General features: G+C 50.7%; 1 protein-coding gene across 1 annotated transcript; it reads right to left on the reverse strand.

The window, feature by feature from the left end:
- Positions 1-29,198: 29,198 nt before the first annotated feature.
- On the reverse strand, positions 29,199-48,014 carry IGF2 (insulin like growth factor 2). Its single transcript, XM_049820826.1, has 4 exons — positions 47,471-48,014; positions 39,450-39,612; positions 32,154-32,320; positions 29,199-31,693 (listed from the first exon to the last, which is right to left on the reverse strand). Exons 1-4 carry the CDS (start codon positions 47,582-47,584, stop codon positions 31,451-31,453), a joined length of 687 nt encoding a protein of 228 aa, XP_049676783.1. The 5' UTR covers positions 47,585-48,014; the 3' UTR covers positions 29,199-31,450.
- Positions 48,015-68,991: the final 20,977 nt, after the last annotated feature.

A 68,991-nucleotide genomic window follows, 5' to 3' on the forward strand; every position in this document is an offset into this window, starting at 1 on the left:
GTGCATGCCTGCCCCAAAGCAAGTGAGAAGGAAAATTAGCAGCTGGATTTCCTGTTATTCTTGGGAATTTCGGATGGATTCATGCAGCTAGATATTCGCCACACTCAGCCGCGGTGGTTCCAGCACTGTGTGCCTGCTCTCTTTCTTCCTACCTGCTCCTTGGACATGAGCCCACAAGTGAGATGAGTTGGGCGTTCTCAGCCCGCTGCCCCACCACCGGGGCTGTGCAGGGCAATGCTCTGCTGCTTTCTCCTGACTTGCTCGCTAACAAGCTCACGTCTCACAAGAACGTCCCAAGATTTTCTAACAACAGGAAGCAGTGTGCTGCCTGCCCCGGGGTCCAGCCGCATGCGGGAAGAGGTGTGGCTGCCTCCAATTTCGAGGAACACCAGTGTCACAAGCATCCCCGGTCTCAGCATGCTTTCTCCTCGGTGTCCTCCTTGCTGCCTCCGGCACTATTGCCCTTTTTTTCACTTCCTACCTGAATAACCCAAGCGATTGCAACCAGGATTGGCCCCTACAGGGACAGATGTCTTGAGAGAGAGGGCTGCAGCTCCTGAAAGGTGGCAGGTAGGGGTAGGGATGCTGAGCCCAGGGAAATGTGTGCCTCTGCTGTGGCTGCCCTGTTTCGTGTTGCCAGAGGTCCCGAACCTGGTGCGGCAGTGAAGAGACGCCAAAGAGTTTGAGCACAGACCACCAGAGGATTTCCCAAATGTCTTTCCCTTTCTTAATGCAGAACGTCTGGCAGTGAAGGGTCTCGCCCTTTAACAAAGCGATGGACGGGATCTGCCCAGCTAGACAAGTTCTTCAGCTGCTCCTCCTGCCTCTCTTCACGCCTGGAGAGCCAGGCAGCGCAGACCCCTAGGGACATCTCCTGACGGCCCTGGTTTAGCTTATTCTAGGCCATGCTGAGAATTATTAGCTGCAGAAGTCTGCCTCTCTCCCCATCTCGTTGAGACTAGTTTTCTTATTTTAGCTTGGTGCTTCACTTTCCCCCCACCCAGGCTATTTATTCTATAGCTTTTATGATATAACTAGGATAAATAAATAGCAGCTGAGAGGGGGCTGCGGCTATCAGGGAGGGCAGGGATATGTGCACGGGGCTGGGAGAGGGTGGCGAGAGCCTTGCCCAGCACTGGGCACCTTCATACTGCAACCTCCTGGAGTACAATCCCTGGAGCCAGGGTCCGGGGAAGCCGTGCAGCATCCACCCAGCTTTATTCCCGCGGCTGTCGTGGCTGAGCGTGGCTGTCAGGTTGAAGCGCAAGACACTGCTGGGTGGTGCAACCTTTCTGCAAACCTGCACGATAGCAAAGCAAACTGGAGCAGCTGTGTGGAGCCAGCAGGCTCATTGCTTAACCCATGGAAAGACTTCACATGATTTTTCTGTGACTGGTCACTTCAAATCTTCCAGAAAATGCCCTCTGGCTATTAATGTTATGCAAATATTCCTGCGTACTCATTTATTAATGAGAGGCCCATGGAAATGACAAACCTTAAACAAATGCAGGAGACTGTTCATAGAACAATTAAATTTGCTTTGCACCAGCTTGTGGCCTGGAAAAAACATCCCTGAATTGGGATCATGTCAATCTAGTCATGAGACAAATATGTTGTGTGACTTGGCTTAAATGACGGGGCTCTCCGCTGGCTTTCCAAGTGGTGGTGAGCACTTCTGGTTAGGGACCAGGACTCAGCAAGTTTCAATTCAGTTGACACTTCATTCAAGTTGCGTTATTTTTCTGTGCACCATCTGTAATCTTGAAAGGCTTCCTGCCTCATGGGTCTTGTGCTGAATTTGTGGTGGAAAATATCAGAGATACCTGCACAGGCCTCTTAGGAGCTTATTTCCAGAAATGAAGAGCAAATAATCTGCAGACCAAGAGCCAGGATGAGAAGGGCATGAACACAGCTGTGCTGGAGCAAGCTTGTCTCCAGGCTTCATAAGACACGCTGTCCAAGGCATTAGCAGGACCTAACTGTCTACTTACCCTGCCACTCAAGGAGGAAACCTTTTAAATTTCTATGATGTTCTTTATATATTAAAAATATGAGACACATGCACTGTCACTAATTTATTGCCTGAGCAAATTTGATTAGGAGAGAGGCCAAGTCTTGAGTGCAGAGACAAACTGTCCTCCAGCAATAGAAATGATCACTGAATATTTAATATGATGTCGAGCATCATAGCAGACCTCAAATGGGAAGATTTGGGGTCCTCTCTCAGCCCTCTCTCTGGTGACTTTCTCTGGACCACTGAGGTCTCTTGTTGCCATCCTATGTTGTGAACATCCTTTGTGATGCCTATGTTCCTGCAGGCTACCCAGTGAGGATGACTTTCATTTTTCTGTGGGTAAAGACTGGCAGTAATTACAGGTGTTTGGGGGCTGCTCTGGGAAGAGCAGGAGACAAGTCACATAGCTTCTCGACCAAGAAAGGCCATCCATAAAAGATAATAATTTAGTCTTCTGCAGGTGCTTTTGCTGGGAGGCATTGCCTGTCTCCTGCAACCTCTCATGCTTTAAAGTCAATGCAGTTGAAGCTAAAAGCATTTTTAGTGGGGAACCTGGCACTGGATGGGGTAGTAGGAATTTGTGTACTACAGGGCAGGAGAGGGCTGCAGGGCTTGGGGTAAGTAGATAAACCATTTGTTATTGAGCATTAAAGAAAACAATAATTGCCACAAAGCTTTTTTTGCAGGAAAACGTCGTTGGCTCGTGATGGACGGCCAGGTTTAAGGTGGAGGGGAAACGAAATGGATCATAAATATATTCTACCTTAGACTCTAACAAAAAACCTCCAGAAACAGTTTTTGGTTGGTCGGTGCTTAGGGAGTTTAAAAGACTAAATGATCATCTCCCCTACAGAAGGCATGCAAATGGATCACAGTATAATACAGTAATGTTTAAAGACATTCATATAGACTACAGAATATGGGGTAGTGTCTGGTATTCACACATATTCACACATAAATATATCCATTCAACTGTATAAATCTATAATTGAAGGGTTAGTAAAAAGGGCTTATCTTCTTTTTTCTTTTTTTTTTTTTTTTTTCTTTTTTGATGCTTCAATGGAAATATCCCCGTGTTTCTAGCTTGTTAGGACACAGTTAAGAAGGGAATAATCCATTACATACTTCATTATTTTCCAGATAGCAGAGGAAATCTCCTAGGAATATTTGAAATGTAAAGGGTATTATAATATCTAAAATCAAATGACATGAATTTTGATCATGTGTCAGCATTTGCAACTGGTAATGCTAACGCTGATTTTTGGGGAGTCATTACTCAATCTGCATCTCAATAGCAAATGAGATGAGGATTGCCTTACAAGCAGTTGCTCTGATCATTTTCTAAATAATACCACAAAATAAGGCATAGGTAGACTCCTCTTTTTTATCTTTCCTTATTTGCAAACCAAAGCTTCAGAATTACCCCTGATATTTTGTAACATCAGCCTCTGAGACACAGAATGTTGAAGCAAATCCCTACATGTTCAGAGCTGCAAGCAGTATTCAATGAGCTAAAATACTCTTTATGATAGTCTTAAAATCAGAATTGCCCAGTCTAGCACATGCTGAAATTTACAGTGGTGCATTAAAGCTACGACAAACAACCTCTGACAAATAAGTTGGTCGGAACTCTTATTTCAGCACACATCATGATGAAGCAGTGCAAGTGGAAAGGGATGCTGTTGGGCAGCAATGGACGCTAGTTTTCCATGCCAGACTCCAGATTTTGATTTCAACAAGCAAAATTATCTTAACCTACTTTATCCATTTTTCTCTGGAAAAAAAAAGCCATTGTTTTTTCCAGAAACTCTCTTGATTTTGTAAAACGTGTGAAACTTGAGAAGAGACTGGATGTGCTTTGTCTCCATGAGAACTACTTCATCCTGATAGATTTAGTGGAGAATGTGTCTGTGCTCCATGAATCTTCCCCTAAGAAATAGCTGAATGTATTGTCTCCAAATACTAATTCTCTCAACTTCTTAAAATCCCTTGGCACTTATTATATTCATTCCTCGCAAGCAGTAGTGAAAACAAATGTTCTTTGTGTAAACAGACTTTGACAGAATGTGGGAACTTAAATAAATATGGTTATACTATGGTATAAAAATCAACTTCAAATTTGAGGCAAACTGAAGGTGCATGGGTAAAGAGTCTTGTCATTCAACTTCAAAAATAACCCCCAAATATATACTGAGATGTATTAAAACAGGTAAATATCAGCTCTGAAGCTCCTAACTGCGTCATATGTTTGAAGATACTGGAACTGTGTAAATATACAATGTTAAGTAAAACAGTTGCTCCAAAACGTCCTTTCACATAAAATATGCTCTCATATCAGTTATTCCCCTCCAAGAAAAATGAGCATCCTACCGGCGCTGATTTCCTCAGCCAGCCAGAGACACGGGGCATAGCTCTTAGTTGGGGTGGGCAATGATGTCGTAGGACTGATGGAAACCAAGGATATTTTGAAACATTTACGTGGCTTATTTAAGTTAGGGGAAAGAAAAAAAAAAAAAAAGTACTTACTCCAGAAAGCACAACTGGCCACAAAGCCTTTCTATGAGATTGGATACCCTGGGTGGTTTTCTGAGGCATGAGGCCAAAGGCCAAAAGAGTAAAACCACCCAAAAAGTGTAATAATTACCCATTGGGGCAACGGCTGCATGAAATGGAACTTATGAATAAAGACAAGGAAAACCCATTAAGTAATATTATTGACATGCGTCTGATGTCACTGATAGCCAACCAGCTCTCGCCACTTGTGCTCTGGATTTCTGAAATCATTTCTTAATGGAATAAGGGGGGCTTAATTCATAAAGTCTTCCTACAGATGCTAAAGGATGCAGTTTGGCCAGCCATTCATGTTCCCAGCCTGCGTGCTGTTAATAAATCCAAGGTTTAGTTGAAGCACAGTAGTAGTCCTCTGTTATATCAGTATTGCAAACAAGTTTCAGCTTCATGCAATAACATAAAATTGCCATATATCAGCATTTCTTAAGCACCTGTCCATGAGAGTGCCAAGCCACTCTGAGAATTACAGGGGGAAGAAATGAGAGAAACCATTTTCCATGTGAGATGTAGTGCTGTGGCGACAAATATACCTTTTGATTACATAGTGCAAACAGACTTCAGTGCCAATTTCAGAGGCAAAATAAAGGAAAATGGGGTTCAGACAATGCTACAAGCCTGAAAAATGTGTCTGGACCACATAAGAAAGGCACAAATGGAAGATTTGTGACTCTCAAGGTTTTTAAGTTTTAGGGTCCGAACAGCTGCTTTACTTCCATGGTTTAATAGTAAAGCAGTTTTAAGCAGACATGAAATCAGAGCCGAGAGAGGATCAGCTGAATAATGCAGTTGTAGGACCAAAGCTGGATACCCACTTACCAGAAGGTAATATGGTGGTCATGAAGATAGGGATAGTCTTGAAGCCAGGCAATATCTCCCCTTCAAAAGCCCATACCACTTCTCCTTACCTGTGTCATGACATGGACACAGTTTCTGTTGGGCTGAGAGTGTTTCTTTTCACTGCTCAGGGCAAATCTGCATTTGCCCAGTTTAAGGAAGTTGACCATGCTTTTGAGAAGCAACATAGTATTTTGACAGGTAAAGTCATTAGTAACTCCAAAATTCAGATATTAATAACAGCTAAAAGAGGCACTGTAGAAAGTAGCTGGGTGTTAATCTTTTGGAGGTGTTTTTAATATAGAATTAATTGTACATCTGCTGGGTGAGTTGTACTTGAGTACAACTGTATGTTGGGATGAACAGTCAATGGCAGATGCTATTTTTGAGACTACAAGAGCCCCCAAATGCTTTTATTTAGCCTTCCTTACACATATGCTGTACCCACCTTAGCACGTGGCTAGCACGTGGTGTTTCCATGTCCCTTTGACCACTGAACGAGGCTGCACGATGTGATGACGTCTTATGCACCAGGAGCAGTTGAAACACAACCTTTCTGTCTTGTCTGTACAGTTGTGGTTGGTGAAATGGCTGCAGATGGAGTTGGACAAGGTCTGGCATGCTCTGTGGGAATTTCTGCTCTGCTCTGTGCCAAGCAAGCTTAGTTTAGGTCTCCTCTGTGCAGCCAGGCTTGCAAGGCACCAAGGAGGGGCACAGCCCTGCAGAGCAAAGCGGACACAGGTGTGAGGCTCCCCGTTTCCTTCATGGGGATGCCCAAGCAGACACTAACTGCAGCTCTTCATGCCAAGACCCTTCTCCACTCGGCAAGGGCTGCGTAGTGAAGGGTGGCAGCTGCTTGCCCATCAGTATCCCAAAGCCATGGTTCCCCAGGGTTTCCGGGGTGGGAAGGGTCCGTTGAGGGAGGAGGCTGGGGCTGCCTGGTGGGGTGAGGAAAGCCAGCTCTCGGACCACCCCATGGCGGGAGATGGACTTGTTTATCAGCACAGCTTGCCTGGTGCCAGCCCTTTTCATTTTAGACTGAGTCAACCCTCCAGACACCAATGAATGTGCTCTTGTAAACAAACACCATGGGTTGTTCTTTTTTTGTTGTTGTTGCTGCTGCTGTTGGGTGTTTTTCTTTCTTTTCCAGCTAAAACTGCTTTGCCTTCAGAGATCGAGGCAACATAACCTTTGCAGGCTCTTGAGCAACTTTTAAATGGTCCCTGTTGGGATGGGAGCCCTTTGCTTTCCTGGTGAAAGAGGCATGACCATGGGCAGTAAACAGCTCAGGGACAGTGGAGAGGGCAATGTGCAGACAGGAGGACTGTCCAGGGCTGCCCCACAGTCCTCTTCTCCCAGACCATGACATCACTGAGCCCAGTTCAGGGGCGCACCCAGTGAGGGTGCTTGCTGCAATATTGGATGGTGTGTCGGCACTGACAGCACTCAGAGGAAGGCAAAGGTTTCACGAAGGGCAAGAGAGCACCAGGTGCGTTAAAAATACAAAAAGAGGCTCAAAACTCTTCCTTGACCTCACCATCCTTGGTGGCATGTGGGAAAAGATGTGGCAGGGATGGCTGGTGGAGTCCACAGCAGCTTGTCTGTCTCTTCAGGGTTTCCCCTCTGGTTTCCTCTTTGTTAAATGATTTTTTTTTTTACTTTTTTTTTTAATTCTGCTCTTTTCGTGGTTGTGTAACCCTGGTCACACTCATGGCTTCCCCTTGTCCTTGTTGAGCATTACTGGTTGACAGCACAGCGTATCCCACCATCTGGCATCTGGTTAGCCCTGGAACGTACCAATGGCTGTTGAGGGATGAAGTGTCCCCTTCCCTGCGACCTCTGGCAGCAACACCAATGTAAGTCTTTGGTTGTCCTATTTTCTCCTTTCCTTTCCCTTCTGTCAGGTCTGGTGGCCCAGGAAAAATGGTTAGCTGCTGGCTCATCCCTGCCTGTTGCTCGGGTGCCGGATGCTTCTCTGCTCTACTCTGCTCTGCTCTGCGTGGGGAGGAGCTTGGCTCTCTTTCCCAAACATGCCTGCAAATGTCCTTTGTTTGCCTGGCCACAGCAGAAAATTGGAAGTGGTGGGACCATCTCAAAAATCAGAGGGGATTCTGCCTCTGCACATCACAGTTTGGAGGTTGAATGTTATGGAACTGAAGACGACAACTGATCTCACTGGTTATTTCCTAAGGATGCTGCCTTCCCTTGGGTGAACACGCTCCCAAGGGTTTGTTTCATTCATGCATTAAGCTGAATGACTTCAGTGTTGTTAACTGTAAAAAAACAGCTTTTCTGTGCTTACTACAATAGCCCAGCCACAAACTGGGAGTTTTGGTAAAGAAGAAATTACACTTCGCTTTAGGGTCAGCCAGCAAAGTTTCTTTGCCACCAGCTTTTCTCCCTTTTTTTAGTTTTCCCCCTTGAAGCCATTGGAGGCCAGTAACCCCAGTTCACACAGTGCTTTTGGTGTCAGTGGACTCTTCCTCGCCACGCATTGAGCAAGCTTGCAGCAGCATGGCAGCTCTGCATCCCACCACAGCTACGTGTGAGGGTGTAGGGACACAAAGGAAAGCAAGTTGTATATTCCTCCCCCTTGCTTCACCTCTCCTACCACTGCAAGACGTAGAAGTTGAAAGTTAAGCTTTTGAGTTACCAGCAATTTCCACTTTGGTGCATTATTGGCTTTCCTGCAGCGCTTTTATAAGCCTGTTTATAAGACAATAGACAATGGGAGAAGTTGCTGAGGCTCCCAGTGGACACATGTTGACAATAAACCCCTGTAACAGAGGTCAAATGTGTGTTCCCAGAATAGCAGAGGGTAACTTACTGCCTGAGGAGTGTAACACTGCAAATGAACCAATACAGAAGAGATGTCTTATTGTCCGAGCCATTGAGTCAGCTTGGCCCAAGAAGATTAATTTTCCAGAAGATCTGATCTCTTTACTTACTGCAAGGATATGACAACATGTCTCTTCCATTGGTAGTGCTTATGCCTATGTGAAGGTCCCTGTAGTCATAGATATAAAGCTATTTAAAATTATTCAAAGTGTAAAGAGGCAACACCACCCTGAATGTCATATTCTTGACCAGGTGCCCCCATGGGTGGAAAGCCTTTCTCTCCAAGCGAGACACAACAGTGAGTCAGACGGCAGTTTCATGTGGGTGGGGTGGCTCTGCACAGTAATGGGGGGAGGGAAAGAATTATAAAACACTATGTCCTATTTTTAAGAAGTTGTAACTTAGCTTTACTTTTCCCTCCTATGAAGTCTCCTTGGGCAGGAAAGCATTTTTAACACATGGTTTGCAAAAAGAAAAAGAATAATTACTGACCAAGTGGAGTTTTCTTCTTTCACTGGTCACTTTTCAGCTTTTTGTGGGTGTCAAAGAGAATTAAGAGCTTCTTTTTTTTAATGTCTGGTTGCAGATACATTGATTGTGCTCCGACAGCCAGAGGATGACAGGATGACTGACTGAATAGGAAAACCCATGGTCATTTATGTCAAAGATGAATTGCTGGCAGACAGACTGCTCATGATGGGTTTCATGTTTGAAAACCTGACACACCAAGCTCTCCTTGGTGCTACAGGAGCTGTGTTGATTGCAAGGGGGTATGAATAGCAATATAAGCACGTATGTGAGCACTTGGGTTGACAGGAAGGTTTGCACAGGCTCCAGAAGTATTTTGGCAAACAAAAACTCTCTCCTTGAAAAAGTATGTGTATCACTCCGCAGAAAATATATCCACCTACAAAGTGATCCAAGAAAGGCTGTGGGACAGTCCAAGTCTCCTCCATGTGCCATCTCCACAGCAGCAGGAAGGTGAGGTTGCTATCATGCAATGGCAACAATTGTCCTATGTTTAATGCCTATTTTTACTCGTCTTGCCTCCATTTTCCCTGGCGTGCAAAGGGCTGGAAGCAAAGGCACCGCACCCTGGAGTGGTGGGGGGTATGACAGTGGGACTGTGGTGCCAAGGTTATGGTTAGATCCTAGGCTCCCCTTGATTGGCATGGCAACAATTTTATGACCAACTTTGTCTTATGAATACCCAAAGCTCTGGGCCAAGAGACAGATGTTTGGTGGGGTTTTTTTCATTTTGGAGCCCTTTAGTGAGCAGCCAGCAGTGGAGACAGGAAGCAGCTGCTCTGTAAAGGTCAGGTTGGTGGGCTAAATACATTTTCTTTTGCAGAATACCATGCCACCAAAGCCAGTGGAGTCACTTAAAGACCCAGAGACACCCAAACAGTGACTGTGTGGCCAGGCTAGCAGGGGACTCTCCACCCTGGCCAATCCACCATGCTGTTGCACAGCTGTGCCCTGTCCAACTTGCAGACTGGGCCTTCAGTTCAAATGGGCATAGACTGGGGTGTGGAAGGTGAGAGGGTTAATGGCACCTAGCAGAAAAACTGGATGTCTAGTGTTTCCAACCAAACCAGCGACTTGAATATTTCCCAACCAAAATATTGATTCTTCTTGGTTACTGAGCTTCTGCAGCCAAATTCACAGCTCACCCATCCAGCCTAGTGCATTGATGTCTTCACAGCGTTCATTTTAAGAAAAGTTCCTTGAGGGTTTGTTTTTTATTATTTTCAACTGCCTGGACTAGAATATATAGGAGGTAAGATAATTAATGGGTATCCCTTGAAAGATACATGTGTTTCTGCAAATCCTTTTCTACCTGCATGAATTCCATTGCTAGAGGTAAATTGTGCCTGAAGAAAGGAAGCCAGCAGTGACAATCATGACCCAAACAGCCTTTTGCTAGTATAGTAACACCCTGAAGATCTTGCTCAAGGAACTATTTATTTTGCTCTTTTAAATGATATGCTTGGTTTGGTGGGGACATTCACTTTCTTGAAGTCTTCACTGTGAAGTCATGTAAGGCCCTTCTCCACTTCTGTGCAAACCATGGGAGAGGAAAGCCCTTACAATGCCATGCAGTCTAGTACTAGCAGGTTGCTGCTAAGTCTTCACATCCTTCCTAGTTTTTGTGTCAAAACCTTTACGTAAATGGCAGGATTCTAGGACGAATGGGAAAAATACTTGGTAGAAGCTCAAACAAAGTGAACGAGTAAGAGTAGAAGGTAAATGCAATCTGACTAAAACACTGTCCTCCATAGAGGATACCCAACAACATGTTGTCTAAGTTGGAAATAATCTTGAGATATTTCTTCTCCATTCCCTAGTAAACAGGTAGCAATGAAAATGTTTGGCAGGTATTTAGACATTAAGAACCTAAGGAGAAAAAACAATCAGTAAAGTCAACATTGTATCATGACCTTCAGCTACAAGCATTACAGTGCACTCGCAGCTGTCTCTTCTCACTTCCAGAATGGACTCCATATTTTTATTTCTGGGACACTGCCATGGGCAGTGGGTGTCCCACCAAAGCCACTGATTCAGTTGCCTCATTGGCTAAACTGTTCTGTAAATAAAAAAAGCAAAATCTTCCTTTACCCCACCAATGCTTTACAAAGTTGCTCAGGAAAATTTGTAATGCATGAGGCAGCAGCAGTCCCATATTAACTTGCAGACTCCAGACATTATGCAACCTGAAGCTTTCCCAATTACGCTGTCCTCAACAATTCCTGCCTACACTCATATGTCCGCACACTCTTACAAGTGTGTGCAAAATCCAGGGTGATTTAACCTTTACTTTATTGAATCAGAACATTTGATTTGCAATCAGCTAGGAAAAAAAATTAGTTCCTGACCTTAGCAAGGCAATTCCTTCAAACCCAGATCATGGGACTTTGACATTCAGCCTCTTGGAGAAGAGGCACGGGGATCTGGTGCTGATGGACACCTTGCTGAAAGCCACCTTTCTCCACCACTGGTCAAGAGTCAAGATAAGATTGCCACACAGCAGTGACCAGCAACGACACCTTCAGCTGTCTATTTGAATTTTGCTCAAGAAAACACAATCCTTGGCTTGGTCAGCTTGGATACTTCAAGTGCAAGTGCTGTTAACTGTGTCAACTGAAATGGCTGTTTCCTTTTTTAACGTAGCTTAGCTGATTTGCACCCATCTATGGCATATTATTGTCCCAAAGCCTCTGTAGCTGCTCATATAAGGCTATTCCCCCAACTAATTAAACTATGCTGTTCCTCTTTCCTTCTCCTCCATTAGTTGTAGAGAAAACAAGGAAAAGGATGTGTAAAGCTTTCTTGCACTGATCAAGCAACCATGAAGTATTATTTCTTAAGAAGTTTTACAGTTACTTTGAGACTCTTAAGTTCTGACCTAAGCTAGTTCTACATCGCCTGTCACAGGAGCAACTAAACCTTGGTTTAAGCAGATTCTCCTTCCAGGAAACTGAGCTGGCAGCAGGGTTTCCACAGATGGAAACTGGAATGCTTCATGGTCCATGAGCCGTGAGATATTTGGGTGAATTGGTTCCTACTGGTTCTTTGGCTGCTGCCTCAAAATCATCTAGCTGCCTGCCGTTACTCACCTTTTGGCTGAAGGCATTAGCCCCTCTATTCTGTCCTTACCTGCATCTCACCGTCATCTGTTGGAAGTTTTGGGTGGGTTTTTTTTGATATGCTGTCTGAACTGCCTGGGCGGTTTCTTTCTAAGCTACTTTCAGTTCGTTGCCAACCAATCCGGAGGGGCAGCATCCTGCAGCAGGAGAGTGGTTGAAGATAGTAAGTTGTCCAGCTGGCTCAGTTGCTTTTGGAAGATGTGTGATCAAGCTGTAAATAGAACCGTTTCCTGCACTTTTCTTCCCAGGCTTTATCTTGTTTATTCATGTGAACAGTACCTGGGGAATAGCTGTGCCTGGCCTTGGTTTTGTCTGTATTTCAGCAGCATCATGTCATTACATTGGTGCAATACCAGATTTGGAGGAAATTCATGTGGATGACCTATTCTTGATAGTCCTTTAACTATGGACAGATGGAGCGTTAGCCACTTGTGGCCACACATTGCACGGTGAGGAGCACACATTAATGTACACAGCCGGGAAGACATCAGAGCTCTCATCGCAGCTCGCTTGATAGATGGTTTTACTCCATGAAGCATAAGGCAGAGTAACCAGCTAAAAAGGTGTAGGGTGTTTCTTGGAGGTCTCTAGTGCCCTGGACAAGTGAGGAGCTGTTCTCTGCCTCCTTCCTTCCAGAGATGTTTAGGGACATTGGGGAAGGGGAGCACCAAGAAGCCTTAGGTTAAGCAGATGAGGTGCAAGCACAACCCTGTAGAGCAGCGGGTGCAGCGTGCTTGCGTGTTCATGGGATTTCCGCTCTGCTCTCTTGTCCCCACTTATTGTGGCTTTGGAAAATTGCATTTCACTGTGCTGGTTTCCCACGTGTCACCCGTAACATTTGTAACATGCAGTAACGCTTAATAGCTGAGGCATCCGCTTTGTTAGCATCTTTCCTGCAAGGATCTCAAAACACTTAATCCAGGGAAATGTTTCTCTCCGTTTTTATGAAAGGGCTAACTAGAGCCAAAGGATAAAGTGATCTTTGCAGGAAAGCTTTCAAACCAAGCTTCCTGACTGCTTTTCCAGGAGCTGTTAAAGAACAGCGCTTTCATCCATCAGCCTGGTCCAGTTCTGATTCTTGTGGCCACTAAGTTTTTTTCAGCTTCCCTCTCAGCGCATCACCGAGGGCCCTCCACTTGAGAACTCAGGAGAACATTTAACTCATGACTTCTTCCATGGTTTAGCCCCTTTGTATCACCACTAGCCTCAGGCTGAAGGGGGAGAAAGTGGTCTCAGCCACTGAAAGGTGAGAGTGAAGCTCCACTGAATATTTAGCTGGGGCAATCCAAAGTGCTTAAGGATGACCACCACCTGCTTTGGGGAGCAGCAGTGGGGTGGTGAAGGGTGCACCAGCGTTGAGGCACAGAGGGATGCCTTCTCCACCCAAAGTTGGAGACTCAGGGTTGGAAGTGGGCTGGTTGGTGTCCGTGTGAGCCTGAGGCACAAGGTAGCCTCTGGGCATTGTCTCCCATTTTGTTACCATAGGATATAAAATGTCTTTAAAGAAAATCTTGCTTTTTCCCTGCCATTTAATAAAGCTGTAGAAAGGAAGAGCGAGTCCCGCAGCATGTTGGGGAGATGGGGTTAGCTGATACTCAGCCACTCCAGCAATGCACTTGGCTCAACACCCTTCACAGCTTTACATGATCTCCAGGGCCTGAAGGTCTCCTGCAGCTGGGCCCATCACAGTGGTACATCCCAGGTGATCATAGCAAAACAAAACTTCACTTTCTAGGATTAAACTCCAGGATTTCCTTGCTCTTAAGCAAGTTCCAGCTCTCTGGAGTCAACAGCAACTTGGCCAGATCCTGCTTTCAATTACACACAGATGTAAAACACAGGGTAATGCGGTGCTCTGCTCTCCCCGCTTGACTGAGCCTCTCCATTGGGTGTTGTACCTTCCCCCATCCATTGGGACACTGGAGGGATCCCCCCAAAACAGCACAGTGACCCACTCCCCAGTGTTGCATTGGGACGTCGTGCACCTCCACACTGTCTGGCTCCTCTGCAGCTGGGAAAGGGTTTGGATGCGATTCATTCATTGCAATCAAAACCCAACAAGTACTGGAAGAAAGTTCAAATGTATGTGAAATAACTTGTCCAAAAAGCTGGCAAAGGCAGCTTATTTTTCCTGTCTTACAAGAAGTTATGCAATCAAGTGATTAATTACCCATGGCACGGTCTGAGGGGTGAAAGATTAATATTCCTGGAGACTGCTGCTGTTGACCTTGTGTTATACCCAGGGTGGGAATAGCCCAAGCTTCCCAGCAGAATAAACCTTGCCCAATGGCGAGACCGTCTTCTCCATAGTTGAGTGAAGAGGTTAAAGTTTTATTTTTCTTCTTAATTCTGTCCCTCCAGCAGGAAATAGTACCATCAAAAGACTCCCACCCATCTCCTGGATAAAAAGGAAGTTCAAGTCTTTTATAATTCAAGGGCTCTGCCTCACCCAGCTGTGGCAGTGCAGTGGGAGCTCAGTTCAGTGCAGGCGCTGTTGGGAAATGGCTTAGCAGCATTGCATGTGTTAACCGGTGGGGCGTGAGCCATGACCCAGTACCGGCTGCAGACAACACTGGAAACCATCTCAGCTGGTTGCAGTTAGCCCCAGGGGGGCGAACCTCAAATTCAATCACAATTTTAAATGATGGTTCTTGCCTGCCCTGAATGCTTGTTAATGCACATTGTAGTATTACTTCGTTCCCAGCGAAAGAACCATTTCCTGGGATGTGACTGAAATTAATTCTGCGTGCGGTTGCAGTACTCATTCATTCATTCTGCTCATCATGTGCAGCTGAAGGGTGCCACGCTTCTGTGGAGTAGGAGGACATGCCTTCTCAAGCACATTGCTCACCCTACCTTTCTTTCTCTACACAAGCCCATGTGCAGCAATTGCTTTCTGCTGAAAATCCTGCACCAGCTTGCTGTCAGCAATGTTAGCTTAGACCAAAAGTTATCTGGTACTTTTGTTAAAAAGTTACTTTTCAGCAGTTTTTGACTTTGCTGAACTAAGCGTTCACTTCAGGATGACATTATTTTCCAAGGGAAGGGTGCAGCAAACCTTAGTCATTTTAGTTATTGGATGTGCAAGGAATAATGTATAGCTTTCCCTATATATAAAACTGTGCCTCCTTTGTTATTACGCCTTTACAACCCCATTCTTTGGAGTATATCTTAGCATATCCTACCTCTCATGGCTGAATTTGCAGCATTAAATACTCTTCTAAGGAAACAAATATTCCTTATTCAATTTTAAGCTATACTGAGTATAGGAAGAGAGAGTAGAACAAAGGTCTTGTACAATTTTTCTTTCTCAAGTAGTGGTTGCCATCAAAGCAACTTTGCATGTGAAAGCTCCTAGTGAAGGAGAGAACCAAACATAAGAAAGGAAACCAGGAAAAACAGGGCGGGGGGCAAGGGGTTACTTCATGTGCAATAAATAAAACCTCCCATAATCTTTGGTCTCATGAAAAGGTCAATAGTGCTGGTGCCAAATAACAGCTTGTAGCAGGAAGACTGGACAGCAGTGGAGCTGCCGGGGCCAGTGGGCACCTCTCATCTGAAATTAAAGGAAAGGAGGAGGATGCCAAAACAGTGAGATGTTGAATGGGGGCTGAGTGAAGGGCTTGGGAATGAATGGTGTTAATAGCCTTGAAAAACGCTGTAACAGACCTGACTCGGTGCGAGGTGGAGCTCACAGCTCCTCGCATAGTCAATAATGGCATTGACGGTATGACTCATGTCTCACCACTGCTCTGGAAGAGCTCTGGCACCTCATTTGCTCCTGGTCCTCTTGTCACAGTCTTGGGTTCACAAGATCACAGAGTAGCTGAGGTTTGAAGGCACTTCATTAGATCATATACTCCAACTCCCCAGCTCCAGCAGGGTCAGCTAGAGTGGGTCCAAATCCCTGATCTGTTGGGGTTTGAGTATCTCCAAGAATGGCGACTCCACAGCCTCTCCAGGCAACCTATGCCAGTGTACAACCACCCTTACAGCTAAAAAAAGTGGGTTTTTTAATCTTTAAATGGAATTTCCTTTCTTTCAGCTTGTGCCTATGGCCTCTCATTCTGCCACTAGGCAACACTGGGAAGTTTGACTCCATCTTTCCTCCCCCCCCCACACCCCCGCCCTCAGATATTTATACATAGTGATAAGATCCTCCCCTGAGACTTCTCTTCTCCAGACTGAGCAGTCCCAGCTCTCTCAGCCTCTCCTTATATGACAGATGCTGCAATCCCTTAATCATCTTTGGGCCTCTTTGCTGGACTCGTTCCAGCACATCCATGGTTTGTACTGGGGCACCCAGAACTGGACTCATCTCCCCAGTGCTGGATCACCTCCCCCAACCTGCTGGCAATGCTCTTCCTAATGCAGCCCAGGATGCTCTTGGCATCTTTGCCACGAGGCCACATTGCTGGTTCATTGTTGTGCACCAGGACCTTCATGTCATTTTCTGCAGAGCTGCTTTCCAACTAGATAGTCAGCCCCTGGTTCATAGTGGTGTCTGAGGGTATTCCACCCCACATGCAGGACATCACATTTCCCTTTAAGCATTGTGAGATTCCTGTTGACCCATACCTTCAGCCTCCTGAAGTCCCTCTGAATGGCACCACAACCATCTGCCCTATCAACCATTCCTCCCGTTTTTGTATCACCTGCAAACTTGCCAAGGGTGTCCTCAGTCCCATCATCCAGGTAATTAATGAAGACGTTAAACAGTGCTGACCCCCTTATCAACCCCTGGGGTGCACCACTAGTGACTGTCCTCCAGACGGGCTTCATGTCACTGATCACAATCCTTTAATGCTGGCAGTTCAGCCAGCTTTCAAGCCACCTCACTGTTCATTTATGTCATCCATACTTCATCAGTTTGTCTATAAGGACGTTATAGGAGACAGTGTTGAAAGCCTTGTTAAAATTGGCATAAAAGTCATCCACTGTGCACCCCTCATCCACCGAGCCACTCATCTCATTGTAAAAAGCTATCATGATGGCCAGGCATGATTTCAGCATATCAGATTCACCAGAGTGTGAGGTTTTGAGAAACTGGAGAAAGGGAACCGCACCTTGTCTCCCTCTGGCCTTGGTTTTCATAATAGTTGGAGGGAAATTGTTGTTTTAGCTTTTGTTGTAACTAAGAATGCCCGTCTCCCTTCTGGGGAGTTATGTAGGAAAGGCAGAATTTACTGTAAAAGCTTAGTTACATGTGCTAGAATTTTAGACTCTGCTTTGGCATGGACTTAGAAAAATAATAATCATTTAAAAATAAACCTCGCTATTGTATTTAACCTTGGCCCGTGCAGCCAGTGATATTTTGTGAGACGTTCCAGCTATCCACAGATTCTTTTCACTAAAGCTTCCCTTCAGGAAACAAAATAAATTAATGATACAAACAGGAAGCAGCTGTCTTTTCCTAAATAATAATTAAAATGGGGTTCCTTTAGCAGAGGGGGGAAAAAAGGGGAGGGAAAAGACCAGAAATATTGTCAGTTTAATTTTGACCAGCCTTCAGAGGACAGGCTTAGAATAGCGACACAAGCTGTGAGGCTGGGAGGACTTATTTTCTTACAAGCCGTTTTTGGATTTTAAAAACAGAGAAAGGTCTGTGTGAGGGGCAGATGAGCAAGACAAAGGAATGCTGCTCTCTCAAGGCACACAGGCTCTCCTCCCTCAGTAGTATTCATATGGAAAGAAACATTAATCCTCGTAATCATTGATGCTGTCCTTCAGCGGCTTTCATCTGCTATCAGCAATCACTAGGAAATTCCAGGGTGTTCCTGATGTGTTGGGTTTTTTTGTCTTTGTCCCAGACTGTTGACTTGACACAGTTCCTTGAAATTCCACTTTAAAAAGGAAGGAGGACAAGAGAGCTGGAAACTCTCGCCTCCTTCCAGCCAGCTAGGAGGAGGAGGTGATGGCAATGAGTGTGGTACCACGCAGGGGCTCCTGCTGGCCCCAGGGCTTGGTCTGCTCAGGGCTTCCAGAGGTGGAGGGACCTTGCCCCTGTGGGCTTAGCAGCTGAGTCTGTGGGTGACCACAAAAACATATTGGTCAGAGGCGAGGAAACCAGGGGAGATAACCATGGCCAGCAAAAGCCACAAGCAGCACAAGAGCTGGGACTTTTTATCTTTTATTATGATTGGGTGAAGCAGTAAGTTGATACAGCGTGGCAGTGCTTTGGGGAAGGTGCATTTCTTAACAGTGTGAAATAACACTTTATTAAAAACTAGGTTTGAGTTTGCTTCACCGCAGGAGATAGTGTCAATACGTAACCATACAACATGGCCCTGAGAGAAGACTTGGGATGCACCCTCAGTTGGTGCTCTGCCATTGGCTTGAGTAGGTGATACCTGGTGACTGATCGTAACAGGACTAGCTTAATGGAAGTTTTTATGACTGCAGCCAGAGAGCCAATGCAGAAAAACCTGTGCCATAAACCCAGTGGGTTAGCCAGTGCCACCTCCCAAAATATAGAGCAGGTGGGATAAACAAGGTTTATGTTTTATTTGTAAGATTTTGAGACTCTGCTTGGCAGGAAGAGACTTCTGTCCACTCCCAAACATATCACTGAGTTGCTGAATGTGGAAGGGATTTACAGGTGAAAAAGGAGATGACAGAAAAATTGGTGAGAAGCCTTATGACTCCTTCTGGTATTTGAAGGTATCGTCAGACTATCATAGATACCAGTTTCTATATCCTTGCAACCCAGTGTGATCAGCAGGGTTGCTTCTAGTGGTAAGCTTTTGAAATTTGGAGAAAACACATTTTAATCAATGTTTAGACTCACCAAGCACACAAAAAAAGGATTAAAAGGGAGACATATGTCATTTGAGGCCTCTTGGCTCCCGACAGTACACGTGCCCTCATTTTTAGTTCAAACTAAATTAATCTATTAAAGTACAGGAAACCTAATTTCACATCTGACTCTTCTCAGGCAGACTCTGGAATACCAAAAAAGGCAGCTAGGTCTTTATCACAATGTACAATTCAAGGGAAGTGAGAGGTATTATTCATGTGGGTGTGACCTGATGGCCATGCTGATTCACTCTTCCACTCCAAAGCCCTCCCTGTCCGTCCTAAGCCTTGCAGAGCTCAGGGCCGCCTTCACAAGGGTCCTTATTTGGTGAAGAGGGCTACATATTTTGGCCTACCCTCTTTCCTCCTTGCTACAAGTTATTGTTGTGGAAATGGCTCACAGAGGGGTGTTTGGGGTTTTTTTTTCTTAAAGATTAGGCTCCCTGTGGCTAAGAATAGCTTCTGCCATTATGTGAGCAGCAGCAAAAAGTAAAAAGAGTATCAACAATGCGAATGTCACCGGAGGCAAAAATCCCACTCCACCCATCATGACAGCAGTCCACTTTTGGAGATCTCCGGGTGGCGCTTGGCTAATTTTGAAGCTTCCACAGTGGCATCCACAGTTGGTGTGACAAAACGGAGAGCAAAGTTAGGGCAATCGTTCTGCATCAAGTAATCCCTGCAGTACTGCAAACATGCTGATAATCAGACATCATCAACCCCAGTGAGTTTTGAACTGTGACAGAGCTAGGTGTTTTGTTTCCACAACAGATGGCTTGCTTTGAAGTCCCCAACATCTTGAACTGATGTATTTATCTCAGAAGATAGCTCTTGGTGTAGTCATGCATGCTTTGTCCTCTAACTGTTTGGGAGAGAGAATGGGATTGATGGGCTCCAGGTATACATGTTTTCTCCTTTTTTTTCTTTTTTTTTTTCCCAGACAATTTTTTCCTATTTCCCTTCAGAGGTCACTGCCTCCCTGATCACTCCTGGTTTACAACAGTTTCTCAAAGTCACAGTAAGACACCCAGGACAGAAGACCTCAAAGGAGCAGCTGGGAAGGTGTGAAGGGAAGGCTAACAAGGCCGCTTGGTTATTATTCAAAGACTCATCTTTCAAATACTGTTTTTCAGGGAAGAGAGGGGTGAGAAAGCCTTTGACTGTTATCGCTACAAATAAACCTTTTAAAACATATCCCAAGTAGGATGAATAAAGTCCCAAAGCAGTTCATCTGAGATATGCACTGTCTCAGCAGCTTCAGCATTTTTTAACACAGATGCCAATAAGGACTCAATTTCCATAGCCAACCCCAGAACCAAGTGTGCAAACTAGTGACCAGAGCAAATTAATAATTTACTGCAAACAGCTGGGCTCACAGCAGTTTTGAGATTGTTTGCTGAGGTGGGAACAAATGGGACAAGAAGGAGGCAAGAGGGGTAGCAGCATCCACCATCAATATTATTGCCAAACACTTGATAACATGAAACCCCAAGAGCAATGGACTACTTGGGGTTGATGTATATGGCAGGCATCACAAACCTTAGGTTCTTCAACGCATATGTCTACCAGCAGTCAGGATCTTAAGCTGCTTGGTCAACAGCGACCTGGAAAAAGATGCATGCAGTACCTGAGCTGCGGTGAATATAGAGTGGGTGAGGATGCTTGGAGATAGTGACCTTTGGGAAGTAACTGTGCAAGAACAGGATAAAGCCATCCTTCATGAATATGAAGGTACATAAGGACATAAAAACAGCTCTACTGGGTCAGACCAAAGGTCTGTCTAACCTAACATCCGGACCCCAACAGAGACCATGAGTGGAAGCCTAGCGAGAAGTAAGAACAAGGGCAAACGTATACAATACTTCCCCTCAGTGCTCTCCCAGCCTCCCAACTATTTTCAGCTCAGGAACTTCCTGAGCCAGATACAGTTTCTATGTATTTAGTAACTCTCGGTGGATTTCTCTTCCGTGAACTCTCCTTGAATCCATGTAAAATTCTTATATCCACAACATCCTTTGGTAAGAAGATCCACAGATCTGCTACCTGTTGCATGAAGAGCCATCTCCTTCTGTTTGTTTTTCAGCCCAGCTCCTACTAACTTCATGTAGTGCTGCCTGCTCTTGTACAGGAAGAGACAGCAAAGCCTGCCCCTTCCCTGCTCCATGCTGCTCGCAAGCTCAGAAACCTCTCTCATATACCTCCCACTCATTTATTTTCCAACCTGAAGATACCTGGTTTAGTTGGTATGGAAACTAAGCAGTAAGGTGGAACTTGTGAAGGACTTGGGCTATTCTTACGTACGGCCTCAGCTGCGCTCAGACTCCACAGGATCTTGTTGCATCTTGCAGCTGTGAATTAAAGCCTCCAGCTTGCTCAGAGCTTCAGTTCCACCTCTAATGCTGCAAGCGTCACGCATTGGCAGAGCTATGGGGATATAAATAATAGCCTGCACTCAAATCCCAGGGAGGAACAGTTCCTAACCATGCCGTAAGCATGCACAAGCCATTCCTGGAAGCCTCTTCACGCTCCCATCCTCCCTTACAGCTCCCCAACTTTGCCAGTAACCCATACTCCCAGCTTTACTTCCAGGGGTCTTGTGAGGTTATTCACATCTACAAGCTGCACTTTGTAGACAAACTCATGGAGTTTCTGGCAGTGAGCAGCAGCTTAGCCTTTTCTCTCATTGTGCTGGCAAGTAAATCTGTTGTGAGTGCCCAGGGAAAGCACGAGCCTTCCACCTGCATAAACATTGCCGAGTACCTACGGAAAGCATAGCATGTTGTCTGCTCTGTGTGTGCGTATATGTGTCTCTGTGTGTGTGTGTGTGTGTGTGTGTGTGTGTGTGTGTGTGTGTGTGTGTCACGGTGACCTCTGAGCATGTCATCTAAAATAACCCCATGCATGGAACCAGGAATAGAAAGAAAGGAAGGATGCATTTTATGTAAATGTAGTCAGAAAGTCTGCAAAACAAATTGCTTGAAGTGATTCGAAAGATGAAGAAATGTGATTCACTTCCAGAAGGAACTGTTTTTGCTGGGCTGGCCTGAGTGTTATATTGTGTCTTAGGCAGGTACACGGTTGCCATTAGGGCTTTACTGACATCCACGTGGATGGGTTGGACGTCCAGTAAGCTGTATGATGGGCATGCAGAGCAGGTGTGCTTCCTGAACACCGAGGGAGCTCAGCAAGCAGAGGATGCGCCTGTTTTTATCTGCAGTGTGGATTTACACAGAGCTTTTGCAACCAGTGTCACTAACATATGGATGCTTGCCATGCTCTTGACAGAAAAAAGTCTATGAGGAACCTTTGGCCAGGCAAGTAGGAACCTCCTGACTGGTTCAGAGCAGTGGCGTATTTAATTAAACACTCAGCTTCCCATGAAGCCAGTGGTAACACTGCAGAGGACCAGGTAGAAGTGCTCAGGGTGGGCAGTCGTGCCCTAGCAAGCTGCCAGCGGAAGTCTCCTCTGCCCTCGGGCTATCAGCACTCAGCTCCTCTGAAGCATGAAGGTTTAGCAATGTTTATCAACAGTTCCCCTGTGAAATGCAGCTATGTGTACCCTTATTCATCACAGAGATAGCATTCTCTTCCCAGTGTTTTTATTTCACTAACTCCTCGCAGCAACGAGCAATTTCACTGAATTAATCTGTGGCTGTTGACGACATCGGGTATTTTATTTCAGACAATCTTTCCTCTCCATGCGTCATTGCCTGCTGAAACCAGGGCTGTGGTTGCATGTAGGAGAGCTGAGAGATGCTCTTCACATGCAGGTCCATGGAATGCCCCAGACCCACTGTGCCAAGGGGACATCAGTGGCAGGTCCTTCCCCTTTGGCCAGGTATGCAGGTTTGGCAGCATAACCTGACTAGAAGTGTGCTGTGGCCCAGGTGCGTTTCTGAGCAGGACCCAGCTATTGTTCATTGCAGGTTGTGCTGCAGCAGTCCAGACTCTGAATTTTCCAAAGCCCTGCTCCCATCCACATCTATTGAGGACAGGAATGCACGTTCACCCGGAAACCACCTTTCCCTTTTAAGTGAGCACATTTCTGAGCGGGTTTGGTATTTCCCATCTCTAGATACCACATTTTTTCCACTGACTCTGCAGGCAGCGCCAGGAGTTTCAGCGAGAGCCTAAATCTGTCAGCACACCAGGAAGCACAGGAAGCCAAACACCAAAACTTCCCAACGCATTTTCAGCAGAAGGGTCAGAGCCGTCTCTGCCCTGTGGCGCGACGACCGATTTACCGTCATCCCTTTGCTGCCAGGACAGGAAAGCGCTCGCAGACGGGCTCCATCTCCGGCGCCCTCCAGCCCTTGGCGGTGACTCCTGCCCTGGCGCAGGCGCACCCACCGAGGTGTGGGTGCTGCCTCTCCACGACCAGGGGCTTTTCCTTTCCCTCTGCCACCTCTTCCTCCAAAGACGACAGATGAGCCGGGCTTGCTCGCACATGCCTCGCTGGTGGCGGGGTGGCACAAAGCCTGCATTGTGCGCACTCGCCGCCCTGCGAGGCGATCTAATTGTCTTCCTCGGCTCGGAGCAACAATTTGCTGGCAGCCAGACTTCTGTCATTATATAACTGGAGATAGTCCGACTTGTAAACAGATCTCCAGAACATGTCTCTCTTCCTTTATTTCGGAGAAACAATAAGCTTGAGGCTGGCTGACACCTTGAAGCTGTTTGCAAGGGTAGAAACCAAGCCTTTGCAAGGAGGGATTCGTCTGGGGCATCACCTCCTCTTTGTGCATGGCAATGGGAAGTCAGCCAGGTAATCCCAGGAAAGGCAGGGGCTTTAACAGCAAACCTGGAGACCTGCAGGGCTCCTTCAGCTGCACCTCATGCTATGCAGTGGGCTTTCCTCGGACTGGGAGAGGAGCTGTGCAGAGAAGGCTTTCCAGCAATAAGCTTGGAGGAGCCCAGAGGTTTAAAGAGGAGGAATTTGATTTTCATGCTCACTTTGCCTCCTCCCCCTGCCCAGCCCCATCCTATGCTAACCTGCTGGTGAGGGAAAGGCAAAAGCCATCCTCTACTTCCATCCCTGAGGGAGCACATTTCCATGCGTGACTTCCAGGCTGGCGAAGGATGCCCAAAGGCATCTTCTCCCAGTGCTTGCCAGAGTTGAAGCTGAAGGCACCATGTTGTCACGGTCATCTGTGCTCGTCAGGCTCCTCCCCACTGAGGACGCTCTGCACTGGGGATTGTATCTTCCTTGGGAAAGAAAAGAAACTACTCTCCTTTTCTGAGTTTCATCTTTTTATGCTTCTGCACATGGTAACATCAATGGCCAAAATTTCTACTCTGGAAAACTGTTTCTCATTGACTGCAGGGGACAACTTAATCTTCACCTTAACTTCAGTTCTGGGCTTCCCAGACAGCCATTTTGCTGCCTGAGCCTGAAACGGGGAGCAAGGATGGGGCGTCAAAAGGAGAAATTATTTCTTGGGCTGGAATTTCCCTCTGATTTTTCTAAATAAAGACCAAAGAGGTTGAGAGGAAAGGGCTGCTAAAGCCTGGTCAGAACCTGCCTGAAGGCAAGTGTCTGCAGTCCTACCCTCGCTGCATAAGGACTGAACCTGAGTATCCCAGCACCAGAAATGGGCTATTTACCTTGTTTGGGTCCTCCTCTTACTGTACCTTTCCTCTGCTCTCAATGCTAAGCCTGCCTTTTCCGTTTCCCTCTTCCATCTCGCTTTCCCTTGGCCTCTGAAGCTCTGGGCACCGCATCCCTCCCCCAGAAAGAGGGTAGAAAAATACTGGGAGGTTGCTGCTCTATTATAACTTGGCAGCTGCTAGCTCTGTGCATCCATCTTCCTCCACTCCTCTCTCCCCCACTGTTAGATTCGATTTCATAAATAAATACCCTGCGTATTGACGTCAGTGTAGGCCTTGAGAAATAATACTCCTGCCGCTTTCTTTGCTAAGCATGGGGGGCGGAGGGGAGAGGGAGGAGGAACAGAAGCAACAACGTCTTGGAAGATGAAGTCTTAATATTCTCTTAATTGCCTCCCTCCCTTTGCAGCTTTGCCCCAGCTGTGAAGAAAACAAAGATTACCATTATCAGTGTGCCCTTCTGGCTTGAGACAGGAAAATCAAGTATCCAAAATTCCTGATCCTGGTGATTTTTTTTTACTAAGGGGGCATGATGAGGAGATACTCTGTCCTAGAACTTGGAGGGGTACCGTCAGTGGTCCCTATGCTTCTCACATGGTGCTTAAGAAAATTGTACCCAAAATGCTGGCAGAGCTTGGATTAACACCTTGGTGAAATGAAGATGATTCCTCCACCCGGGGAGAGAAGACAAAAGATAGGCTGTCATTGGAACAGATATCATCACGGGTGGCTTCCTCTGGTCATTAGGAGATGGTTTCTAGCCACCAGAAGTGATAAGACACCATTAGGCTGCCAGTAGAGGCAATGAGACAAGAAACCTGGGTGCTTTGCAGCAACACCTCTATTAATAAAAGATTTAATTTTTATTTTTTTTTTTCAATAACAAGCTTTATAACAAGACCCCAGGGTCTTGACTGGCTTCCTAAATCAGTTCCTTTTGAGTTTAACACAGCTGAAGGATGTGATCTTGTACAGAAGGAGCATGGCCTTCATCTAAGCAAACTGGTGGGAGGACGTGGAGGCAAAGAGATTGTCCCAGCACTTCTCCCATGGAAAAGCATGCGTTGCTTTACATTATAATACATATATTTCATCTCACTGTCCTCAAATTGTGAGCTATGCTCTTTCTAAAGCTGGCCAACAAAGAAACATGAACATGTCCATGAAATTGATGTGAGAGCTTTGAAAAGTCAGTACAAGCTGAATTTATCCCTAGCAATTTTGAAAAGCAAAGCAGGTATTTTATTGCTGGTGACAGGGTGTGAGTTCTGCACTTGTCTCTGCTGTTGCTACCTGTGAATTACTCAGATATTTTAATAGTGTCTTTTTTCCATCCAAATCTGTGACATGCTTAATGCTTTCCAGACAATGCTGCTTGCCATGTTGCTCTTTGGAGAACACACACAGAGATGGACGCTCTAGCATGGTGCTCACCTCCAGTCACTGCTGCATGCTGGGCCTGTACTGGAAACCCAAACCCAGAGCTGCAAGCAGCCAGCTTAAGACCAGCCCAGCCCGTTTTGAATGTCACGTTTGACCTCTCACACATCCAAGCCCAAAACCGCCCTAGTTCAGAAATTTCCTGCCTCCGAGCTATTGTGGGTCGCTCAGCCAGAGCCTGGCAGGTTGGAAACTTCAGCTTTCAGTCCACTGTTGGCAGATACAAGGAGAAGTCAGGGAAAGAGGCTCTCACAGGACTCTTTGCAAATGCTGACACAATTTTAATTAGCAAGTGTGTTCCTCGGGATGTGCACAGCTGGGAGTGCAGCAGCAAAGCGGGCCGAGATTCCTGCGAGGACCCGTGCTTTTCCAGCAGGTTGAAGTCCTGTCTGCGGTGGCACACTGCCTGCTGACAGCCAGAGCATCTTTCAGCATCCTGGGGGCTGAGAGCCACCACCAGCCCCTCGGTGGCAGTGACAGACCCCCCTCCTAGGACATGGGCTCTGTTTGTCTTTGCAAACCAGGGTTCCCTCTTCACCTGCACTGGGAGCCATGGAATTGCTGTGCTAACCCAGCCTCAGGGTGTTTTATGGCTCACCTGCTCTTTAAAAAATAAATAAGGGGAGGGGGGAGATATCAGATGCCAGAAGGTTGTCATAACCACTTTGCTTTATTGATACTGCATTACAGATGAGAAGTGCAATAGGTGCAGAAACCGTCTGAGTCTTGCCTACCACTGAATGCACGCAAGTGAAATAATCCACGATACATCAACACCTTTCCCAGGCCTCCCCACAGCTACATAAAACATCAGTGGACAATAATACATACAACAAGGAAATAAGGTTTATTTTTAAAAGCAACAAACACAGTTTTTCCCTACATTTAGTGCAGCTAGGTACATCACTGAAGGACAGAGCTTTTGAGAGCAGGCAGAATGAAAGTGATGAAGCTGCTATGAGATACAGAGGTAGACGAACCAGTTTGGAGGCTCAGTCCATCCCAATGGCACTAGTACAGCTCACTGAAAGCTAGGTAAACAGCTCAGCTGCTTTCTGGATTAAAAAAAAAAAAAAAAAAATGCTAAGAAATAATGTGGAAGGGGAAAAAAGGGGAAAAATATGTGTTGGTTGGTGGTGGTTTTTTCCCTGTATCTCCCCCTACGCAGACAAAGCCAGAGACACTGATTTACACTGATACCTTGCAAAGACTGTGGCCACTTCCGTACAGCAAGTTGCACCTTCCCTCTTTCCCAGTACCCCTGTGTGTATCACACTGGGAAAATACCCTCTGAAGACATGCTTTATGCAAAAACCATTTGCCCTTTGCATCCTGCAGAGCTACATAATACTGAGACCCAGGGGCCAGAGCTGGGGCTGGGCTAGGATGAGGGGGTGACTTTCCCAGTCCTTCCTGGGGCTCTAGGCAGCATTTAGGACTTAATTTAATTCCGCTGAAATTATCCTTTGCCTCCCCACCCTCTTGCTTGTCAGCAGAGCACCCGGTGGAGGTCCCTGGACGAGCTGGGCTGGATGTGGAGGTGCGTTGGGTGCCCAGACCTGCCAGTCGTCCCTCCCCAGGGATCGCTGCTGGTCGCTGCTGCAGCCTTCCATGCTTCTGCAATCCAGCAGCTAAGCACTTGGAGCTGTGTCCGCGTGTAGAGGCATCATAACAAAAATCAGCGTCAATTCTGCCCATCCATCTAAGCAAACAGGTCATCTTGGGTTTGGGTTTCTTCTCAAGCCTGCAGTTTGAGATTTCCAAGCTAAGCCTGTGATTTATCCGCTGACCTGCAAAGAGGCTTTGCAGGCAACAGAAGAAAATTGAGCCGAAGCAAAGGTCCAGTTTCACCCAGTCTCCCACCCATTGGCGAGGACCAGGCTCAGAGGTCCCTGTGGCTGCTTGGGTCTCTCCTTGCAAGTGAAGGCAGTCCTTGCCAAGCCAAAAGGCAGGATGGTACATTTTGAACAGTCTTCTGGTATCCAAAAAAAATGAGCTGCTCTGGTCTGGTCCCATGGTGACCCACGACAGGATAAGGCAGAAAGGAGGGTTAAAGATGAGCTGTGCTTGGAAACAGCATCATCACTTTTATGGTGCTTCCAGCATCGCTGCTTTGCTCTCTGGGGGATGCAGGCAAGACATTTAGCTGAAGTTTTGCTTGGTTTTTAATCATCTCTAAATGTCCCCCATGATAGCAGTTTACACATCAAAGAGCAGAAAGGGACCAAAGCTCTCAAAGACGAAATTTCCAGCAGTGGCCACCAGAAGCCGTGATGAAGTCAGTCCTCACCCTTCACAGTGACACGTTTTAGCACAAAGAAAACCAGAAGTCTGCGGCGGGTGGAGGGACAGGGACAGGAAAGCAGACACATCCATTTTCCACCTGCAATAAAGTACATGTCCAAAGGAAGCAGCCAGCCCTGCATCTGTACAAAACCCCTCCTGACCAACCACAACAATACCAAGAGGAAAATCTGAGAAAAAAAATAACTTTTTTTTTTTTAATTACTGCAAAATTTTAAAAGAAACTGCTATAAAACCTGCTATTTTTAAGTGCCTAAATCAGCAACTCCACTTTGGAGGGGGAAAATCTTTCCCAGACCAAGTCATCTGGGGCAGGAGGTTGGGCTCAGCGAGGTCCTTACTCAAGTCCCTTGCCCCACAGCGAGACAGGGGTCTTGGCCACGGCAGCGGGACTGCGCAGATGTGGTGTCTGGCTGATTTGGGGGATTGGGGATGCTTGGGCACTGTTTTGCCCAGCAGTTGCTCTACTACCAAACTGGAAACACAGTATTTTACTTCCCATTTGCACTGGTGCATGATGGTTATATGAGGTGAAAAGCAGCTCCTCGGGATCCCTGAAAACTTAAGAGAGGCTGTATCTACTCTGAGAAACCAGAGGAGCACCATCTGCCAGGAAACCTAACCTAGATACAACATTTTTTTTCTCCTGTTTGCCTTTGGCGCATCTTCAACCCTCGTCCAGCTTTCAGGTCTCTGGGAACAGCCCAAACCGGTAAAAGCTAAGTAAACCTCAACAGCCGCTGGGAAACACCCCCAAATCTCGCCAAGAATCCCTGGGAACATATTTATCTTGGCAGGTTCGGGGGGCATCTGCCACACGATTGAGGTTTCATGGTTGTGTTTAAGGGCACCACACCCTCTCTTGCAGGTTTGAGCCCCAAAAAGAGGAGCTGCAACGCACTCTGCTCCTCCACAAAGAGTGGCGCTTGGCGTGGCCTTCCTCCCACCCAACTTTCACCCCAAGAGCAAAAATAAATGAAAAGTAAAAGAAAAAGTCAGGCTTCGTATTCTGGATGGATATTTATTTGCTTAACAGATTATTATTTTTTTTCTTCATTTTTTTCTTTTTTGGTACAAAGCATCCAGGAAAGCTTTTGCTTCTCTTTTTAAAAAATAAAAACTAGGTTTCTTTTAAAAAAAGACACATGAAAAGGAAAAAAAAAAAAGTCAATTATTTGCAATTGCTCTGGTTTTTATTCTGCCTTCCCCACCCCACCCACTTCCCTTCCCCTCCCCTTAATTTGGACCGATTTTCATTCTTTTCCATATATATTTAATAAAATAAATAAAGGATTTTCTTTGTTGTGTATTGCAGTGCCATTTTTTTTAAACAAAGGCTTCATGGCTCAACATTGCAAGGTAATAACAAACAAAAGGATTATACATTAAAATCCTCCCCCTTTCAAGACTCCCCCTAGCCCTCCCCTCCAAACCACGAAATAGAATACAATTCAAGTAGTCTTTTTTTTTTTATGTTTTAAATGTATGGATATATAAGACAAAGCAAGTACAGAACTGGTTAACAGAGTGTCCCCATTTTATTAGCAAGTGAGAGTATATTAGGGAGATGTAATTGATTCCCCCCTTTTTACGGCTCCTAGACAGATAATATATATTATTTTAAAACCAACCTATTTTACAGCCCTCTGCCCACCTCTCAAACCCAGCCGCTCACAGAGTCCCGAGCCTCAAGCCAGAGACTTGCCTTTTCCCCCATCCCATGCAGCGGTCCCAGCCCTGCACCTGCCGGGTGCAGCCCTTCTCCTCCACAGCCCCGGGGGGGGGGCGAAGGGAGGAGGCGGGGGGCGCGGGGCGGGCGTCCGGCGAGAAGGACGCAAAGGGCAAGAGAAGGAAAAGGAGACGGTGGGGCGCGGAGCTGGTGCTTCTGCAGGGGCTTGGCGGTGAGGGCCGCCTGCCCACCCGCTCGCCGGAGCATGGGCGCGCGAGCGAGCCGTCAGGGTGGGGAGGAAGCGGTAGGTCCCCCGTGGCTCGGGAAGCCAAGCTCCGCCGGGGGTCCGTGCAGAAGCAGGCCCTCGAGTTGTAGCTGGCGACACCTTCACCATTCAAAATAGTTTGTCTCTAGAACAGTTCCCTTTTAGTCTAAATTGTGGTGGTTTTGTTTTTTGTTGGTTTTTTTTCCTAAAAAAAAAAAAAAAAAAAAAAAGGATGCGTGTCGATGTATTTCTGTGTGTGCGTGCATCTGTGTACATGAGTAACAGCCAACTAGCTCATATGGTCATGACCAAGCTATATTTCAGAAGAGAAAAGAAACACATTTATCACACTTTTCCTAAAACGAAAAGCTAAAATTTCAAGTTCAGTATTCGCTATCTTGTCCTTCCCTCCCCACCCTCCCTTGCTATTTCTGGGTTTTTTCCCTTCCAACTTACTTTAGCACCATAACACATTTTAAACATTACAATCCCTCTTCAGATACTACACAAAATGTCCCATAAAAATAGTGCTTTTTTTGCCAAAAAAGTTATATAATATATTATATATATAAATCAACTAAATCCGTGGCAAATGTGCAATGCAGACGCCTCCTCCATTTAAAGTGAGCATCAGCTCACTTTTTTCTTTTTTTTTCTTCTTTCTCCTTTCCTTTTTCTTCTCTCTTTCTCGCTTTCTCTCTCCTCTTCCTCTCTTTCTCACGTCATCAATGATTTCAAAAAGGTGCAAGTCGATTTGGAATCTTGTAATGAAGCACACACACAAAAATGCAGATGGGGGCTCCTTGGAACTTCTTCTCAGGTACATTTTTCTTTTAAAGGTGCAAAAGAAAGTTATAAAAATAAGCAAACCAAAAGAAAAAAAAAAACAAAAAAGAAGAAGAAAGTGGGGTGGGAATGAGGCGAAAAACATATATCCCTCAATATTTCTCCCCATTTCATTTTATTTTTTTTCACTTTATTGTCAAGAAAGACACGGAATGGACTCTTCTTCTCGAGAAAAAAAAAAAAAAAGATTAAGAAAAATTTTAACTTCATATCCTTTTTCCCTCTTGCTCTTTCTTTTGTCTTCTGGCGTTGGCACTGGGGATGTCACGCAGCGCCCGGCAGCAAAAAGTTCAAGTGCCAAACTGTCCCTTTGCAAGTACAGGCTTGGAAATACTGGGGGCGCGGGGGAACGAAACAGGCCTGGGAAACGCAACAACCCTCCCCCCCACCCCGAAAGGACGATGCCGCGGGAGCAGCGCTGCTCGCCGCCGCCGCCGCCGCCGCCACCATCCCCTCCTTGCTGTGTCAGTTGTTTGGTTGGGGCCGGAGCGGCGTGAGGGTCCCCCGCCGCCCCGCTCCTCGGCTCGGCGGCCCCGGGGACGGAGGGGCTCGGGGGCCGGGTCTCGCCAGTCCTCCCGCCCTCCCCCGGGAGATCAAAAATCGAGACGGCTGCTCAGGGTTCATTTCTGGGGGCCAGCCGTTTCGGGGGAGGCTCGGGCCGCTGGGGGCCTCTGGCTGGGCAGGGAGATGAGGGGACGGTGCAGCGCCTTGGCTTCCTCGGCTGCTTGCAGCCCCTCCGCCTGCCACCGGTACTGGCGAGCCCGCAGGATGCCGGGCACCTCCCGCTGCAGCCGCTGGGAGCTCTTCTTCTGCCACACGTCGTACTTGGAGTACTTGGCATGCGAGGGCTTCTGGAAGCTCTCCTGCAAGGGGACGGGATAGCAACGTTAGCTTCGCCGCAAGCCTGCCCGCCCCTCCGCATGGGGGTTCCCCTCTTTGAGCTCCGTCCGTCCCACGGAAACACTGCCCCGTCCCTGGAAACGTTCAAGGTCAGGTTGGACGGGGCTCTGAGCAACCTCATCTAGTGGAAGATGTCCCTGTTCGCTGCAGGGCGGTTGGACTAAATGACCTTTAAAGGTCCCTTCCAACCCAAACTATTCTAAGATTCTACGATCCAGCCCACCCCTGGTCCCCCACCTCATTGAAAGCTGACTTTCTGCAGGATATTTGGCATGAGTTGCCAGCAGTGGCCGTCTCTCGAAGGCTCTGCAGAAGCAACAGACCTTGCAGCTGGGCTTTGTCCCCTCCCACCCACGGCCTTCCCGTCTTCCCTCTTGCTATCTATTTCGGAGAAGGGCCGCCATCCCGGCGCAGCCCGCCTACCTTGCTGAGTGCCGGCAGGCCCGCCAGGGAGGTGGCGGAGAGGTCGCGCTCAGACTTGACGGACTTGGCGCAGTAGGTTTCCAGCAGAGCAAGGTCACAGCTCCGAAAGCAGCACTCCTCCACAATCCCCCGGTTGATCCGCCGGTTATTTCGTCCCACCGGTCTACCTGCAACAGCAAAGACCCAGGAGTTAACCACCAACCTGGACTGGTCCTCTCCCCACCTCCATGGCACCATCCCTTTGCAGGCACCCCTCCACCAGCCACTGGAGACCGGGGGATCCCACATGCTTCAAAAACAGCCGCACTTCTTGCAAACCGGCCGACACGCACCCGCAAACCGGCCGAGTTTCACGTTAAGACTTTCCCAGACAAATGCTGTTGATGCTAACAGGGCTCCCCGCATGCGCGTGGCACTAATTAAAGACACTATATATGGTGGTGATTTATTCCCCTCCTATACCTCCGGCGTGGGCAGCCCTTTTGGGCGCAGTTAAAGTGAGGAAGCTCAAGCCCAGCCCGGCCACCAGCACTGCGCCGATTACTGCGACCGTCTCCAATGTTGATCCTGGCAGGAGAGTTTTATTAGAGAGAAGCAGCGCGGCGTTGCGGCTGCCAACCTTCCTCCATCGGGTCGATGCTCAGGCAGGTGAAGCGAACCAAGGCGGCTAAATTTTACCAGATGGGACAGCTCTGAGACAGCTGCAGAAAGAATACAGGCTCCCGCACCCACCAAGAATAGCTATTAAACTTTATCTTTTAATAAGGGTTCCTCTCCCATTTCTGCCTGCAGAAGGATGCAAAAGCCCGTGTCCAGTGCAGCAACAACCGAGTGCATTTCACATCGCCGCTTAATGACGGCCAAAGCGCTCCAGAGGAAAAGCTTACATCAGTTTTACTGCTTTTTCTCCCCCTCTTGAAATAAGAGATGGGCAAATTTGAATTTCTGATGCAAAACAAATTTGCTTGGGAATTGCAACTTCCAAAACATAAACCGGCCCAAAACGAAAGGATTTTCTCCGCACTTTTGCACGCGGCGTGTTATGCGCTTGTACTGTTGTGGGGTTTGCAGCCAGGGCTCTCCCTGCACGCTGCCATGAGCACCTCTTCCCAGTGCAAGGTGTTCCGAGGGAGGGGAGCAGAGGCCAGCATCAGTGGGACTTGCAATCAGGATCCAGTACCGCATCCTGGCAGGAGAATTTGGGCATGGGAAAAACTGAGAGCAAATGGTGGAAGCACGAAGCCTAAGGCTGCTCACCATGCCGTGCCAAGCCCCGACCTACCAGCCGGCCTGTGGGAACACACAAAATGGTCCACATTGGCCCCACGCGTGACCTGTGATCCCCCTTCGCACTCCGGATGAAGCAGGCACTCAGGTATTTGGCCTTGGTGAAGATTTAAGGGCCCTGGCTTGTAAGGTGCTGGCCAATTTCCCTGGGGTGTGCCTCGCCTGGGTGCCCACCTAAAGTGCATTGGAACAAAGTGCAAAGCACAGGAGCTTTCTGTGCATGCAGTGCAAGCCCGTATGTGAAAAGCAGCCCCATATGTGTAATGCAAACATGTGTGCAATGCAGCCTTGTGTGTGCAACGCAGATATGCATGTGCAATGCAGCCCGGCATGTGCAATGCAGCCCCACGTGTGCAATGCAGACATGCAGGTGCAACGCAGACCTGCATATTCAACATAGCCCCGCATGCACAATGCAGCCTTATGTGTGCAATGCTGGCATGCAAAACCCCGAGACTGTGCCTTGCTGTGGGCTCTGCAATAGCAAAGGCCCTGGCAGCAGGGCACCCGCTCTCTGTTAAAATCAGCTGTTCCTCGATCGGCAGGGAGCCCTCTGCTCCACGCTGGCGCATTGCTGCCGCGCTCAGAGGCCGCGAGAGCAAACACGGCATCGGGGTGCAGGGTGATGGGGCAGCTGACTCATACAATGCAGCCCACCTTTGGGAGTCATTTCAAATGCTCTGTTTTCCATGTTCATCCCCCCTGCACCACCACCCCCCTTTTCTTTTTCTCTGGAAAAAATTCAGGCACAACCTTTAGCCAGCACTGCAGGAAGGTAAGAAGGACGGTTCCTTCTTGATAAAGGCTCAGCAAAGGGAGCACTGTCAGGAGTTTAATGTTCTCTCTATAAATGCTTGTGGCCAACAAGCACACCAGATTGGGCCCTCCCTTTAAAGGCAGGGCAGGCGCATTGGGTGCCCGCAGCCATACGAGTGATGCCAGAGCAGGTGATCTGGGTGGCGATGCCCAAGGGAGACGGGGGAGAGGAGCCAGCTTGGGGCCAGGTGCGTCTATTCTTCTACATGCCTGTGACGCCCAGCAAGGTCCATGGGAGACGTGCGCTGTCACTGACATCCCACACCACGTATGGCCCCCGCTCAGCACCTGTTGACCCCAGCGCCCAAACCTGCATGCGCAGCAGGTTGCTGAAGCCTTAGGCTGCTCCATAAAGGCATCCTGAGCACAAGCAGAAGGAGAGTTTGGAAAGAAAAGAGAAAAAATTCAAGTCACCCCCTCTTGCTAGCACATCCCCAGAGGGCTACATTCACACTCCTGCTGAACAGAAGGTTGCACAAGTGACAACACGCACGGTTCGGGGGGAAGTTAAGGTTTTGAAAGGTTACATGCCTCCTCTTGAAAACAGAAGTTGCTCGCTTGCAGCTATGTGTTTGTTTGGAAAGAAGGGGGCGGGGGAACAATAAGCAAAGCAGGACCATTTTCACTGCCTTGCCATCAAGGGCACTTTCTGGTACGGGAGCGCATGGGAAGGTCACAGCAGCACACGTTTGCAAACGCCCAGGTGTGGCATCGCCAGGGTGAGCTCCTGGCAAGGACCACCACAGCGGCACGGCCCCTTCCTCCCGGCTCGCTGCCGCTGCCCAGCCGGCGGGCACACGCGTGTCCCCCGGCCCTAACGCGCTACCCCTTCGCTCTTGCATAAAGCTGCTGCGTGCCGTTCCCCTTGCTGGCGCCGCTGCCAGCTCCACTGCGACGGTCCGATAGGGCACATTTCCCATTACATAATTGTCCGTAGGGATCTCGCCAAATGCCAATACAATCCTCTGCAGGAGAGTTACTTTGGGGAAAAAAACAGGCAAACATAACAAACAGGGACTTAGTCCCAGAAAGCACCTGGAGACAACAGCCCAGGGAAGAGATGCCAGGACATTGCTGGTTAACAGCAATATCGCTGCTGACCTGGATTGGGAAAAGCGTTTGTTCCATAACACGATTTACGAATGGACTAAAGGTTGAATTTCCTGGCTTTTGCCCATGGGTGGCATCTCACTTTACTGCCACTGCCAAACCCAGGGAGGGTTCTGCCGCTCCGTCCCTTGTCCGCAGGGAAGAGCTGCGCGGGCAGCCGGCTGCGGCACCGCTGGGGTGCACAAGCCACTTCCCATTCCGCCTCCTCCCGAGGAAACGCACTTCCTCTCGGCCTTCAATGAGCGGCTGTGCTTTCTTTTTCCCCAAATTGTGCTCCACCAAAACCTCCCACAGCTCTGCTGAGGGGTCGAGCCCCGTGATGCAAAGCCCGGCGATGCAAAGCCCAACGATGCAAAGCCCTCCAGCTGCGCAGGGTTATTCCTGCCTGGCAGCGGCTATCCTGACAGGGGGAGCTGGGCATCCTGGCAGTGGTGCAAAGCCAAACCCGCTCCCCAGAGAACCCGGACACCGCGTACCTGCAGCTCAGCTATGCCTCCACGCCGGAGGCGGTGGCACCGCCGTGGCTGCGGGGGGACAGGAGGGACCCTTCCCTGGAATTGCCGCCCCACCGCTCCGGGCTCCCCACCCTCACCGGGGCCGTACAGATGCCGTGGGGAGGGGTGCGTGGTGCCGGTGCCACCCTGGCCGGGTCCCCTCTCCTCCGGTCAATCAGGCAGCAAGCCGAGTGGAAGGGGACTTTGGGTGTAAACAGTCCTCGCGCCCCTGTCGCAGGAATGTCGGGAGCAACAAGGGGGCCTTTGTGCGGCACCGGGCCCCGTCCCAGTGCCCCCGGCCTGGCCCTCCCCCACCCCGGCACCGCACTTTCCCCCCTGCTTTTTCCTAGTATTATTCGGAGGAGCGGCGGGTGCGCAAGAATGTGCCCCGTCAGCACAAGCGGCTGCAAAGAGCTAAATTCTTATCAGCTGTTGGAAAGGAGGAAACAGGAGCTGTTGTTTACAGAGAAGTCGGATGCCTCTCCCCTTGCAGCCCCTTCTCCCCTCCCTGCCAGCATTGCATGACAGCAACTTCGCGGCCCGGGCTTCCTCTCGACCTGCCCCGCTTTTTTCCCTCGGAGCTGCGCTCGGCATCCCTCTGCGGGCCATGCCGCCGGCCCCGGGGTGGGTGCCGGGGAGCAGGGAGACGGGGTCCCGACCCCGCCGCAGAACCACGGCGGGATGCCACCACCTTGCCAGCACCTGCGGGCCAGCCCCCAAAGCCTTAATAGTCACGGAAGGGAGGAATCACGGCAGAGGCGGAGAGCAAAGCACGCACAGCTCCGGCTGCAGCTTGCCCAGGCACCCCTGGGATGCAGCACAGGGCTGGTGTGGTGCACATTGCCAGGCCCACCCTGCGTCCTGCGGCCAGGTAGCCCCGGCGCTGCCGGCTCCTGCCCCCGCTGGTGCAGCTCTTTGGCAGCTCCAGCTCTCGGAAGCAGTTTCAACATCCTCGGCCCCAAGCACCTGCCAGCCACGACGCCTCCAAGGGCACCTGGGGCCTGGCACTCACTCTCCGTGCCAGCGGAGTGACGGGCATCCCAGTTATCAGGGGGTGCACCCTCCCCCGTCTAGGTTGCATATTTCCCTGTTGCCAGATGCCGGAGGGGTGAAACACCGTCGGTACGCTGCATCCCCTTGCACGGATGCAAACAGCGCTTTATTTCAGAGCTAGCCTCGCTAGCTAAGTGGTCCCTTGTAAGAATGCAGAGCATCATTTAAGTACTTAAATCACCACTGCAGCAGGAAACCGATAACAGATTTTCATACCATTTTGGGTTTTTTCCAAGATTACCAGTCAGATGCTTGCAACAAGCCCATCCAGCAAGCGGGGCCCACGTGTTCCTGCGGGACAAGGCTGCCCAAGTCATTGACCTCCCATACGAATGACTGCGTTAGCGCAGGCTGCTCATCAGGTTGCACGTTCTATGCTGTGAAGCGCTCATGACAAACCCAGGCCTGGTTTTAAGATGTAAACCCGCAATAGTGCGACATAACCATACCCTATCGAGACTATACGGTGACGATAGTGTAGGGTTTAGGAATGAAGATGAATCTGGTCAGGAGAATTAATGACTTTATGAGGCCAACTGATGGAGGCAGAGAGAAAAAATGAGGCGAGCTGGGGATGTCCAAACCCTCCATCAAGAACAGCCATTGCCCAAATGTCTTCAGCCCTGCATGGCACAGGCTGGTCAGATGCTGAAGGGGTTAAAATATGGGACTGGGGGGACTTTGCTTCATCCCCGGCACCTGGGCTCTCCAGAAATATTTAAAAAGAAGAAGGGGGGACGAGAGAGGACAAAAAAAGCAAAAGCAAGAATCCCCTTGCAAGCACCAGGCTGGCCACTTGGCACCAAGCGACTTGTCTGCCTTCAAAAGTGTTTTTATTTTGGCCTGGGCGGCTGGGTTATTTGAGGTGAAAGGAGGTCAGTTTGTCCGTAAAACAAAAGCCCCATTCCCTTTCATCCCCAGAGAGGGGGAGGAGGGAAGAGAAACCATGGGAGGGAGACGGATGCTCCTCTATATATAGAGGGAGAGGAAGAGGTGCGAGAGCGGGAGAGGAGCTCGCCTCCTCGCCACGCCGGTAAGGCCAGCCCCGGACCCGCCACCTCAGCCAAGCTCCAGCACGGGGCTCATTGGTGGAGGAAAGGTGGAAGGGGGAGACAAGGGCAGCTGACGTGCAAACCCTCGCCATTCAGCTTAGCGAGAGGAAGGAAGCTCGCCCAGGGCGTCCCCAAAAGCACTGCCTGCCCGCAACACCCGGGGGGGGCCTTGAAAACATCCTGCTGCTCAGCTGGGACAGGGCAGGGGGATCTCCCCCAGCCAGCTGCAAAGCCACCGGCAGCCCAACCGCCTGCCCAAAATTACACAGCTCGAACCCTGGCTGCTGCTGGATGTGGGGTCCCTGTGCCTCTCCCTGCCCAACCTCAGCAGGCAGCATCAGCCAAGTCTGGGTTGACATCCAGGCTGGGAAGGGACATCCAGGTTGGGAAGAGACATCCAGAGTCGTCTCCTAACTTTGCAGCGCCCTGTTCCCTGCACAAGCAGACTGGGATGAGAGGGAGGCTGGCTTTTGACTCCACTGCTCCAGAAAACACCCTGTTACTTGGAAGTGACTTTTTAATTCCTTCTCCCAAGGCAGAGTCAAGACTGCCAAATGCACAGCACCACGTGCAGCTGGTATCTCCATCCTCTTCCTCCCCATTTGGCTTTGCATCTTTCCTGTAGTCAGTCACTCTGAGGTTCAGTCCTCAGTGGGCAGCAAGACAGAGGGTCTTCCCTCTCCCAAGCAGACCAGGGGACCGAAACACCAGAACAGGGCCTCGCTCTCAAGTTACCTTCACCCGTAGATTACTGAGCATCCATTGCTACCGGTTTCCTCCTCCTCCTCCTCCCCATTTACCAGCTAAGCCGTTGTACTGCTAACGCCAATGGTCCAAACCCCCAAAGCGTCCTGGTGGAAAGCCTGCTCCAGCCAACTGTCCTGAAGCCACCTGTACTCTGCGGACAACGGCGACGCTGCATTTTTTTGCACTAGCCACGCTGCAGAAGGGCAAGACATCACTCTTTAGCAACAGGTTCAACAGCAGGTAGCCCAGAGGCCACAAATCCTATTTTGGGAGCAGCCTGGAAGCTGCAGCTATGCCCAGAAAAGAAGAGCGCTCAGCTCCCTGCCTGCTCTCAGGATGCAACACTTAGACAGCGAGGTTTAAAGATAAGCCAGGGCCCAAGCTCAGCAGATAGCTGGCTGCAGACATCCTCATTATTTTAATGACTTGCCCACATCGCCAGTGAGCCAACCACCTATATGGCTCCCCAGCGATATTTGACTTTTCCCGAGCATCAAACGCAGGACCCAATTTCCCCATGGGACTAGACAGTCCCCAAAATCGGCGCAAGGTGGGTGCACGTCACCCTGGGCACATCGCTTTTCTCGCTACTCTCCTCGCCCACTGCCAGGTACAAGGCAATCACGAAAAGCACTGGGCTGGGAAACCCCTCCTTTCCCTCCCGGCCCGGCTCCACCAAAGCAAGGCATCGGTGGGCGCAGCATCCTGCCCGCTGCCGGCGGCTGCCCGCCACTTACTGAAGTAGAAGCCCCTGTCCCCACAGACGAACTGCAGCGTGTCCACCAGTTCCCCGCCGCAGAGGGTCTCCGCCGTGCCATACGCCGCAGCCGAATCCAGCGCGTAGGCCAGGAAAGCCAGCAGCAGCAGCAGCATCCGCCTCACCGCACACATCCTCTGCACCTGGAGACAGAGGCACAGTGTTAACAAGGTGCAAGAGACCCCTTCTGCCACCTCCCCCAGGCAATGCCCCCTCCCCTGCCCGGCACGCCTGGGGTTTGATGCCCGGACATGTCAGGGTGCTGCAGGGAAGGACCAGCAGCGCTGAGCCAGCCGCTGGTGTGAGGCTGGCTCCCTGCACTCGCCCCACCGGTCAGCCGCTGCGGTCAGACAAGGTTTGCATTGAAGCAGTTTTTCCATTGGAAAATCCCACTTCAGCCTACCTCTGAAAGGCTTTTATTCCCCCTGCTCTTTCAACAGCGTGATTTTTTTATTTTTCCCTGCTTTTACATGGGAAATCATTCAAGTGATTATTGGGAGGTGGGGGTTTTTTTTTCCATTTCTGATGACAGGTTTTCATGCCCTACCCGAACGCGTGTTCCCCCAAAGCAGAAACAAATGAAATTTCAACCTGTCCTAGAGCTGCTTTTGAGGAAAGCCGGGTTTTGCCGGGGCGCAGCGGCCTTCACCCCGGGCATGCGAGAGACTCGCACGGCCGAGGTTTGGGCAATCGAGGGGCTGATTGCACAAGCCGTGTTTGCTGATGAGAGCCGGGGCCGAGAAGACATCCCTCAGGAGCACAGCGGTCCCACAGGAAACACGCCTGAGGCATCACCAAGGAGGGCCAAGGGGGTATCAGCCGGTGCGGAGGATTAACAAAGAAACTCCCTGGATATTTGCTAACTAACCCAAAGATTTCCCCTGACTCTGCTCCAGCAAACAGCTTTACCTCCGTGTCAGCTTCTGCAGTTGTAAAGCGAGGGTGCCGTTGCCTCGCTGGATGAGGCAAAACCCATGGATGGGTCAAGGCATTATAGCCACTCATCATTGTATATATACAACCAAATAACGATGGTGGCCGGACAGGTCAGCTCAAAACGAAGAGGGGAAGCGTGGCAAAATAGCAGCTGGCGTGGGGCAATGCTAAATCTCAAATGGAGCATCCCCTCTCCCTGCTAATGCTCAGCCAAGATGCTGGGTTTCACATCCAGCCTTCATCACCATAGCATCTGAGCAACCCGAGAATAATACCAGTTAATGAATATTACCTCACCCCCCCGGGATGCTCAGAGATGGAGCCGAAGCCCAGGATAGATTAAATGACTCGCCCAAGGTCACGGGGGAAGTCTGCAGCGCAGCCAGGAAATTAGCCCAGCTCCCCCGAGGGCCCGCTACGGTCCTGCCAGCAATAAAGCCACCCTTGCTACCAACTTTTTACTAGCACATAGCTCAAATCGTCGCTGCTAGAAATGCACCGTGCTTACGAGTCGCGAGCTCTTCTGAGCAGCGGGAGGACGGGGATTAGCAGCAAGAAAAGCCGAAACGGAGGCTGCAAGGTCTGGGTGGGCTGAGGGGGGCATCCCCCGCCGGCATGAGCTTTGATACCCATCGTATTGCTCAGCCCATGGTGGCAGAGACCAGCAAGGCTGGCAAAACCCCTTCAGGGCTCTGGACAAGAGAGGCAGCAGCCCTGGGAACAAACTGGACTCAAACCAGCAAGTGATGGGACCAGGACCAGCTTTTCCAGTAGCACCGGTCCCTTCGGCACACTGGGGGGGCTTTGGTCTATATTACGCTACGAGCAGAGGGATGGCACCGGACTGTGATTGCACCATGCTGCCAAGCTGCAGTGTTTTGCTACCAATACCTTTTCACCTTGATTTTTTTGTCAAATGGCCAACGGGTATTTACTGGGCCTCCCCAGCACGACCGCAGCATCGCCTTCGCTGCTGAAGTCATGTCCCTGGTGCAACAGCATCGGCAGCCGGCTCTCCAATTGACAAGAGACCAATGATCCCACTCCCTTTCCTCTCCCCCCACTCCCCTTTTTCCTCTTTTTTTTACACGCAGCTCCTGATTGCTGGTGTCCCCAAGGCACAGGTAGCACCAGCAGCTCATTGCTGGGGCAGCGGATGTGTGCCAGCCAGTGCCGCCGTCAAAGCCACTGACGTGGGACTTCAGGACACCCAAATAATCCCCCCTCCCCAGGTAGGCTCACACTGGCTGTGAGCACTGTGGCTAGCAAGCAGGCTGCCTGCCAGCCTCCCCAACCCAGAGCCAGCCCCCCAGAAGGGGTTTGCTTGGTGGCAGGGGTGACAAACACAGTTTTTCCTCCACATTCAGTCTAATGAAAGGTGTGAGATTCTCTGAAGCAAGGGGAGAGCAAGGTTTTGTCGGCGGGGTGATATCTGACGCTGGGGAGACTTGATACCTTCTCTGGAAAAAACCTTGCTCTCCTCGGAAAATACCCGCTCCTGCGCAACCCCGCACCACAAGCACAAGGCGGCCCCTGGCAGCCTTCCCTTGCCACCACTGCGAGCTCTTTTAGGGTGTCCGTGCACCCCTTAACTGCGGCCAGGAAGCTCCCCTGAAGCCACGAAGACAGGAACTTCCCCGACGCCGTCACCCAGAGCCGGGCTAACGTGGAGGTGTACGATGCGATGAAGTCCCCCTTTGCCCACGCATCAACCGCCAGCACTTTCCACCTCTGTCACCTTGGCGTCTCCCCGCTCCCTCCGGCAGCCATGTAACGAGAAACCAGGCGGCAAAGCAAAAAGCATCTTTATATACTACCCGGTGCTGCAGTTTGTCTCCAGCTTGATGGAGCCGCAACCCAACCCAACCCCGTAAGCCCTTCCCTCTTGCTTTGGCCCTACTGACCCTGCAGAGAAAAAGTCTCCAGGCTTCACCCAAAGGCTAGACAGACTCACAGGGTGCCGTCACCGGCTCAGCCCATCCCAGTGACCTTTCAATCGATCGATCCTTTCCCCCTCCTGCTCCTCCTTAGCAAGGATGGGCAGCACCCACGCAGAAGACCTCGCAGCTACCCTGTCGCGGCTGCCAGAGCAGGTGCTGCTCCCCAAAATGGGGCAGCACGGCATGGCTGGGTGCCCGCAGCCCACGACCCAGTACAAGCACCGTGCCAGCTGCACAGGTTGCACGTGGCTTCAGGTGTCATGGCCAAATCCTGCTCAGCATTGTGAGCCGAAGTCGTGTGAACCTCTCTAAGCCTTCATTCTCCACTGGAAATGTGGGACAGCACTGCTTTCGGTTTCTAGTGCAAGCATTAGGACAGGGACAGCCCCCTCAGCTGTGGGACAGGAGTAAATTCACACCGACAGCTGGTAAAACCTTCAGGTTTTATTAGAAAGCCTCTCTCACATGAGATGCAACAGGAATAAGGCAGCGAGAGGCAAGCGGGGGACCTTCCTAAAGGACAAGGTCCCCTCTCCACTAGGAGAGAAGCTACGCCCACCAAAGTTGCATTCTTGCCAAAGCGGGTTGAATCAGCCGTGCCAGCTGCCATTCCCCCTCCTGTGTCCACAGAGAGCTCAAATGCTTCCGGATGCGGTTTTAACCAGGGGCCATGGGAACAGCAGGGTGAGACAAGCTGGGTGCCCAACAACCTGAGCACCAAATTCCTCCTTAACAAGGGCTCGGACTCCATGCAGTGTGCAAGAGGGTGATGCAAGAGGAATTTCTTAGTTGCACAGGTGCCCTGGACTGTCCTGAGAATCGCACCTGAAGCTCCTCCGGATAACCCACATCTGAGCAGCCTTCTCAGCGCCGGAGAGGCTCAGGCAAGCCACCAGAGCATGTTGCTGGCCTCTCCTTGCCCGGAGAGGGTCTGCTTTGCTCTCCATCCTTCATGTCCCTCTCCGGCCTTCCCTCAAATCCCCAGGTCCCCACGCTAAGCCAGGCTGCCGCTGGAGCCAGCTCGGCCGCGAGCTGCTGCATGCGGGATGCTGGCACTGCCTTGGGACTCCTGCGTATTCGCTCCTGGCAGCACCCGCTGCTGCACCCATGGCCGGGGACCCCTGAACACCTCTTGGCAGCCCTCAGCCAGCCGTGAGACACCAAGGGAAAGGGTCCTCTCAGAGCGGCTGTGGCGTGCCGGGAGCGAGAGACCGAGGGCAGGTCTGCAGCGGAGCCACCCTCCCGCCCGAGGCCGTTAAAGGAATTTTTCAGGATTTGCTGCAGAATCAGCTGGATCGGCGATTTCTGTCCAGCTGCTAGGGAGTCGGGGGCCAAGAGGCCACAATGCACTAAAAGGCCCAGTTGCCAAATCTCGGAGGACAGCTCAGGCATCCCTTGCATCCAGGCTTGTCCTGAGCCAACCAAACCACGGTGCCTCTCTTGGGCAACAAACAGCTCCCCAAAAACGGAGACTAAACCTCCTGTCTGACCTAATTCCTTCTTCAGTCTGGCCTTCATTACAATTTAATATGAACAGAAAAATGTAGGAGGGAATTGACAGATGGCCCAGTCTGCAAAATTTGGATTTGGACAGCAAAAAGAAAAAAAAAAAACAACAAAAAAACCCAAAAAATCTCGCTTCTTTGTGGAGCAGTGCAGCGTTTAAAAGGGAGCACGGCAAAAAGTCGTCAGCCCAAACCCAGCAGTGGGTGCAGGAGGGGAAAACCCCAGTTTGCACATCCCAGCCTCCATCACCCTCTGCCCCTCCAAAAAAAAGCGGGCAGACCGATGTGCTACTCTGATGATTGCCTGCGAGAGATGCTGAGCATCCATCCTCTCGGTCGGCGGCCCCAGGAGAGCAGGGAGCTGACCCGGTTTTGAGCGTGGCTTTCCCGAAGGGGCAGGACACAGGCACGTGCCAAGCGAATGCCGCCCCTGCCCACGGGCAACCTCGCGCAGGGGGCCAGGCCAGGACGCCCAGGGGTGCCAAGTAGCGAAGGGCTAGCGGAGGCCGTTGGGGAGAGACAGGTGCCTTGTCAGCCGAAAACCACCCAGGGGCTGCATCTTGGGCAGAGGCAAGGGGGCTGAGGTGCCCAGCAGTACCCGAAGGGAGAGAAGCCACCACGCACTGTGCTGCAGGAAGAGCCTCCCTTTTCATCTAGACGAGAAAGAAGGAGATTTCCAACCCACAGCTTGGAAGAAGCAAGCTTCGAAACACAGAACTTTCGACCATCGAGCTGTCAGGCGAATAAAACTGACCCAGGACCAGGAGGTTTGCTGTTTAGCTCAGGGTTGAAAAAAATAAAAAACCTCATGATTCTTGGCACCTGGCTCGCATGACATTCATATGGCTGAGGTTGGCAATGCTGCTGCTATTTTTAGCCCTCACTTTTTTGTCTTCGCTGCTCGTCCCCATCGGCAGCCCACTCCAGCCCGTGCCGGGGTCACCTTTCCGCCCGCGAGTGGGGAGAGACACCTGCCTCCTCTGCCTGCGGGACAGCGGCCGGGGCAGGCAGGGGAGCACTGCCCGCACCCTGCGTCTATACGTGCCGCCGCAAGAACTACCATAGCTGTGGAAAAATCAAGCTGAAAAAGGTGAATGGGGTATTCAGTACCATTTACTCACCCCACTGGGGAGTAAGAGCGTATTGCACAAATTTTGGTATGCAGCCCAGAAACATTTGATTTATTGCATAAAAAAAAGGAAATGCAATCTTGCTTAACTCTTCTAAAGACAGCTGGCAGGACCCAGGGAAGGGATTTAAGTCCATTTTAGTAGCCTCACTTAACTCCTTTCTTTATTGTTCCTCTCTCCTTTCTGCATTCCCGTCCAAAACCTGGAGTATATCAGGGAAAGTTAACAGCAAGTTAAGCTGTTAAATCAGAAATTGTGGTGACTGGAGTCTACTGGCAAGTGATATTCCCACAACACGTTGAACTTGCTTTATGTCTTGGCAGAGCGGCTTTAACCCTTTCAGAGCCGGGCTGCAACCCCCAAGGCAGATTTCTCCCCCGCCCCGGAGCCCCCTGCCTCTCCTGACCCCTCACGCAAAACTACCGAGGGAGGCCGGTATCTCTTTGCCCCATTAAGACATACAGCAGCCTTTAAAAGCAAAGACAATCCAAAGAAGGATCGGAGAGGTCAGTCCCAGGACACGAGCGGGGAGAGGGTGGGCCACTTACAGTGCTCGTATGCACTGCTGGAAACACACCAACTCCTCGGTCCCTCTAAAAATAAGACCTCACCTGCTGTGTTTGCTTTATTTAAAAAAAGAAAAGTACAGAAATGCTTTTCTCTGGTGCTCCATGAGGCGAGCTGGGCTCACACTGAAGCCTATAGGAATCAATGGGGAGACACGCACTGACACCTCCGGGTTGCCTGGTCAAAGCAGCAGCCCTCCAGCTGGGCTGCAAAAGGATCACCTGTCAGAAAAAGCACTGGGACACACACGCAGACACATTTTGGCTCTCAAATTTCATGCGGCGGTGGGAGGGGACCTGCGGTGTCAAATCTTTTATCCCTTAATGAATTTTCACAGGAGCCGGGATAGCCCCTTTGAAAGGCTGAGTAAACTTGTGTGGGTGTCGACAACATGGAGCAAGATTTACAGCTCTGACCCATTCACCCCCACTGAAATTGTCAAGCTGGGTCCAAAACAGCTCAGTGAAGCTCAAATCAGAAGTGTCAGTCAGTTTTATTCCTCCAGATGTCCTAAGCACAAAGTCACCCTCACAAAACCCCACGACCCAGGCTCCTCAACTCCACTCTAAATCGAGGCGAGAGGAGGAATAAAAATCCCAACACGCTGAACCCTGCGAAGTAAGAACCACACACACACACAGAGACACACGCGCAACCTGACAACAAATAAACCCAAAGAAAACCAGGCCTTGGCCTCCCAAGCACGTCCCGGCATTTGGAAGAAAACTACAGACTTTGTATAGGAAGCCTCGACTCAAGGGTTGAAAGCAGCGGTTCTCCCGAGGTGTCTATTTAAAACCACCCACACAAACCTTGTTTTTACACTTGATTGCTCGCCGCCGCCTGAGCTAGCCCTGGCGTATCAGAAACCCTGCTAAAGTACCACTGGCTTGAGGCGAGGCAGCCACATCTGCTGGTACAGTTACGCTAAATCCGAGTTTCCTCATGTGCCCCAATTCCCTACTGCTCAACAGAGTGCTAAAACCTTTCCAAGTTGCGCTCTTAAAACAATTACTGTAGGGAAAAGCAATCGGGAAGGAAGAAGAAGAAGGAAAAAAAAAAAATCAAAAAATCACACAAAGTCGAAGGCTGCATGCCAACCATTAACTCTCACTCCATTTTGGCTTCGCTTTCTTGTTTTTCCTCTCTGTATTTTTATCCCTCCGAGGCCCGACACACCGCAGTGTTTTGCAGAAGAGAGTTTAATAACCTCCCCGGTCTCCGAAGCCGGAGAACGGCCCGTCCCTTCCCCTCGCCGCCCCGCTACCAGCCTCTCCCCGCGCCCCGCCGCCAAAACGACCCCGCCGGCGGGGGGAGCGCCGGGGGCCGCGCAGCCCCGCCTGACCTCGCGTAGCCCCGGCCCGGCCCCCGCACGGCCGCGCTGCCGCCAGCCGGGCCCCGCACGCCCCTCCGCGGCTCCCCACGCGGGACCGCCCCCGCGCCCCAGCGCCGGCTCCCCGCCGCCTCCCGGCCGCGCAAAAGGCGCGCAGACCGCGCGCAAGCGGTCCCGCCGCCAGCATCCCCCCACCCCCGGCCCCCCGCGAGGTGCGGGGCGGGAGCGGGGCGGGGGGGGAGGGGGGGGGGGGCGCGCAGGCAGCCGGCGGGCCGTCCCCGCCGCCGGGACGCGGGACGGCCCCCCCTCCCCCTCCCCCTCCCCCCCCCCCGGGGATCCCCCACGCACCCCAGGGCGGCGGGCCGCCCCGCCGGTCCGCGGCTGGGCCGGCTCTCGGGGTCCCTCTAGCGACACGCGTGGGGACGGGCGGGCAGCGGGGCCGGCGCGGCGCGGCTCGGCATGGCACGGCGCGGCATGGCACGGCTCTACCCGGCGTGGCACGGCGCGGCACGGGCGGGGGGGGCCCTCCGGCCTCTGCCCGCGGAGGGGCGGCGCGGAGCGGCGCGGAGCGGAGCGGCGCGGGCGCTTACCTTGGCGCTGCCGCTGCTACTCTCAACTTCTGGCGGCGGCGGCGGCGGCGGCGGGCCGGGGAGGAAGGCAGGCTGCCGGCAGCGCTCATCCGTGTGTGCCCCGGCGCTTGACATGCTGCTCTCCTGCCCTGGCAGCGATCGCGGCTTTGGCTCGCCTTCCCCGCGCCCTGGCTCGCTCTCCTCGCCTTGCCTTTTTGGTATGTCAAGTCCCCGCTCGATTTTGTCTGAAGGATGTTATTTTGTTACGATCAGGTATTTTGTTAGTCTAGAGAGCGAGCGAGCGCCTTCCTTTGCTGGCTTGGGTTTTTTTCCCCTTTTTTTTCTTTCCTTTTTTTTTCTGGTCGTCCCCCCTCCCTTTTTTTTCTTTTTTTTGTTTTTCCTTTCTTTTTTCCTTCTCTTTCTCTCCTCCTGCTTTGGCTGCCCCTTGGGTGGCTCTCACTTTTGTGTTTACTGACTGCGTCCCCCTGGCCGGGGCGGAGGGGCCGGCTGCCTGACTGCCCGCTGCTCCCGGCTGGCTGCCCCACGAGCGAGGAGACAGGCAGGGCGCTCCGGCTGCCCCCCTTTTATACCCCCCCAATGGGCATGCTCTGACTTCCCCAGCGAGCACCAGCCCGGCCACGCAGCCAATAATGTTGCAGAGCGGTCTAACCCCCTCTCTTCCCTCCCTCCCTTCCTTTCTTCCCTCCTTCTCCCTCGTAACCCTCCGGAGTCCAGCTCGGGGAGGGAAGAGGGGACAGAAAGTTTCTGCCGCACGGTTCCTCCGCGGGCTGCTCCCGGGTGGGGGCTTTGACCCACCCCGGCCTGCCCCGGGGAGGGGGGGGGGGGGGGGGGGGAGGCGAGGGGGGCTGCGCGCATCCCCCCCCCCACCCCCCCCGCAGGTGAGGGGAGGAGGTGGGGGCCCACGCCCCGAGCCCGTGCCCAAAATGCTGGGGGGGCACCCCTTTGAGCGCCTCTCGCTGCCGGATGGCGAGCCCCAAGCCCTGGGGGGGGGTAAGCGGGAGCAGCGGGAGATTGCCCCGCCCGCCCCGCTTTCGGGGCTCTCTCTAGGTGTGCCCGGGGCACAGGTGTCCGTGCCGGCCGCCTTGCGCCGCTCTGGCCCCCAAACTGCTCCGCAGGGCTCCCCGACAAAGGCACGGGCGTCCCAGGAGTGCCGGCCGCTCGGCCCCCCGGTGGGGACCCCGCGGTCTCCCGCTTGCCCTGTCCCCACGTTACGTGCCCCGGTGCGGGCGGGCAAGCCCCCTCCTCAGCAGAATCGAGCCCCCGCGTCCACCCGCGCACGTCCGTGCGGACAACATGGACGCTCCCCCTCCGCAGGGCAGCAGCACTGGGGTTTTGCACCCCGCAGAGCACCTTCCCGGAGCTCGCCAGGTCGCCTCTGCTTCCCACGGGCTTCTGCAAGCGAGCGCGGTTGCCTTTAAGCCAAAGGGAGTTTTTCCCAGGCTTCGCCGTGCGTGTACAGCAGCGCGCAGGCTGAACGCGCTCCCGCTGCCCTGCCAGTGCTGCATGGCAGTCGCGTTGTGCTGCATTGAGCAAAACTCGCCTTCTCCCGAGGACCTGCCCGCCAAGTCTGCCCCGCCGGGGAAGCGGCTGCCCCAGGGGAAGGGACCCCGCTCGCTCTCGGAGCCCCTTGCGAGGGCACGCAGCCCAGGTTGCGCTTGCGGGCACGCACCCTCCTTGGAGCGGAGAGGAGCCGAGCCGCCCGAGAGCGGGCAGCAGGTTGGTCCGTCTCGGGCAGCGCTCGCCATAGGTAGTGGTGTGAAAGGACAAGGATGCAGTAGCCCTCACCCCAGCAACGCAGTAAAGCAAACTTTTTTTTTTCCTCTTTTTTTTTTTTTTTTTTTCTCAAGTTCGCACTTTTTTCTTGCAAGGATGGGGGCCTTGGTGCATCTCTGAACGGTCGGAATTGCCCTAAACACGCCCAAGAAAATGCAGGCAGGACTTGTCCTTTCTCTCCAGGCTTCAGACATCCTCCCTTCCCCTGCATCCTTCTGTTCTCTGAGCTGTCCTCTGGGCTGTCCTTCTCTGGGCTGTGTTGCTGCGTATCACACCCAGCAGACCTGGTGTCAGGGCTGCGGGCTTTGACAGAAACATTGGCACACCTGGGAGAGAGAGGTGATGCTGAGGAAGCGGTTCTGTGCACACCAGACTCAAACACGGGCAGCAGATCTCAGCACCTACGCTGATATTTATGCATGTAAAGAAGTGGCCTGGCTGTCAAAGAGACCGAGCGTCTGCCAGCCTGTGTCAGGGCTCCAGACTTCTCCTAAAAAGAGGCATCTCCATTGATGCTTACCTTGGGCTTGAGGAGTTTCTCCTAGAAGCCCAGGACTTAGTAAATCCCAGTTGTGGGTCCCCACAAACCGCTCAGCAGAGCCGGTCGGTCTCCTTAACAAAGAGCAACCACCTCTCCCTGCCAAAGCAAAACCCCATCAAAGGAAAGGACCCAACCTTGGCAGGGGGGTAAGCAGGGCTGTAAGCTACTGTTAATAGCTGAAGGAGCCCAGCTCCCTTCCCTTCCCCCAGCTCACCACAAGGACCTCCTGAGAGTAGACAAAAGAAAGCTTGGAGGGTTAATCTCCCTGAGAAAAACAAGTGATTTTTCCAGTAAACAACTGCAATAGCAAACAATGGGGGTGAAAAATAGCGATCATAAAAAAGTCTGCTCGGAGGAAGAGGCGACCCAGTAAGAGAGGTGTCTCTCCGGCGGGGGAAAAACAAGGCAGCAGTTTGGTGAAGCTTCAGCAGCAGCAGCAGCAGCAGCAGCAGCAAAATAAACCCCACAAGTTGCCACTGGATCTACTTGTGTTTGTGCCTTTTGATCTTTTAATTGCTTCTTAGTTATCCTTCAGTGCAAATAAATAGTGCATTGTGTCAAGAAAGAGGAGGGGGGCGGGGAAGGGAAGAAAGAGACACAAAAGAAAGAGCTGTCACCCAGAAGAGAAAAGGAACAGGTTCTTTCCCCCCACCTTTAAAGGAGTGAACGTATCTGTATTTGGGGCGGGGGGGAGGAGGGGGAGAAGGGGATAGGATTAGAAATCAAAGCGAAATTGGAGAGAAGCACATTAAGCCTCGGGCATCCTTACAGTAGGAAGAAAAGAGGGAGGTGGTAAAGCCCTCTGGGAGTTTATTCAGTGAGTTATGAGAGGATCTAGGAGTGTAATATTGTTAAAGGTCAGCCTAAACCTTATTTAAACTAGGGATGTGTGACCTCCGCCCTTCATTTAATACAGTCATAAGGAACATTACACTGCAGATAGCTGGAACAATAGCTGCCTCCACCCCAAACTCCAGCCCCTGGCATTGCCTGCAAGGAGGGCCTGCGAAGGAGAGCAGGAGGAGGACCAGGAAAGCCAAGGACACAGCTAACCTGAGGGTGGGGAGGCAGAAAGAGAGGGAGAGGAAAGCCTCTGGACCACCAAGGGTCTTGCAAAAACACAGCATCCCAGGAAGCATTTGGGTTTGAAAGTGGATGGGGCCGCAGCAAAGCGTCACCTGAAACCACTGGAAGTGCAATAAAAATAGCCCACCACATCTTGCATTTGTCTGACCTCCGTGGTCATCGGTGCGGTTCGGGAGAGAAATCACCATCATGGGTTCCCGTTAAATTTGCAAGGAGCAAGGACAGCGTTCGCAAAACAAAGCCGCAAAGCGGGACCTGGAATAAAAGCAACACCTGAAAGGTGCCCTGAAATGACCAGGGGATGCCCAGGGCTCGGAGAGAAAACCTCTGCTGCTGCAGCGGCTGTGGAAGCATCCGGGTAGACTGCAAAATCCCCTGACGGCGCTGCCCATCTGAGCTGATCAAAGCGGCTCGTGGGTGGCCACCAACACGTGGCAATGGGCCGGAAAGCTTTCCAGGGAAAGGGGGAAGAACAGGAAAGCTTGGGCCAGCCTGGACCTTGCAGGCAGGGATGTGAGCTTCAGCAAAGGCAGAGGAATGTAAATAGCTGCAGAAATGCAGTGGTCGTGGGCCAGGGTGAATGTTAGCAATGCTGCCGGGGAGCTAAGCCAAGCAGATACCTTCAGGGAAGGGGACATTTGCATGACTTTTCCCTTCCTCTCCATCTATAATCCACAGAGAGGAAAGGTCACCTAATCTCAGCCCAATCAAGACACCCTGTGATGCTCCTTTGGCTTATTTCACAATTATACCACAAACGACAAGGTGAGCAGAATGGAGATTTGAGGTGCATGGTTCAGGTGCTGTGCCTACAGCATTACAAAGGTACCCCGGGCTCTAAGGCACCTTACGTTCTCATATGTCAACAGTGAGGACAACCAGGAGAAATCAGACTGCTTTACTGACATGCCCCACAGTTCTGGGCACCGCAGATTGAGATGTCCAAGACGAGATAAAAGGAGGCTGAGGGTGGGCCATGGGTTTGGGTCTCCTGACACTGAAGACTAGGAGAAGAAGTCATCCTTAGCAAGAATGGAGAGTGGTTAGCCAGAGTCCTATACACAGCTGTTTAATGGCAGAGGAATAATCATACTTGGCCCAGAGGGTTTTTCAGTGGCTTTAAGAAAGTGATACCTTTTGTTTTGTACAACCCAGGAACCTGGCAATAACACTGTGTCCTTGTATGCTGCTAAAATATATTGATCCTGGGGCACACTAAACTGTTGGAACAGGAGAGATTCATTGGCGAAAGGGGATGTGATATATGGAAGGTCCCTGTGTGAAATTGAAGTCAAAGAACTAAGAGTGGGAGAAATAATTCACCTGGGGCCCCTGGTCAACAAGAGCAGGGGCTGGGCAGGTCTGTTCAGGGCTCCTGGCACCCCTGGGTAGCAATAGTATTTCGGGGCCATGCTCCCAGCCCAGAGGGTTTCTGCTGCAGGGTTGTTATATGGGCAGGAGAAAAGCGGGGCTGCCCTCAGGCATCAGCAGAGGATGTTTTTTTGGCATGTTCAGAATGAAAGAGGGACTTTTGTAGCAACTCCTGCCCAGGTCCGCCAATGCCTTGGAGCACTCGTTGGACTTAGGTGTTCGGGAGGGGTGTTGGCAGATGCATCTGGAGGACCTGGAGGGTGTTGAGCATAGCAAAAAATGAAGTTATTCCAAGGTAAGTTATTGCACTGTGCCAGAGTATTTTGTGACAACAATAAAAGGCACAAGTGTTTTCACCCCTGTTTATATGGAGCACAAACTATGCATTTTTTGTGGGCTGGACAGACTTGGTATTCCTGTAGCATCTTTTAAAATTCGATGTCCCCGGCAATTAGAGAAAAACTCCAGCCTGAGCAGCCTCGCTTGGCTCAAGAGGCTGTGGGAAGGAGGATGTGGGATGGGGAAGTGTCATGGTGGCCAAGTGCAAGCTAGGAACTGAAAAAGCACAAATGACATTCGGCAAGTGAAACTCGGTGGGTCTGCTTGTTGGGATGCCGTCTGCAGAGTGGCCCAAAAGAAGGAGGCCAAAGGGTCCCAGGGTCTGATGTTCCCAGAAAGGGAGAGAAGTGTCTCCTTCCTCCCCATCATCTGTGGAACAGCAAACATCTCTTGGCCATCCCTGATTGCCAAAGTGGACTCCAGCTCAGCTAACAGCTTCCCAAAAGGGATTTCCAAGAAGGGTGGAGTAGGGTAGATAAGGAGAAATGCCCATCCTCTCCCCAGCTTCTTTTCATTGCAGAGGGAGCCTGGAAAGCTCCAAGTTTTGTCTGATTATTTGTGTCAAATATGTGCAACAAATACAGTAGCAGAGAAGAAAGATGGGTCTGTGCCTATATTAACAGCTAAGCACATCACCATTTCCTGTTTTCCTTATTTATTTCTTTTTAAAGCATGTCCGTGAAAATACTCACTGGAATGTCATGGGGAAGAAGAGGTCCAAGTTCATTAAAGACCCATAAAAGCTCCAGCAGGTACAATTAGTTCTTCCACGCACCAGGGAATGAAGTTGGCTCTTCGTAGCATTGTGCGAATATGGATCTGTCTATGGAGCAATCTCTGAGTCAAAACTGCTCGTGAATGAAACGTGTTGTGGGAGGCAGTGGGCAACCCTTTGGACTAGAAGCTCTTGGGGGTGAAGACTGCTCCCCATAGCCGTGTTCCCTCATGGGTGGCCTGATGAGGATGCTCTGGGAAGGCAGTGCTAGTAGTGGGCATCCTCGTGTCCCCGGGGGAGATGCTGAGCAGCCGAAAGGGGGGCTGCAGGGATACCACCTGCCTCCGAGCAGGAGCACGCTGTGCCGTAGAAGGGTGTCGGTGTGTCAGCCCTCCCTGCACGGCACCCTCTACACACCGCGCTTCGCTCTGCCCTCACTTGGAAAACTCAGGGTTTACCCTCAAAAATGTTTCATCCTGCTCCTGGGGGCATCAGTATGAACTGGTTAGTCTGGCTGCGTGCAGCTGGATTCAGGGGTGAAAGCAGGCGAGCTCTTAATAAATTCTTCTTCCTCAAAAGAAGAGGCACAGCAGTTGTTGCTGAGGTCCTCTCCGGCAGCTTCAACAAAGCAGCCACCGCTGAGCGGCCGGTGGCAATGCCTGCCATGGGCTGTGCCAGAGGTGAATGCAGTCCTTGCACTGATTTTTCCCTCAGTGCAGCTTCTTGGAGAGCTTCCCCTTGGCCTCATTGTGCAGTCAGCTTGCTCAGCAAAGCTGCCCAGGTAAGCAGGGTGGTATTTCCAATCCTCTGCCATGTCCTCCGGCATTTGCTACTGATGCAGCTCACGTATTTCAGATGCACCTTTTAGAGGCGCATGCTTTGAGCGCCCGTTCGATACTCCGCAGAAAATCAGACACAAGAGCCAGCTGGAAATATCACCCAGCGATGGGTTATTTTTCCAAGTGCCCAAGAGAGGCAATCCCAGAGGGTGATGCATCTTAGGGAATATACGTGGGGCCCTTATTTGCCACAGAGAGGTGGAGTGGTGCAGATACGTCTCTGTTGTGTAATTAATGGCTTTGAAAAAAAAAAACCCCAAGCCTGTTGGCTAAGCCCGAATACCTCTGAGGGGTTCAGGAATCCCAGCTATGTATCTTTCAGGCGTTTCTTCCTCTGTTTTTTTTTTTTTTTTTTTTCTTTTCGCATTGCTGATGTGCTTCAGCGCGGGTCTTTGTTTGCAGCTCTCATTGTCTTCGGGCAGAGGGTTGGGTGGCAGCATCTCCCGCAGGCCAGGCCTTCTCCCCTTAGCAGGGACCCCCACTGCCGCCTGCTATTGCCAGCCCCCCAGCCCCAGTGGGGCCCACACCATCACTCCTTCAGGCTGGGGACTTTTTAGGCAGGATAAATGGGCTGCTGGGCCCAGCCACTGGTGCCCTTGGGTTTGAGCTGAGTAGCGAAGACCCCAGAGGAGGATGTGGGGCTGGGCTCCGACAGGCAGGTGGTTGTGGATGTGGGGAGAAGGGTTGACATGGAGCTCAGACAGGGCTCCTGCGCCCCGAGTGCAGCCTTCCTCCACCACTGCATTCGCACATCACCTTGGGCAAGTCACTTACCTTCCCCCTGGTTTGCATCTCCATCCATCAGCTTGGGGCAGGAATAAATCTGTCCCCTGTTGCTTCATTCCTTTAGGGGCTGGGACTTTCAATACCTACAGCTGGCAGTGGGCGTGTGGGAGTTTGCAATAAGATCCCCACCATTTGCCCTCTCCCCTCGTTCCTATTCCTGAAGCAGGTGACACAGGGACACCCTGTGCCCACCTGTGCTGCCAGCTTCCCCTCCAGACCACGCTGCCCTTGCCGCGGGTGATGGACACCCACGGGGAGGTAGGAGGTGTGGGCAATTTGTTTTCTCGCTTAAACAAAACATTCTCTCATAATCATAACGAAGGAGGGGAGGCACCAGCACTTGGCAAAGCAGCTTACACTAAGTGCACTTCACTAGAAATGTTTATACTCCACCGTTGAAAAATCCATCGAGCATGGCGATAGGATGGTGTGGCACTGGCAGAGCAGAGGCAGCTGAGTTGGGGATTGCCCCCCTAGCCAGGTCCCAGGCAGGGTGGGCTTGGGGATGGCACCATCTCGTCCTGGCAGGAGGCTCCTAGGGTCTCTCACGTGGGGACAGCGGGTGGAGGGATGGGGAACAGGGCATGGGGACAGCTTTGGGCTTCCTGCTTATGGCTCCACCTGGGACCAAGCAGCCTCCAAAACCTCATCTCTACTGTCTCCTCGTGGCCATTGGGGCTATTTTACCTTCAGGGACAGGTGTATAGGTTGGCATCTCCAAGTAGTATCGCAGGTAAATAGGTAAAATGCAATCCTGTGTGATTGGGGGGGAAGCTTTTTTATGGTACCGGTTGTTCTCTAGAAAGGCTCTCATGGGAGAAGCAAGGGTTTTGTAGAGAACCCAGCGCTCCTGGAGCAGGAGATCTCACAGGGTAGGACCCTTGGGACTGCTAAGCTAATTACTAATTACTAGGAAGGTAACCCCCACCAGAAAAAATGCATGTAGCTTTTCAAAACAGCGGGTGGTATGCTTGCACGGTACATGCAGGCGTGCGTGTGTGTGCACACATATATTTTTGTGCTGAGGGGGAAATGAGTACTTGGCTAAGTAGGTAGACCCAAATGGCAGGTGATTCAGATGCTACCCCCTATTTCTGTCACCACTTTGGTGATGCCACTTGAGTCCCTGTCTCTTCATCAGCTGAAGATAACAGGCTCCAAAAAGGCTCTCCATGAGCCCCAGTGCGAGCCCCGAAGTCAACACGCGAAGGGTTAACTGAATTCCCAAGGCAGGTGGGAGCGCGAGTCAGACTGGGTGATATCGCAGACATGTTATTTGAAAAGCTAAGAAATTGTGGAATTCCTCACCTAATCCAACTTCCCCACAGTTTAAAGAAAACTGCAATGCAAGATATCGCTACGGCCAAGGGAGACCCCCCACGAACATTTCCCTGCATAATCCATATGTGGATATATGCACCGTCAGCCACCTCCCGTGGTGCTGGGCTTCTAACCCTCTGTGAGTTTGCTCCCAGTGAAGCTTGTGGGATGCAGCCCCTCCAATCAACCCCCTAATGCCTTGACCCATACGAGCTGAAGGTGGCTCCTCCATCCCTGTGACACTGGTTGTGTGCAAGGCATGGCCCTCCCTCACCCTGCGGCCCACCCCCTGCCTTTATCTGAGCTGAGTGCAAGGACATGCTGCTCAAGCCACGGTAGCCAGAGAGTAGTTAAAAGACCTGCATGAACAAATGTTCGATGAGGCAGCACAAAAATTAGTGGAAATGATGCTCTTGACTTCAGCCGGCCTCAGTTTAGGGCATCCCTAGTTATGAGAGGTGGCTGTGGTGAGCCTCTGTAGCTACGCAAATACCTGGACATGATTAATGATTAGGAATTGTAATTACAGCAATGGAAATTGCATCCCTGGTTCAAATCTGCCTGCCACTCCTCCCTTTATTTTTCCAGGTGGGTCTCTTGCTGAGCCATCTCAGTCCACCAGGTAGATCTTCATGCACAAGAAGATCTTTTTTTTTTTTTTGCCTGGAAGTAAGTTGCGTAGATTTTTGTTTAGATTTTTTTGCATTAAAGGCAACCATTTCAAATATGTACAGATCACACGGGTGTTTTTTAGTCAAAACAAGCACAGTAACCACAAGATGTGCCAGACTGGAACAACCTCTTCTCCACTAACCTAATCCAAAGGGAAAAAAAAGAAAAAGATGTTTTCCAGAGATAGAATGAATTCCTTTGTCTCTGCGTGTGATATAAAGAGAGAGAAAAATCTGGCAACGGAGAGCAGGCATCACCTAAAAGGGACTTTTAGAGGAAAGTTGCTCTCCCTCCAAGAAACCTTAGTGTCGGGGCTGGGGAGTGATCTCGGGCCAGACCTGCTCGGTCCCACTCCAGGGCTCCCGTCATCGGAGGCGATGACCGCCTACAACTGCTGTTTCTTTCGAGCTGCTTCAGTATCCCTTTCTGGGTGAACCTTGCTGTTTCCAGTGAGTCAACCCAGGGGCTTCAGGCTCATTTGGGCAGGCTGAGTACTGCCCTCGCTCTCTAATTAACTTACATGAGCATCATCTCATATTTGCCTGAGTCACTGGGGTGTTTCAAGAGCTCCAATCCCAATCCACTGTTGAGACCCGACTTGTGTAGAGCAGCAGGTCCTGCCCCAAGCCAGAACTGTCTTGGGGAGGGCAATATTTCTGGGGATGCCTCACTGGTCCCCCCACACCCAGCAATGCAATCGGGGCACAAAACCCCTCTGGTGGCTGATGCCTGTTTCACGGCCGCTTTCTACCACCCACCGCCGCCCTCGCCGTTCCCAGAGACCCACATGAAAGCAGTAATAGCACTGTCGGGGTATACAAAGTAAAAGATGACTCACTGCAAAGCCTTTGCTCCCACCTTCGGGAGGCAACCAGATAGGGAGCAATCTCCTGGGGAAGGGGGGTGGAATTTAAGTCAGACTGATTTTTTTTTCTCTCCTGAAAACCTTTCATTTAGTCTAAACAACCAGCTTGGGATGTTGGCACTTGGCTTTTAAATAAAGTGTGCTTTTCTGGGCACGATTCTGCCAGGATAGCAATGGCCAGAGCCAGGTTCTAGTCCTGGGAGAGAAAACAGCCACAGATCCCTGCAATAAAATGGGAAACCTGCCCTTGAGCTTCACTCATTGCTTTGGAGCGTCTGCCCTGGCTGATGGGTAATTCACGGGGAGGCAAGAGCCAGGGAACCGTGCTAGTCTGCAAGCAGGCTGCATGGTTTGCATGAGGCCACTGCAGAAGGCTGGGGCAGAGGAAGTGATTTCCACCGTGCTTCGAGGGTTTTGGTGGTGGGTCCCACCTTCTGGGATGCTCTTCTCCCTGCCACTGGCACATGGCCTCTGGTTACCAAATATATTGGCCTCTGTGATCTACCTCTCTCTGCCCACCAGTTTCCAGCACCAGGATTGATCCTGTGATGCTTTTAAAAGACCGTCTGCTAGGGGCGAGAGCATTGTGAGCTCTTAAGCCAAGAGGGAGAATGGAGCTACCTTGCAGGCAGCAGCTTCCCTGCATCCCAATCCTGGCTACTCTGGGCATGGGGACTCCCACAGCTGTGGGGTGGGAGGTGGAGGATACTGACACGAGGCTGCAAGAGCCACTCAGACCAGACACAACGGGCCGTGGGGTGTGAGCATTTTGCTCGGTTTAACCTGGCCGCGCTCCAGCTGGCTTCGGCATTCGGCACCTGGCTGGGAAGGCACCGCTGGCACACGTTTACCCGAACAGCAGCTACTTTCTCACCTGCCACTTCTCCAGCTTTGCCACAGCGCAGGCTGTGGGGAGCCAGCCTCCCAACCACAGCCTTTTTTTCTTATAGTATGAGCTGCTCCAGGGCTCTCCGACAGACAACCACTTCCCCTGGGGGCTTCCTCTCAGGGGCTGTTCCTGGCTGGGTTCTGCAGCTGCCCTGCCGCGTCTTGCGACTTTGTCAGGGAGGGAAAGCAAAGCGTGCAAGCTGAGATTCCATACGGAGCGGGGAAAGACAGCTCTGTAATGAAGTCAGGGGACCTGCAGCCCTGGCGAGAGGTTTCCCGCAGGACCTTCGCCGGTGCGTTGAACCTCACTGTGACCTGGCGAGTGCCCAAGCAGGGCACGCGCGCTCGTGCCCACATCTCTGCTGGGCTGCCCAGAGTATATGCACTTTGGCAATCAGAAATAGTCAGATAAAACGGTTGGCAGCACAGGTTTTGTTATAGAGGCACAGTGAGGTAGCCAAGGGGAAAGACATCACCCCGGAGCTCCCACCACCCTGGCAGATGAAGTCTGCTCCTGCTTCCGCACCGGGCATCGGGTGTTGTCAAAAAGAGAATTTGTATTGGCACATGTGGAGGTTATTATAGACTAAGACTGATTTTAGAGGGCTGTTCGTATCTAAAATGGATTTGCTGACAGCTTGGCTCTGCTTGCTGATTTGGAGCTAACTAACAAAAGTCCAAACAAATCACTGCTTGAGCCATTTTGCGCTGATTTTTTTTCCCTATTCCTTCACCGAATCTATCGCAGCTTTTGCCATCCCATCTTCCTGAAGGCCTCCCAGTCCCAGCTTGCTGCGAGTGAGACAGTCTCAGGTTTTGAAGGAGTCACCTGCATAATGAGCAAGTGCTGGCTCTCATCTCAGATTTTATTTTGAGTAGCTATAAACTGGAAATACCAGGCTGTCTTGGGTCCAGGCATCACCACCTAAAAGCTGGGACCAGCTAACAGCACACGGCATAGTCTGTGAAGCAGAGAGTGTCTTCTGCTGCAGAGCTGCGTGAGATTTCTCCTGACCCAGGAGGAAGATTAATTGGAGAGCGAGTGCAGGGAGGAGGGAACTTTTCCTTCCCAGGGATTTATTCTCCTCATTTGATCCTGGCTTTGGGAAGGGAACAGTAACATCAGCAGGCTGTCTGGGCTGGTGGCAGGGTTCACTGCCACGTCTCAGCTGTGAGAGGGGGATGGGCTGCAAAACAGGGTTCTTTTCCAGCAGACATCTTCACTGCCCATGGCTCTGCCCTCATCCATGCATTGCTTTGCCCCGCAGAGGAGCTCCTCGCAGCAATAACATCACTCCCCAGTGGCTCCCACACCCCCTCTTTGTAGGGTGTAACTACTCACTGCCACCCCCACCTTCTTCTCAGGGGACAAAGCAGAAAGAGGGGCAATGGGTCTGAGTCACCAGTGAGAGCATCAGGCACAGGGGAAGCCTCAAACACAGCTTTTGAGTGGAGAAAGGGAGATTTTCTACATGCCATGGCCGGGGAATTATACCCAGCTGCTCCCTGAGCAAGCACCTGATGCCGGGATGAGCAAGCAGGTCCCGTTGAACAAGCTTCATCTTCCATTGATTAAAGCAACGCAAATCTTTTGTGTAGACAGCTGAAGCGTCCCACTGAGTAGTTGCATCTTGCCCACCAAACACCACTCCAGTCCAGACAGGCTTAACTTCACCTTCCAGACATTAAATCCCATAAGGAGTTTGGCTGCTCTGTACCACAAGGACTCTTCTCACACCCACCATCTCGACTGTGACCAAGTCTCTCTCAACCTTTTTTCAGATAAGTAGAGCGAGCTTCCTTGCTCTCCAGTAGAAGGGCAGGCTTCAGGCAGGTCAGGTCATTCCTGCTGCTCTTTTCTGCTTCTCCCCCCAGCTCCTTTTCATCCCTGATGTATTTAGCAGTGAAAATGTGGCCCATTGTCTTTTATCAGGCTTGCAATAGGCTTCACAAGGGGTGTTAATCAGCCGGTGGTTGTGCTCACAATACACAACATCTTCCTAACTCAGTGCTCTGCTTTCCCTATGTAACCTCACTCTGCAAGTGATTTAATGACATATTTATCTCATCCACATCAGGATCCCCTCGTGGGCTTGTCCTAACTCAATCCCAGAGACACCTGACTTCGTTACATTACTCTCTCTAGTTACTGATCCGCTTAGAGGCAAGTTGCAAAATTGCCCATTGGTGCTTGAAGAGCTTTCCTTTAAAAACCTGGGGGAGCCACGCAGTTAGGAGGGCACCTGGTACGAGTCTTTGCCAATGTGCATTTGGGTAACTAATTATATTTCTATCATTGTATGTGAGTGGAGAGGTCCCCCCCACCACTGAGGCATTTAATGGAGAATAATTTAGACCCCTTTCCTAAGATAAGAGGCTGTTATAGATACTGCCAGATGTTAAGTCTTTAATTCACTGAAGTAACACAAATTAGCTGTGTGTTGATCTGTTTGGCCTAAATTCAAACGAAGCTCTACCTAGAATGCTCAGCTGGTGGGCAGAGCTGAGACCGACCTTCCCACAGCTCCCAGCCCACTGAGTCTCTCCCAACTCCAGCACTGACATGAGGCAGAAGGACTGAGCTGGTTTTGGGATGGAGGTACGAATTGCTTTGGAAATAAAATGCTATAGGAGTGACTCCTTAATAATTGAGTTGCAGCAACGACTTCAGTTGGAAAGCAATTGTAAGAGCCCAAAGACAGAACTGAATCAATGGGGGAATCTCACTTGACAGCTTGGAGCAGGCACTGCAAAAATGATCCAAGTCTAAGCATGTCCCTCACTGGGGATCCTCATCTCTGGCTCAGCTGGTACCCGAGCTCTCCAGCGGGATTCGTGGCAGATCCATTCCCCCACCCTCTCACAGCTGAGCATCACCAGGCCGGTGGCTGAGCCCAGGTGAACCTTCGTTTCAGCGTCCTATCGCTCCGGCCAGGGTTTTAATACATTTTCCCGGTGCTTCCCAATTTTTTCCTGGGCACGGCTGGAGCTCTGAGGACTCCCTCTGCTGGCAATAACATCATTTCATAACCCCTCGTTAGGGCCTCATCCCCGCCGGGAAGAGATGCCGGCTGGGGCAATAATGGCTGTCCCCAGCAGCAGAATAGCTGATCGAAGCTATGTCACGGCCGAGGAGGAGGACCGTGATGCCATGAAATGCCTCGTGAGCTGGGTGGGAGTGAGAATTTGAGCACCAGCCCAGTGGTAATGCTGGGTGGGGAGACATCCCAGCTTTGTTTGCAACATTAATCTTTATATTCAGGATTTCTATCTACGCTCTGGCAGTCCTCCAGTGCCAGGGTGAGCCAGAAGACCCCAGGGTTTTGTTGCACAGCACAAGATCTTTGGGGCAGGAGGTTATTGCGGACCTAAACCTGGGTCTGCTCAAAAGGGGATTTCTGACTTGAAAACACATGCCCATACAACCCAAAACACTCCATAGGTATATGCTTCATCAGAAGAAATATTGGGCAGGTAAAGTTTCCCCAGAGCATATGGCAGAGAGGTGCGTTGCAGGGTGGCAAGTGAACCGGTAGTGAGGGTGCCCTGGGGTGCGAGAGCCAGGCTGGCGGTCCCAGCTTGAAGAGCCCAGAGGTTCAGAAAGGCAAGCAAAATCCTCCCTGGAGATATACCACCTTTAAAGAAAGACCAGAGCAAAAGCAGCAGCAGCCCAACTTGTCATCACTCCAGGTCACCGGCCATGCCAGCGAGGGCTGGCATCACCGTCGGGAGCTGCCTGCGGGTCGACGGGCAGTTTGCTCGCATTGCTCCAGCCATCTCCTTGCTGCCCCAGCTCCGTCGGTTCCATGGCCTTGGTGCAGTCTTGGTCCAGCATCACATCACCAGCGAGTTTTTCTCCGGCACCTTGCATGGTCTGTATGCGTTAATCTTTCCCCCCTATTTTGGGGGTCCTCGGTGCCCATACCACCTTGCCCTGCCCTAGACGGTGCTGCCAGGCAGCTGCAGGCAGTGGTGTGGGATCCAGCTGTGGGCTGCCCTGTGCTCCATCCCCTGGCAGCAGCTGGGACTGCAGGAGAAGGGAAAGCCGTCTCAGGAATCTGGCTTTAACAGATTCCCAGCATTTTTGTGGTGCCCTATTTCGGTGACAGAGCCACGGATAATTGCTTTGCTCTGAACAGATATGTGAAACCTCAGGATCTTTTCCAGGTTGTGAGGACTGTGAAGCCCAACAGGAGAGGATGAATTCCTCAGGAAAGGTTCCAGAAACTAAAACTGCACACAGGCTAAAGGAAGAAATCGGGATGTAAAAAGCCTTTTTGGAGATGAAGAAGGCACAGTGATGCGAGGTTAGCAAGGGCCAAGGCGAATGGCTTGAAAGTCGCTCCCAGTCTTATGTTCTTAAATGGGATGCACAGCGAAGCGGGGCAGTCAAAGCAACAGCTCCGCGGGGTGAAGATTAAGGGCAAGCATCTCAAGAATGACATCAGGGCTCTGTAGTCAAAACCATAAAGGAAAAACAGGCATGACGTCAGTGCTCGGTGCCGCTCTGCGTCCCCAGGGTGAGGTCAGTGATCTTGCAGGAGCAAAGGAGCTGCTGGAGGAGCGCTTCCCGAGAGAGGCTTTGGCTTTTGGCAGTCCTCCCACCTCCTTGGCATAAGCCAGGCTGAGCCGGGTGGCCCCTGCCCACCCCAGCTGCACGAACCGGAGGGCGACCTCGTCCCCTCCCTGCCACTGCTTCCTCACCACCGAGAAGCACCTGCGCTTCAGTCAGCCAAAACACAGGTGGGTGCACAGGGAAGCACTTTGGACACCTGCCTTGTAACACCTGCACTGGGACTAGGACTGAAAAATAACCTGTCTACATGTCGTCAGAATTTTGTGGGGTCATTTTTTTTTCCTTGTTGGGGGTTGAAATTCATTATTTCAGGACAAGGTGTCAGCATTTGGAAAAAAGTGGCCAGTTTTAGGTTGCAGACATTTCAGAAGTGACTGAAAAAGCAATTTCAGAGGCAGGAGAGGAGCACACTACAGTTTGCACCATGTGTGTGCTTTAACTAGGTGTGGGTTGGGTCTTAAGCTGTTTCACCATGAATTCTCTCTCGCCACTGAAATCAGCAGAAGCCCAGGGGCCAAGACAGCATTTATGGGGGATAAGCTTTAAAAATCCCCCCCGAACATTCCCATACCGGGTAGGAGAAACTGGAAACTTGGGTGTGCGAGGTCTGCCGGCAGGCACATCTGCAGAGCCAGGACCTGCTGGGTCCCAGCCTCCAAAGTGGAGGAGGTTTCTGATAAGTGGAAAAAAGGGTAGAAAATTTTTCCATTGAAACTTCCACAGAACGGTTTATTGTCAATGTCGGGTGGGTGGTGTCATTTATATTTGATTTTCCGTTTTCTGATTGGAAAAGAGGAAGCTGCGTTATTTTCTGAGAAAGAGTTATATTTCAGAAGTTGGCAGTTCTGTAAAACATCCCCACACACAAAATCCAGCATTACAAAGCCCAAACAACAACCTGGAAATCAAAAGCCAAATTTATTTCTGTTATCCATTTTCTTCCAAAATCTAAAAACATTAAGTGGGAAATTTCAGTGTGAGCAACCACGCACATCCTGGAAATGCTGGCATTTACCAGGCAGAAAAAAAAGCGCCATAATTTGGCCAGCCCTTTCAGCAACAGAAAGGAGGTCAGAGGAGCCCAAATGGTTCATTCACCTTCCACTGTCACTCCTGAAGCTGGCTCGGGATGGAGGGAAAGGATTGAGGCTCGGATCATTCCCTTGTATGCTCCTACGGGCTTGTTTCACTTCCCGTTATTGTCCCGGATCTGCTCCCACCTGATCTGCCCAACAGGACCGGGGGTGGGGGGGGGGTGTGGGGGGGGGGGATGTGAGAGCCAGCCTGGCATTGGGCTTGGAAAAAAACAGCCTCCTTCCTCCCTGCAGCACGCCGGAATAATTCACCCAGAGACAATGCACTGGCAATGACTTTTCAGATCAATTTGTAGCCTGACCTAAAGCTTTTTTCATGCCCAGGGTGAAAGGAGAAGGAAGAAGGGCTATTTTTTGTTCAAAATAGGTGTCTTTGGTGAGGTTGATCTAAATCAGAGAGCATTTGGGATGTTAACACTCAATCTGCTCAATGCATGCTTTCCAACTTGAGTCATCCCTGCAAGTCAGTTATTAAGGAATCACGCTGCAGATAAGGAGAGAGGCTGTAAGCTGGTTTAAAGTTTCCTAAAAAGCTGATAAGATGGTTAAAAAAAAAAAATCCCAAGGTATAGTTTGGCTATTTCTTACATAGAGTGAATCTGTGAGTTCCCAGGGTAATAGACAGCATTCTTCTATCTGTGGCATCCCAGGAAAGGAAATAATACAGTTGGATTAGCTCGGGAAAAGTGGCAGCCTTCCCTTCCTCTCCAGATAAGCCAGAGCAGCAGAGCCCACCCCGCAACCCAGAGGACATGGTCTGTCACCTGGCCGCCGGGGACCCTGCCAGTCAGTGCCCCGCAGCAGCTCCCCTCCATTCCCGTTTCTGTGTGCATCACACACCTTTCCTCAAAACCAGAGCAGAGCCCTTTTGGGTAAGGGTTCACGCACGCAGGAAACGGGCAACTTTGGTCCTTTCTTTTCTAGGCAGCGTTAACAACTCGGCAGGCCAAAGAATTTGTCTTGCAATCCCCTCTGTGGCTCAGCTTTCAATTCTCTATTCAAGCAGCATGAATGAACCGAACGAAACCTTTATTTGCATTCTCTTCAAATTGCCCTCCACCGCTAGCATGAGACCTTTGGAAGTTTGTTGCGAGAGTAGCAGAGCCAAGATATTTTAGCCGGGCATGATGCCCCACCGCTACCGCAAAAGTCACTTCAAAGCAACTGCTGAGTCAGAATAAAGGGGGCTGGATGCATTTGCTTCCCAAAGATCACAATGCAAAGCCTGGCAAGGGGAGGAACGGGGAGGGAGGTCAACGGATGCAGCATTCCCTGTCCCTGAGTCACTTCTCCTGAAGGACTTCGTAAGATCTGGCGTCTCCCAAGCACATCTGAGGGCAGGGAATGGCCTGGGCAAGGGCACAGGGGTTTGAGGGAGGCTTTATAAAGATATCCCATCCTGGACCACAGTTAAGGACACGCTGGGCTGTTGCCCGTCCTCAGGTTTGGGTGAGGTAGGGAGCTAAAGCTGCTGCTCTGCCACAGCACAGGGTCAGCGAGCCGGCAGCATCACATTTGCAAGCCAAGGAGCCATGTGCTCCAGTGCAGAAAGTGCATAGGGTTGCCTTCCGGCTTCCTTCCCTGGAGTCCCAGAAAAAAGGGGAAAAAGTACCTTTGTTCTCCTCTGGCCTTCACCTTGATGCAGCTTTTAAGAAGTGAAGAGCTGGCCCTTTATGTTATTTTCAGTTCTGGAAAGCAAAATGAATTCATAAGGACTATTTTTTTTTAATTTTTTTTTTTTTTTAGGTTTTCTACAGTTTTTGTATTGATGCAGTATTTTCTCCTGCACCTTCCGGAAAGCAGTGTAGCTCACCTTATGCCATACGCCTCCAGGACAGCTCTTGCTTTGGGGAGAAAGGGAGCAACGGCAGCTGCATGTGCTCTGCAGAGAGCTCAGACTGCCTGGGTCGCCCCTGCAGACGTGGGGCCATCCCTCCCTCCCCACCCTAGGTGGTCACCACTCCCTCCTCTTCCCTTCTTCACCAAGGGACCTGCTGCCTCCTTTTCCCAAAAGGCACAAAGGCAGGGGAATGGTGGAGAATGTCCATCACGGCCCTTCTCTGCTCCTCATCCTTCTCTCTTCTTCTGCAGCCCTGAGTAATCACATGCTGGGCCCCCAGTATGTCCAGACCCCCATCTCATCTAGCATCCAAACCTGCCAAGAAAGTATCAGGCTGTATCTTGAGCTGGGTAGGAGAGAATGGTCCTGCCTTGTCTTAAGATTTCAAAACAATTCCCAATCTGCATTTGCTGAAACCTCCTGGAATTTTTCAGCAGAAAGAGATGAGTCCACCCCAGGGTAGCCCAGAGCCTGGTGGTTAGTGTGTGGTCTTGGGCAATCGGGCACAGAGGATGAAATCTCTGCCCTGATGCCTGCAGAGCGGGCACCTGAACATCCCGTGTCCCTTCATCCCTTCGAATCCTGCCTTGCTAAAACCAGTCTGGTCCTGTGGGAAGCGCTGATTTTGATGAATCAATGTTTTCCAGCAAAAAACGTGGCATTTGCAATTTCCCAACCAGTCCTAATTGAGAGCATTCAGAAAATGCAAACAAACAAAGGAGCAAACCAAACAATGGCAGAAGGCAGGAAACAAGCTGGGCATCTCCAAAGAGCTGTCCTCGCCCAAGTATCACTACTGGGGCAAGAGTGCGGGCAGATAAACAGCTCTGGGTTAGAAGCAGGAACCACCATGCTGTGTTGTGGGAGTTCGACCTTGCTGCAAGTGACCGCTAGTCCCTTTGGTGCTGAACACGTGTAGGCTATCTCTGTAATGCAAGATGCAGCTCTGATATTACAAATGAGGGCTCTAGACCGCTCCAGTCTGTGCCTGTCCTTGGCATGACGCACGTGCCCCATTCCTAGAGAAGCAGGAGGTGTCTCCACAGACTTGGCTATATCCTTCTTCTTCCAGCTGTTTCCGTCACCACTGTGCAGCACTTGGAGAAGTGCTAGCACCAGTCTGGAAGTCAGGCACCCAAAGTTCCTCATACACCACCTCTTTCTCTTCCAGCATTCATACTTCCAAACTTTCCCATCAGCAGATCTGTACAATTTTGTCAGGTAGGTACAGATGGAAATCTCAGATTTGCACTAGAAAGTCTCAGTCTTGTCTTAGAAGAGCCTCTCTGCTCACTTTCTTTCTTTCTATGGACCCCTGACGCTGAGTGCAGGATCTCGGTCCTAGGTGATGCAGGACAAGTCTGCTCAACTCCAACAAGTCTTGGGTTTTCATCTGGGGGAGGGGGGGGGCACTTCTCTTGGATGTACTTTCCCTCCAGACCATGCAAGCAAACCTGATGCTCTGTCTTTGGGATCAGGGTGAGATCTCCTTGGGGCGGATGGATGTATGGGATCGCTGGAACTCCACTGCATGCCTGAATATGATGGTGGCCTTACCATGAACAATAGCTCTGCTATTTTTACTGCAGTGACACCAGTCCTGATCGCATGGGGTACCAGGACAGGTAGAAGAATTGTTTCTAGGGAATCGCCTTTAGAAACCACTGGACCTATATGCTGTGAGGTTCGGTGGTAGCCAAGTAGCTCAGAAACAGCAAACATCTTGCCATGCTTTCATAACCACAAGATTTTGGCCCATGGCTGCCTGACACTGTTGCAAGCTCTGTTGCTGGGAATATTCAACGGGGCCCAGAGGAAAGGGCGATGGAGAGGGCTGGAAGGGTGGTTGGGGGAGCAGCACCAGCAGAGCAGCACTGGTGTGGCAGCTGCAGGCGGGGGCCCCTGTCATGGGCTCTTGGATGCATCAAGGGAGCCCATATGGAGGGTCACCACAGCAAATCGCTGATGCTTTCTGATTTCCTATTTTATGGCTGTGTCTTCTTCTCAGCAGCTCCTCTGGCTGCTCTTCCAGCCCTTCAGTTTGCAGTGGTTTTGCCAGTTTTGTTCTCCATCCATGATAGGAGCAGAAGCAATGCATCCTGGCAGGGATGAGATGGCAGCTTCCATCTGCACAGCTCCGATGGAGGCAGTTGGATCTGGTTTGGGAAAAGAGGCTGTTAAAACCACAGCCTTCTCTCAGAACAGCTTTCAAAATCTGCCACCAGCAAAATGCAGCCCCAGCCACTGCTGCGACCTCTGCCAGTGTGTGCCCATCCCATGGGCACGTCCTGTGTGGCTTCCAGTACACTGGCACAGGACTCTTTTGGCAGAGGGGGCATGACCCTTCCCCACACTCTTTGCCACCTCGGCCAGCTGGCATTGCCGTGACAGCTTTTCCTCCCAGAAAGCAGCGATTTTGGGGCAGATACTTGAAAGACATTTGTAGCAACAGGAGCAGGGATGCTGCCCTGAAACGCCCAGCTCTTGGCCAATACACTTAAAACTCCTTTTGGATGAAAACTGCTTTCTGCACGTGACTTGTCGAATACTTGTGAATGACAAGGGTGTCCCACAGCAAGGACTCTGCCTGAGCCTCCCACAAGCAGAAGAGGGAACTGGACACACTTTCTAAATTGGTCATGGCGGTCATCCACGATTTTCTGGGTACAATTAATAGGTGACTTAATTCTTTGCTTAATCTGAACTGTTTCCATTACGCAGCTGAGGAAGTTCTGTGTCCCAGCTGCCTGGCTATATTTGGGCTGTGAACTGCAGGAAGTTGATCAGCATGACATTACCACAGATACTCCCCTGTA

The sequence above is a fragment of the Accipiter gentilis genome, chromosome 17 (assembly GCF_929443795.1).
Source record: "Accipiter gentilis chromosome 17, bAccGen1.1, whole genome shotgun sequence".
NCBI classification, from domain to species: domain Eukaryota; kingdom Metazoa; phylum Chordata; class Aves; order Accipitriformes; family Accipitridae; genus Astur; species Astur gentilis.

What these genes read in the sequence shown, in the direction of transcription:
- IGF2 (XM_049820826.1), bottom strand. Translation starts at nt 47,584, where the DNA reads ATGTCAAGCGCCGGGGCACACACGGATGAGCGCTGCCGGCAGCCTGCC. An exon ending in GTAGCAGCGGCAGCGCCAAG is followed by an intron (nt 39,613 to 47,470) that starts GTAAGCGCCCGC and finishes CTCTGTCTCCAG; the next exon opens with GTGCAGAGGATGTGTGCGGT. An exon ending in GGACAGGGGCTTCTACTTCA is followed by an intron (nt 32,321 to 39,449) that starts GTAAGTGGCGGG and finishes TTGCTGTTGCAG; the next exon opens with GTAGACCGGTGGGACGAAAT.